This window comes from Haemaphysalis longicornis, unplaced genomic scaffold, assembly GCF_048455015.1.
Source record: "Haemaphysalis longicornis isolate Haplotype H1 unplaced genomic scaffold, Haemaphysalis longicornis Haplotype H1 scaffold_9, whole genome shotgun sequence".
Lineage (NCBI taxonomy): Eukaryota > Metazoa > Arthropoda > Arachnida > Ixodida > Ixodidae > Haemaphysalis > Haemaphysalis longicornis.
Genome location: NW_027526460.1, coordinates 38019049 through 38084673, shown reverse-complemented (window position 1 = coordinate 38084673; position 65625 = coordinate 38019049). Strand labels below are relative to the sequence as shown.

At 48.6% G+C, this 65625-nt stretch overlaps 3 protein-coding genes across 3 annotated transcripts; all 3 read right to left on the bottom strand.

Moving 5' to 3' along the window:
* Positions 1–6334: 6334 nt before the first annotated feature.
* Positions 6335–11243, bottom strand: LOC144151657 (adult-specific rigid cuticular protein 15.7-like). Its single transcript, XM_077682771.1, has 3 exons — positions 11193–11243; positions 9483–9590; positions 6335–8100 (listed from the first exon to the last, which is right to left on the bottom strand). The coding sequence occupies exons 1-3, from the start codon at positions 11196–11198 to the stop codon at positions 7654–7656; spliced, it is 561 nt and encodes a 186-aa protein (XP_077538897.1). The 5' UTR covers positions 11199–11243; the 3' UTR covers positions 6335–7653.
* A 6997-nt stretch (positions 11244–18240) lies between these two features.
* On the bottom strand, positions 18241–21230 carry LOC144153998 (uncharacterized). The gene is made up of 3 exons (XM_077685801.1): positions 20551–21230; positions 19704–19802; positions 18241–19041 (listed from the first exon to the last, which is right to left on the bottom strand). The coding sequence occupies exons 1-3, from the start codon at positions 20797–20799 to the stop codon at positions 18484–18486; spliced, it is 906 nt and encodes a 301-aa protein (XP_077541927.1). The 5' UTR covers positions 20800–21230; the 3' UTR covers positions 18241–18483.
* Positions 21231–30649: 9419 nt separating this feature from the next.
* LOC144153145 (uncharacterized) lies at positions 30650–64859 on the bottom strand. Its single transcript, XM_077684796.1, has 6 exons — positions 64726–64859; positions 54025–54150; positions 50560–51745; positions 44549–44718; positions 31950–32114; positions 30650–31141 (listed from the first exon to the last, which is right to left on the bottom strand). The coding sequence occupies exons 1-6, from the start codon at positions 64729–64731 to the stop codon at positions 30665–30667; spliced, it is 2130 nt and encodes a 709-aa protein (XP_077540922.1). The 5' UTR covers positions 64732–64859; the 3' UTR covers positions 30650–30664.
* Between the last annotated feature and the right edge of the window lie 766 nt (positions 64860–65625).

The window sequence follows — 65625 nt, the reverse complement described above, 5'->3', positions numbered from 1 at the left end:
ACAGCAACACCTGAAGCCACGTCACCTGCACTAGATGGGTTACGTCTAGATGGGTTACGTAAACAGTAAAGAAGCGAGCAAACACCCTGGAGCCCGCATAGGTGCTCCGTATTAAACCTATAGTTACCCGCCTTGCGACACTACCATATCGTTTCGTGAACAATAAGGTCAGTAGAGGGCATTTTGTTAACCCATTAGAAACGTTCAATGCACACTAACTGGGGCTGTCTCCAGGCAGCTGAAAAGCCATTCAAAATAAAATTAGCGCCGTTCTATTCTGTGAAGATGGATGATCTGCGAAACTGGATGCAGTAGACGAAGTGCACGAAACAAACCCCGTTTGTGTGTAACTTGGGATTGATCATACTTCATAGCAATTCAGCTGAATGGAACTTGGAAGAACTAGGGCTTTATTATAGCGAACAAACATGGCGCTGTCTGTTTCCCTTCCGCGTTGTACGCATCTTAAGGGCCGTTGACACTTGCGACGAAAGCGAGCGAAAGCGACGAGAATTCCGTTGCTTTGTCGCACGATGATTGGTTTTGTCGAATGGTCGGGAGTAATTTTTGTCGCCGCGTGACATAGCCACAGAATTCCCACCGCTTCCGCTCGCTTTCGTTGCAAGCGTGAACCGGCCTTTACTGTCTGTGTAACACACAACCCAATCCGCTTGACCACTGAAGACATTGGGCAGGTCGCAATCGGCTGTTCGATTTCCACGTGTAATCCAGCGCACCTGACATGTCATCAGTGAGGGCATGAATGATATAGCTTCGCGTGAACGCCCTCACCTTCCTCCCTCCACTCCCGCACCTGCACGCATAAACCGGCAACCGGTTATGTTCGCGGGCTTAAACGTGAAAGACACCGGCAAAAAGGAACGCCGGAGCGGAGCCGAGTAAAGCGGCTTCACCGGAATGAAAACTCGTAGGAGAACGGGGGGAGGGGTTAGACCTATACTGCTTCGCCGTAAAAGCGTGCACCCATGTTTAAAATCCAGGGATCGAAGAAACTGCGTGTGTGGCTGCCTAAACGCTTAATTCAATTTTATTAGAAACAAACTAACGCCGCGTTGTAGTCACTGAAGAACACTTCCAGAATAGCGCACTCAAATTTCGATCCTCGAATACGGAGCGTAGTTTTCGTGGAGCAGCCAGCTGCAACGCGTTCACGAACGCTAGTTAAGCACAACGCCCCATAGCTGCCTGGGCAAGAGGGAAGCCTGTTTTCATGTGTCACTTTTTACTGCGAAACAGCATGCCTCTAACCAGCCAAGGAGATTATCGTGCATACGCCAGCATAAAACTCTCAGGCTACTACAGGCTACTGGCTACACCCAGGCTACAGAAACAAACTACTGGGACAGCCAGGGATCGAACCTGGGCCCGAAGAGAGGAACGGAGTGAGACCCCGTCGTCTTGCAGACTAAGCTACGCCCCACACGTGGAGACGGGGAAACAGACGGTGGTTTGGATTCCGCGTCTGGGGAGGGAGAGGGCGCTTTTTGGGGGGGACACATGAAACAGGAGGGAGGGGGAGGCAGTGAGAGAAATGACGCCATAGCCGCGCGCGGCGCCCTCATCCTCATCCTTTGAAAAACGCTCCTTTCCGTTTTGTTTCTCCCGACGCTACTGCGTTCGGGACGCCGGCCCCGCGAATCCAAGGTAACTGCAGGAGGGTTGCAAGCTGGGCTAGTTGGAATTTAGACATTCTTGGATAAAAACCAGAGCGAATTCAGACGGAGACGAAGGAAGTAACCACGAGGACAGCCTCTGGTCTAACAACTAAATTTTTAATATCAGAAAGGGTGAATATAAATACTGAACACAAACAATAAAGTAATAAAAAGACAATGCGCATGGGCAAACAAGTTTGCAAAGGTCACGTTGATACCACAAGTAGATGTGCGCATGTTACAATCAAGGCACACGCAGATACGCAATCTCTTTAGGATGGAGACACATGCTTGTTTGGCTTACACACTTCTCACCTCCTTCAGCTATGTGGAATGCCTCCATGATTTCGCGGGTTGTTTGATTACGGTGCCGAAATAAAATGTTAGTGGCATGGAAAATTAGGTTCGCATTGGCTGCACTTAGCGCAATGCGAAGAAAGATGGGATGATACAGGGCCTTTCAATGACAATTCATGTTCTCTTAAACGCACGGTGATACAGCAGCCAGTTTGCCCAACATAGGTTCGGCCACAAGGCAAAGGAATGCTGTACACAACTCCCGTTGCGCATGCGACATATCGGTTCTTGTGGTTGACACCACAACCAACCCCTTGTGGTTGACACCACAACCAACCCCTTTCTTCTCACTTCCTTGCTCTATCGTTCTGTCAAGCCTGCCACATGCAGAACGCAACTTGTTGCGGGCCGTGATAGCCCCTTGCACTCCATAGCGATGGCCCACTTTTTTTAGGCGGTGTGTGATCGTATGAAGGTATGGAATGACGGCAACATTTTTGGTCTTTTGTGTGTCCTCATCTCTTGTCATGGTCATGTGAAAAACTTGTAAAAATCCTAAAAACAAAGTCCGGCGGCAGGGATGTTGCTGAGGATGTTTTTTTTAGATGCGACGCTCAGAGCATCTCGTGTCGGCGGCCCTGTCCTTCCTACGTGCGTCCGTTGTTGTCCGCAGCCACACTCCCCCTCTCCTCTCCGATAGCGAACGCTCTCTCGCGAGGGGCATTGGATTGGATTCGATTCGATTGGCTTGGCTTGGCTTGGCTTGGCTTGGATTGGATTGGATTTGGATTGGATTGGATTAAAGTGGATTGTGTTGGATTGTGTTGCGTCATAGCCGCGGCACTCTCTCTCTCCGCGGTCTCCTCTCCTTCGGGCGCGCTGCGCATATAACCGGTGTGCGGCCTTTCGGTCGATGGTTGCTCTCCGCTTGCGCTTGAACCCCCCTCAGCGTCGCATCACACCAGGGATCCCGCGAGGGGAGGTGGGCGTAATTTATTTTTGTTCTTCCAATCGTGCGTCTTCCTCTTTGCCGCAAAAATGCTTTTTGCGGAGGTATTACTGTACTGGAATTGCGAAATCCCCGTTCTGCTTTGCATCCGCCTTTTCTGTCCTACAGTAGCTTGTGAAGTGTTTTAACAAGGTGTGAGAGAGTGGCCCGCATCAAGGTGGAACGTGGTCGATGGCGCGAAACCTTGAAATCAAATTTTCAAATTTCGAGGGTTTAACGCGCAGGAGCTATGCCTGAGCTATCAGGCGCACAGTAGTGGAGGGTTAGAGAATATGTTTGGCCACCTGCGGATTCTCAGCGTACGCCGAAATCTCGACACACGGACGTTATCGTTTTTCACCTCCATCTGAAAAGCACCCCAACGACCGGGATCCGAAACCGCGAATGTCGCACTAATTGCTGCCGCAGGAAAAATATTCGCGAAAGTGCTTTGCCATGGACTGAGTTTCTTCTGAATACAGTACGGGAATACAACAAGCGAGCATCGAAAAACAGCCGCATTAAGAGGGACTCACGTGTTGACAGTCCTATGGCACTTACGACTTCATGACTCACAGTCTTAAAAACCATCGTGCACGAATACCAAAAGCTTTACGAATACATATCAACGTTCAAAACGGCCTAGTTTGGTTATTTCAGAGATATGTCACATCTGTACTGAAATAAAAAACTAAACCTCTTGCTTACTAGACAGCTAGCGCCATCTAGTGAAAACTGGATTCATGAAAATGCGCTTCTTGTTTATTTTTTGTCTCAGTAAAGACGGGGTATACTTCTAAAAGGAGCAAACTAGGCCGTTACGAACATTTATATGAATTTGTAAAACCTTTTCGTAGAAGGTCACGATGCTTTTTAAGCCCGTTGGTCATGATAATTAGTAAGTCCATTAGGAATGTTATGAGATGAGTCCCCCTTACCCATAACTTAAAAAACAGTTGCACAGGACACCTGTATTTAAGTGTTAAAATGTGACACGTGATAGCGTTTCTTCGCCGTCGAGGGAGCGTGTTAGTATGTAGTAGCTGCCTTCATCATCCATGCTGTACAAGCGCTGAAGCACTGAGAGTGAGACTAGCAGCAAAGGTTTTATATGTTGCTGCTCATGAAAACAATGGCACCAAGCGCAAGCCCGACTCATTGAGAACGAACCCCACAGCGTAGGCGTGACATGTGCTGAAATCAGGTGTCCTCTCTTTACTCATTTGCGTACTATTCTTGTCGTTAAGCCCACCGGCGCTCCTCCTCCACGTTCCCTGTTCAGTTTTGGCTGCGCCAGATTCCAGGTGCGTACGGGTGCTCGCCTCTCGCTGCCCCTCTCGTCTCTTCCGGTTGGCCGTGGGGGCATCGTTTCTGCAGACGCCTCATAAGCACGGCGGGGAAGCATAACAGATGCGTAAGCTTAGCTACCACCTAGTACGCATATACTCGGGAACAAGTTAAGAACGGCAGCAGCTCATATACGGTATCACTCCGCCCAAGCGACGGACCCGGGTGTCAGTGGACGCGCGCCTCTTAAGAGGAGATTGCTATGACTGCGTAATATCGCTTGCCTTTTAAGTGCGAATTGTAAGTGCGAAAGTTGTAAGTGCGAATGCACTTTATAAGCGACCCCAAACCATCCACCGCCGGCGGCGGCGGCGGCGTCGGCGGCGTCCGCAGTGCTCTTCAAAGAAGAAACAGCATCCGGCGCCAGGTTTCGATCCGAGAACTTTGCGGGCCGCAGCCCGACGCTCTACCGAATAAGCCACGGACGCAACGCTGATATTGTCAGTAACGCGCCTTATATCTTTAACGCATTCAAACTACGTCGTCAACGGCGTGCGTTGGCGACTCAGCGGCGTTATAGCGGCTTGATAACTGCGTGGTGTACACGTGATACTACAAACCCGATGGAAGAGATGGAAGAGAAGACGGCGAGGCGGTGGGCTGCGGGGGCCGAGCGCAAGCGCCGCAAGCGGGCCGACAACCGTGCATTCGCACTTTCACATTCTCCCCCTCGGGGAAATGCGGGGGAATTTTTTTCGTGTAGTTTGCTTATCGTCGCTGCAGTAGTTTATAAGCATATTAAGTCAAAAAAATCTCGAAAGCGCCTCGTGCCATGTTCAGAATACTCCCCGTTACGCACTACTTGCGCCGCGCGGAGTAACATCCGGCTGCGATGATGAGGCACAGCGGCAACTTCCGTTTCCGTTCTTAGGTTGTAACCGGCTATAGTACGCTATCGCCTTCGAAATATGTTCTCTGTGGCGATGAGTGGATGTCTTCAGAAATAAATACGCAGAAAGCAATCACAGTACTTCGTATGAAGGGTTGAATACGCATCAAGTATTTATTCAAACAAAAACCACCGTTTGCAAACACCGATTACTACCGTATGTACAAAACACAAAGACCTCCAAAGCACGTAAGCATACAAAACCTGTTATACCAGCTGGCGGATCACGGAACATTTATTCACGTCTATTTGTATCACAAATCTTAAGGAAGGGCTGCATAAATTGTTCCCCGTGGCTGTTTATACATACGCCGCAGGAAACTTTGCATAATACTGTCGCAGCCCACACTGTGGGTTAGGAACATTTTAGCTTTAGCATCGATCAACTCAAAGCAGCAACCAGCGACCAGTGGTAACACGTATCTGCAATGTTAGCGCGAGCATATGAACCTTGCAACCAGCAAACGCAATATTAACAATACTGTACTTCTTGCCGTTTTATGATAGGCCAAAGAGGCACGTGTATGTACAGCTACACGCGTTTGTTATTTACGCTAACGCCTAGGTTTATATAATCGTGTTTCATAGAAAAATAATACTGCATGTGGTAGCAGAAAGAGGTTATGACAGGGATTAGTGTTACTTCTCCTATCGGTGCGCTTTTCTTGAGATCCTTGTGCACCCCTTCCTACGCCCGCCACCGCCAATCAAAACCCGCGCAAGAAATTTTGTTGTTTTACCACGCAAAGCTGAGTACAGTTTTTTTCCTCCATGCCGACGTTTCTTGAAACCGGCGTAATGCCACTTCCCCTCAAATAACTCTTACGAGATCCTGACTAAGCTTCATGGTAAGCACCATGCAGAAATGATGGAATGACTCTACCTTTTCACTATACAGTGGTCACATTTAAAATCGGGGCATTATTGGGGAAGTAATATCCGCCACACACATTCTTAAGTTACTGAACAATATAAAGACCATAGCCAAACTTTGAAAGGCTTTGCAAAGCTTCCAGCTTATACCTGCAATATTCCTGACCGGTGCTTTATTGGTGGTTCAAGTTTTCATACTTTGTTTAATAAATTTCTTATCAAGGTCCCTCTCCCCCCCCCCCCCCCCCCCAAAAAAAAAAAAAAAACGTCCTTTTTACTGTGCCCAATATCATGCACTGCTGAAGATACACTTAAGGATTATTCGGAACGTGTCGGCGTTTACTCGAAAACGAATTGACTAAAGCGGTTTTCGGCAGCATGTAGGACTTTACATATAAATATTACCTCTATAATAGGTTCCATGAAAATTTATTTCGAAGTACACTCGTGAGCAGATAAGTCCCTGCCATATTTTGGTCAACACTAATTTTAATCTGCAAGAAGCTCCGTGCACCATATGCTCAGATAGTGTTTTAATGTGTTTTAGTAGGTGGTCATATACTAACACAGGCTCTACTACCAAATGCAGAGATTGTGCGAGTAAGCTCAAAGCCAGGCACGTACGTAAAAGAAATCGCGAACTCATCCGAAAGGCCCGCGTAACATTTTTCCCCTCCTGCCTACTCCACCTTGACCTTCTTATCTGCGACACATCCTCACCAGAATTTTCTATTACCAATAAGGGCAAATAATACAGTTCCTTTATCTCTTTTTGTTATTTCAAAAAAATATCATACTCTACCCTCTGTACGTACCAAAACGATTGTCGTCTGCATGCCTACATTGCTTGGCAGGCAGCGATGCTTAACGTTCTTTCCTTCTTGTGAAAAGGGGCTTATTCAAATAACATTGCGTATGTTACAGCATTTGAAGGCTTTTAAAAGTTTTAATAGTCATTTTATGGCTTCACAAAAGGTGAATGACACCACATTGAAAACTGGTAACCTTTTCTGAGCTATGCAGTCGCTTTGGATAACGTTAAAACGGCGTTTAACGCGCCGAAACTATACGATTATGATATGAAGCACGACGTAGCAGAGAGTGCGGATTAATTTAAAACACCTCAACATAATTCCCCTGAGCCGCCATCTCGACACACGGACGTTTTCATTTCTCGGCCCCATCACAAAATGGCCGCTGGGGTCGGGATTAGACCCCGTCCTCTTGCTCATCACGACAACGCCACAGCCACTGAGCCACCGTGGCGGGAAGGGTAGTCAACAAACTACGAGATCAGACACCGCTATTGTCTCTTAAGTGCTAACTGTTTTCTCACGTTTCCGTTTTAACTGTACAGCATGAATAGAGGGCTAAAGAATGCCTTCCAGACGTAACGATGCTCATTCTTGAACTTTTTCGCACCAGTTGCTAGCTCACGTATAAAGCGCGTTAGTGCTTACATGTATTAGCGGAATAAGCTCAATTTCTATTGTGAGCAACATAACACACAAATGAACAAGCATAAACACCGAATGAACTCAGCAGTCCTTGCAGCGTTAGCAAAATTAATTACGCACATTCTTTTACCAGTGCCTATGGCCTCGAGTATCGTACTCAACCTCCAGCGGAGCCGGTGCCGCGTGGGTCGCCAGAAACGGCTTCTTCGCATATGCTGGCTTGAAGACTGCTTGCTCTATGGCAGGACCGTAAACGTGAGCTGCCGTCCCCGGAGACACCCCCACGGCTGCGGTTGGCGCCAGAACCAAGGGCTCCACGGGAACGGGTAGGGCGACTGGAGCGTTGATGCCGACGGCAGCGGGACTCGACGGAGCCGTTCCGGGTTCGTTGGTTGCGATGTGCACGCGGAAGCCGTTGGCATCGGCGACGTACTTGACGAGGCGGACGCGTCCGTCGATGTCGGCAATGCCATACGCGCCGACCTTATGGCCCCACGGGTTACCCGTTTCCTGACGGAAACTGGAGCCACCTGGGTGGCGCTCTTTGTAGCCGAAGTCGTAGTTACCAGCCACCTGTGAGAATTAAAATGATGCTGTAGTCAACAATGAGCACCAACAAAGAAAGGACCCGTACGGAGATGCATAAAGAGGGAACATCCCAGAACGCTCCTACGCTTTTAAATGGAGCTTTGGAAACCTTATTGTTAATATGAGATTACTTCGATGCTACTGTATTTAAATATGACTAGTCATAATTCCCGAAAGGAAAGGGTATGAAAAAAAAAAACTCGAAAAGCAAGTAAGAATGTCAAGGACGGGACCCGCATGACAAAGAAAGCTCCGCCGTCAGTTGAGGTATAACTCGTTATTCGCTTTTTAACAATCGTTGCAATCTGAGAAATGAGGTCCCCTTTTGCCATACATTCAGCCAAGCATGTTTTAGAATTGTCATTCTTTGTTTATCTTGATACAGCAGTAGTTACCTTTACTGATATTACATCAACGAACCTCCGACTCACAACAAGGCGCTGAACAACTTTTGGCCTGCAGGCAGGCCGCATGGTGAAACCACTTCGTATTAAAGCTTCAATTCTATGAAACGCTTAAAAATTACTTTATACCGAATAAGAATGGTTGAACAAGGCGTGCACAGATTTACAAAAATTGACCATTGACCTAAACGTTCGCATGTGAAGTGCTTGCTCAGATTACGTTAGGGCAATCAGCACCCTACAGTCTCAGCTTGAAAGAGTCGAGCTGTGATACCAGATAGCAGATACATACTGGTAGCAGATACTGGTCGATATGTGATAGCAGGTAGGTTCGGCAGCTCCCCGGTATAACGGAGTCATTGCGTAAGCCTCGGACACTACTGAATGCGCGGTAGTGGCCCACTCAAATGACTTCGAAAAAAAAATCTCATTTTATAAGCACTGAATGGCAGATGCCACAAACTCGTCGTCTAATGAGAATACGCGAACAAGGCCTGCAATGACGAGTGTTTCACGATAACTTCATCCAAGGCCTTTTCATCCCATCACCTTTTCCTTCACGGCATTTGAAATGGTGCCTCCCATACAATATTGGTTCGCTGATCCCTCCATTTCTAGGGGAGGTGTGGGGAGAACCCAAAAATTGGCAGCGCAAGCTTCTGCTCGGTCTTAGTACAATATATGAAGAACTTGGTAGCCTACATGATGGTCCTTGAGGTGCTAAATTTCGCTTTAATCTCTGTGGCCGACATTAGGCTTTTGGGCACGAAATAGGAACTGCAGCATAAAATCTCGCTGAAGAGTTTACAAGAAAGAGTGCAAGAGTGCTCCCCAAACATTTCGCCATTGTTCGTGCTCCACCTCAATCTAATTTTTGGCAGTTCACTCTGAAGACGTCCCGTTATCACCATCTGTGCCATCAAATGTACATGGCGTAGACTGATGTCTTGTTGCCAGACTTACGTCTTGAGAATGATGGCTCGTTGACGACTCCGTTTCAACAAACCCGGTCACTGGCGCCACGTATCCAGATCGACCGACGGCCAAAAAAGCCGCAAAAAAGAAGCACTCCTGCGGCAAAGCACGAATGAATGAGTACACCCTTTTTATTAAAGCAAAAAAAAAAACAAGAAAACAAAACCAAGGAACAGGGCATTGCACGATTAGCTGATGATATGGGCAGTTAGTAGCTCGCAATTTTGAAGGGTTTCACTCTGTAACTACGGGTTCTGGGATGGGCTTGTTTTGTTCTACTACAACTGGAAGGAAGGATAGGTTGAAAGCGCTAAGAGAACCATGAATACGTTGGATGCTTAAAGAATTGAAGAGACGGTGTGATGAGCGCGCTAGTGGAAATAAAAGCGAGGAACGAAGGTTAGGAAAGTTATGGTACAATTTCTGGAATGCAGGAACGAGCTGTTGTCTGGGTTTTTACGGGTAGTAATAGAGCTTTCGTTCCAAAGAGGATTTGATTCAGCGAAGCATCTTTTTCTACACGGACTGCACGTGACTTCTGAATCATCTAAGTTGGTGTTTTACAGACAGCTATTTACACAATTAGAAGTTTGTGTTCCCTTTGATCGTACCTAAGCGACATCGAAGTTCCCGTGAGTGACCTTAGTAAAGGGAAGCCGCTGTTTTGCTTGTTTGGCGATGCCATTCCTAACGAGCTTAGTATTCAATTAACTCCTAGATGTAACCGATGCCAGAACATTTATATATTACGGAATCCTGCACTTTCTTGTATTGTACGAACATCCGTAAAGTCAATCTGACGTTTTGTCATCGTCGGATGCTTGATTACGAACAAATGTCGGCTATTCAGATTCTTGTGTACGCACAACAACATTGCGGCTGTACTGACCGGCCGCCATGTAGAGAGACCACATTACTAAAAAAAATTTGAACCTGGCGAGACTTCCCGTTACATTCCCCGTAAGGTATAAAGGCACGAGGTTAGAAGCTGTCTTTCCGTTTAGGCGCGACCTTGCGTCTGGTCTTAATTAACCAGAATAAAAACAACAACCAATTAATTCTCAATTATCTTTTGTTATGAACGTCAGCTCTCCATCTGCACCGGTTCCCTCTGGCGTACCCCAAGGATATGCCTTTGGTCCTCTACTCTTCTTCGCCAATATAACTAAACGCCCAATTCTGCATTGTCCCAGGTTAGGCTTTTTGCGGGCGACCACCCAACCTATATCACACAAGCTTAATAATCAATCGTCTGTCATTGAATGACAGTTGACGCTCTTCAGAGACGCTCTTCTATCTCTTCACGGCGTGATCGTCCTAGCCAAGCTACACGCCAACTATGTCGTTGATCTAGTTTGGCACAATCATTCGTCCCGCCTGCCGTAGCTGACTGGAATAATTTGCCGACACGCATTGCAACCAAAAAAGACACAAATTTTTGGGCCTCACGAGCTCTACGCTCAGCAACTATGTTTTCTTTTCTGCTTAATTTTATCAGTATCATCACTATTACAGGGGAAATGTTCGCCTCACTACAAAGAATAGCTTAAACTAACGCAATGACGTAAACTACGGCTAGAAACGACTTTTGGTTAAAAAAACATGCTGAACGCATATTCTGACACAAGGAAGTGCGATAGCTTTCAGCGCAAACACACGCAGCCTAGCTTTTCACACGTCGGCCGGAGGGTGCCTCACCTTCATGGCGTAATCCCAGAGGCGATGCGGCAAACCACGATTGATGAGACCGCGAGGCGACTTTTGTTCTCGGAGTCAGCACGCGCTCGTCTTTTATACGTTTCGAAGGCGAGAAAGTGAGGCCGTCCTGACCTGACCCGCAGTTGACGCGATCGGTCGCCCCCGTGGCGTGTGTCACTCCTGTAATTGCGTGGCACGCTCGTACAAACACACGCACGCCCCCACGCACACACGCGCGCACACACTCACACACACACGTACGAGCAAGAATGCGTCTGGAGTTGCGAGTACGCGATCGGTGTATGTCATGGCGGCAGCACAGCCGTTGAAACCGTCGTTACTAAGTGCCAATGACTTTGCAGCTCCGCTGGCCGTCCACCTCCGCAGGACGGAATGACCTTGATTTTTAAAATTAAATGTAGCGTGAGCTACACTGGCCGAGGTTGAGCAATTTCGCGTGGCTCCTGGACAGTCGTGCTCCGCATGCGCGAGGAGCAATGGCGTCTCACGGCGCACAGCTGCCGCGCCGCAGCCGCCGCCACCGCGGCTGGACTGGACTGGACTGGACCGGATTGGATTGGATTGGATTGGATTCGATTGGATTCAATTCTATTGCATTGGAATGGAATGGAATAGAATAGATTGGATTGGATTGGATTGGATTGGATTGGATTGGATTGGAAATTGTTTTAGCAGCAGTAAGCGTGATAACAGCTAATCCTAGACAACCAGGAAACCTGAGAATAACCAGCTGAACCTTAGTTCACGCTATGTATATCCTGGCATAGCCGAGCTAAGCCACTGCTAATATTTTTTATTGGGACCTATGGCATCCTTTTAAAAAAAAACTAATGCATTTCTCCATAGACCGGTTGGTCTACCGAAAATCTCTGATAAGATCTCTGGACACACGGCGCGCGCGTGCAGCCGGGCTTCCCTTGTGTTGAAGCCGTTACTTGAAAATCGCGAAAAAGTAACGGTTCTAGATCAGACAATGCACGCGTCGATCACTAAGAAACACAATCTCATAAACCACGTATCGGTATACATTTGGATCGCTCGTAGATGCGGTTACTTAGTGCGCGAAAATCGTCGTATGGGTTTGTTCTTCGTTTGCGATTTGGGTCTTTGGAGGTTTACAGGTTTTTGAGTGTTACCTTCGACCGCCATCTGACATGGACGGCTCACATCCGAAGCCTCAAAGAGAAGTTAACGTCATTCGCGCACATCTTCGGCATGCTTTCCAACAGCACTGATGGATGTAGCGCCAGCTCTTTACGGCTATACGACGCCCTCTTCGAAGGCTTACTTCGCTATAGCCTCCCAGCTCTGACTTCTCTTTCCAAAGGGAATTATAAAATACTAGAGGGGTTGCAGGCTCGAATACTGAGGATATGTCTTGGTGTCCCGAAGACCACCTCCACAATGGGAACCATGACAGAGAGCAGACGGCTTCCGCCCACTGCTTTGCAGGCAATGGAGCAACTTCGCACGCGCCTGCGTGTTGTGGCAAGGCAACATGGGCATCCTCTTGCTGCCGCCTGGGCCTTTGAAGTGCAGCACGCTATGCCCTCCCAGTGTCAGCCTTCAGCCTCTTCTCCTCACCCTCCGTGGCTATTCCCTCCTATGAAAATTGTCACCACGGTACCTGGATTTAAGCGGAAGGCGGATATACCAGCCCCGGCTCTAAAGTTCTTTGCCTTGGAGCATATTAACAACCAATACAAAGGCCACACTCATGTGTACACTGATGGCTCAGTGACGGCTACATCGTCGGCGATAGGGATCTCGATTCCTTCGTCGCTCACTACCATCTGCGCCCTATTGAGCCACAAGTCCTCGACGACAGCTACTGAGCTGGCTGGGCTGCGCGCTGCTTTTCAGTATATTCTAAAGCAGCCGGCCAATCAATGGGCTGTATTTACAGACTCCAGGGCAGCACTCGAAAGCCTGAAGTCATTTCCAAAAGAACAGCTGGCTTGGGAAATCAATCTCTTGCACTTACAAGCCATACAAAGGGGACACAGCGTAGATCTGCAGTGGCTTCCTGCCCACTGCGGAGTTGCCGGCAACGACGCAGCTGACAAAGCCGCCTCATCTGCCCACAGTCTCTGCACTGAAGCTGTGCCGATCCCATTCACGAGAAAGGATGCGGCAATACTCGCCTCATCAACCGCATGGACTGCGCAGATGTCTATCTGGACTGATGCAAGGCAGCAATACGCACCTCTTCATGAGATTGATCCCAAGTGCACCTTCAGAATGCCACCTGGACTTAGCAAGCACGAGGAAGCCATTCTGAATAGGCTGCACTTGAATGTGGCCTACACGGGACATTACCTGTACAAAATCCAGCAGGCATCCTCACCTCTTTGCTCCAAATGTGACTCACGAGAAGACATCCATCATGTTATATGCGGGTCCATGGTCGGGTCCCAGTCAGGCTGCGCGCGCAACCAAAGCTCTTTTGGAGTTCCTTCGGAGCACAGAACTGGACAGAGTTTTGTGATTGAAACTTTTGGCCGCATCAAATGACATCATTTCGTTTTCACATTTTTTTTTCTCTCTTTTTTTCGTTTTGTTTTTCTTCTCTCATCTAGCGTAGCAAGCCAGCCCGACGGCTCGGCTAACATCGCTGGTTTTCATTAAAGCTATTCTCTCTCTAAAGGAGCCATGAAGAGAAAACATAAGTTTGGTTCATTCGAAAGATTGCCTCGTTAGAACCACAACGACACCACTTATAACGCAAACTTCGCTCAAATAAGCTACATAATTAGGAAAAACGTAAATGACCATGCGACCCACCACCTCATTTTCCGCAACAGAACCTATGATGTCACTCGAGAATGCTCTGCGATTGGCGGAGGCCGGCAAAAGCAAACGCATGTTAGGCAGGGCTTACAGTTTGCATAGCGAGCTAAATGCCCGTGAAACATACTGCACATTCTTTTTATGACAAAGAACGGTGGAGTAAACGGTTGAAGTTCCGAACGCACACGCAAGCGTGTGCGCCAATGCGTACGAAACTACCGCCGGCCGAACTCGACATCTCGCCGTCGCCACCGTCGCGCAGACGAATTTTCGGGTTCGAGGCTCTTAGGGGCCAACGAACCGTTCCAGCACGTACAGCCGCGACTTGCTTGGTATCTTAATCCCTTGACAGGAGGTTGGCCGTCATATCGCCAACCAATAAAGGTAAAAATAGAAATGAGGGGAGTAAGGAACAGCAAGAAGCGATGAGATAGTGCCAGTCGTCGCAGAAGTTTCGAATGGTGTTGGCTTGCTGCTGTCGTTACGAGCTCGTTTTACAACCACTGAAAACTCCAGTTTGTTCGAGTACTTTACAATGAAATTTCGTTGCTGCGTTTTGAAATGCCCATGTAGTACGGGCAAATCGTCGAGGGAGTGCGACATCCCCGCCGGTGAGGAGATCTCCTTTCATGTGCTGCCCATCGACGAACCTCGGCGAAGGAAGTGGCTACGTTTTGTGAACTTTGGAAACTGAGGAGAAAGAGAGCTAAAGGAAGTACGAGTGTGCTCGCTTCATTTCCGAGGAAGTGATTACGGCAGGGACCCTTACGTTAGCTCACTCCTGGGACATGCTGGCGCTCGTCGCCGACTTCGTCAAATCGCTCTGACCTTGGGGGAAAAAAATGCCGAAAACACCGCGCATTGACGCTCGTATCTTTCTGGTCGAAGCAGAGAGCTCGCGCGAACGGCTTTCCATACACGACACCGGCCAACTGGCATAAGTGATACTGCTACTGAAATTGAACTATTATTAACCGTAATAAAAATACGGCACATACGTACCAGTCTGTATTCGTCCGTCGCGACGGGGCTGACGAGGCAGCGGTGCCGACGGCAGGGCGTTCGTCTGTTGTGGCTATCGCGGAATGGTCGCTTTCCCGTCCACCGCGTATACCACAACTCTTGCCGCTCGTGCACTTAAAAGCATTGAGCGTTCAAGTGGTGTGAGGTTGTTAAATGCAAACCCGAGCTCCTCGGCGAGAGTTTTGTTCTCCGGATCAGGCGATTCCATGACTAGGGCTGCGGGTGCACTAGGTTAACTTCTGGGGTTCCCCAAGGGAGTGTTCTTGGGCCGTTATTATTTTTAATTTATATTAATGACATTGTTCATTAATGACATTAATGACATTGTCCGCGCCGGTTCAGATCAGGCTGTTTGCTGATGATTGTGTGCTATTTAATAAAATCACTTCCCATGACGACCAGCTCTTGCTAAACACTAACCTCCATAATATCTTTGCATGGTGCGAGCAATGGAAGATAAGGTTAAACACAGACAAAACCGTATTTATGCGAGTAAGCAACAAAAAAACTATTTTACCATTTACATATCAATGTGGTACCCAGACACTAGCTGAGGTTGTTGAGTATAAGTACCTTGGTGTCACTCTAACCAACAACCTCAGCTGGAATAAGCACATCTCTAATGTTTGTGCGTCCTCTTTCCGTAAACTTGGTTTTTTGAGGCACAAACTTAAGTATGCTCCTTCTACTGTTAAAAAACTAACATACATGACTGTTACACGACCCTCGTTGGAATATGCATCAATCGTCTGGGACCCATACACAAAAAGAAATATCGAGGCTCTTCAACAAATCCAACGCAAAGCGGTCCGTTTTATTTACTCCAAGTACCGAAGAACTGATTCCCCCACAAACCTTATGAAAGAAAACAGTATACCCACACTAGAAAACCGGCGGAAAATTCACAGGCTCAAATTTATTTTTCTTTTGAATAACAACAAGCTGTCAGTAAACCATGATTTTGTACCTAAAACCGCTTACGACAAGACAAACCCGGCATCGGCAGACTCATTCATTAACACCGTATTTCGCCAGAACAAACATTTTCAAATACTCGTACTTTCCTCGAACCATAAACGACTGGAACTGCCTACCTCAGTCGTTAACCGGCTCTGTAGAAACACTTGATCGTATCGAACCATGACCCATGATGTATCTTTTTGTATCTTTTTATTGTTCTTGCTGATTTACAGTTGTGTGCAGTGTTATATTCTTGCCCCTCCTGTTGGGGCCCTTAAATGGGCCTGCAGTATTCTGTAAATAAATAAATAATAAATAAATTACTAGTATTTTTAGAATGGCCGCCGTCTCGGTCGACTCCCGCGTGTGGGTGCTATATGGAGTCGACATACTAATATCTGTTTCATGGACCGGCTCGTATGACGCCATTGTTCACGTCACGGAATGTGCAATTTTAGCGGGAGATTTAAAATTTTAGCTTAAATTGCCTTATTTCTCAGTGAATAAAGCATCATTTCCTTCCGGGAAAGCGCTTGGGGTCCTATGAAACACCTAATCTTTCGAATAAAACAAACTTTTGTTTTCTCTTCATGGCTCTTTTAACGATCGATTGGACGCACTTTTAGCTAAGGTTGGGCGCACTTTGAGCGAAGGTTTCGACGCAATTTCGACGCTGTTTTTTATGTTAGAAGGCTCTCGCGCTTCCCTTAACGCTCTTTAGAGAGGGATGGTAATTTTTTTTCTGGCACCAGTTGACCAGTACCTTTATCTAGCAAAAGATTCGCCTTCATAGTTTTCGACAGAGTTGTGTCATGTGTCGTGTAAGCGTGGGTCTGCAGCAGCAATGTCCTGTTTATCCTGTCTTGGCATGTCTGTTTCCGTTTCAAGTGAAATCTAAAAGCCATGATGGATTTTTCTTTTACTTCTTTGACCTGAAGGTAGGCCATAAGACGTGCACAAAAAACCCCGCACCTGAACCTCCTTATCTTCCCCGTTTCAGAAGCAGGAGGGCTGGTGTTTCACACCGTGGTTCCACACACTCCGCAGACGTCAGAAACTGCCAAGTGCCCTTCGTTGTTAAAGTTTCGGCTTCATATCTTTTGGGCATTGCGCAACACGTGCCAAAATATCTGAATGTAGTTAGTATACTTGTAAACATATTTCACGCATAAACGGTAATAGACGATACAAATAAAGTTGTCCCTGCTAAACAACAGGGCAGCGGGCAAGACACAAATCCTGCGGGTTTTCTGCTTTGTATTTTTACGGGCACTGGCTTGCTCTCTCTCTTCGTAATGTATTTTTTGTTGAGTTGAGAGCCCTTTGCTTTTGCGCGCAACTGCCACTAACTGGAAGCGCTCATCCAAGCCCCGCCCCTTATTTTAAACTCGTTCCCTTGCCTTTGAACCGTGAAAGTAAGCCTTGGCATCATAAGCATGGGACATTTTGTTGCTGCTATTTAAAACACGGCGTTTTTTTTTTTCATATCTTTGGTCTTACTGAAGCCTTCGAAGTCGTATTGTTCTCTTCAGAAGCACCATCCTGCTTCTGCTATCAAGAACCGATGCCGAGGGGACGCTTTGCTCCTTTGTTCGTAAAATCACCATGAAGCAATGGAACACACCGGACTTTTCGAATCACTATCTCTATATTCAAGATCCTCTTCTCCAGCGCCGTCTTGCGTATGGGTTGTCTCGACGCCAGTCGACTTTACTTTATAGACTATGGTTCGGAGTGGTCTTCACGAAAGCCTACTCCTTCCTCATCCGGATGTCAAGCAGCGCCCAATGTGACGCCTCTGGGGCGGAAGAGACTATAGAGCATGTATTGTGTCGCTGTCCCGCATACTCTTCGGGGAGGAGCGCGCTTTTCACCGCGCTTAGCCTATTGGACAATCGACCACTTACAATAGAGACTATCCTAGGTCATCGGTCTCCACCATCCACTTCTCAAAAGGCGACGAAAGCCCTTCTACGTTTCCCGCGAGAAACGAATTTGAATGAAAGACTGTCGTGCCCAAAACGGCACTACACAGTGCGCCTTCCCACTACTATATCTTCCTCTTCTCCCGCCCTCTCTGTTATCCTCTGAACCCCGTTCCCCAGTGCAGGGTAGCAAACCGGGCTCTACACCTGGTTAACCTCGCGGCCTTTCCGTCCTTTCTTTCTCTTCCTCTCCGGACGTGTTGATGGCAGGTCCCTATGAGGTCGTAGTAAAGGAGTCGGGCAACAGAATTTTCGAAACCAGCGGGGCATCTTTATTAAAACGCAGACAACACACGAACTTTGCGAACACTACAAAGCTGAGACAAAGGTAAAGCTGAGCAACCCGAGGACATTTCGGTACGTGCACGGAAGCGTGAGACTTTGCACAAAAGTGGAGAAGGGGCGGAGACCAACAAAGTGAGCAACAAAACGAACAGTGACCATTCACCAGGATGACAGCAACGATAACAACTAGGCAGATGAAGCTACATTTCTACTTCCTTAGTAACAACCTAAAAGTGCTTAACAATGCCGTGACCGCCGTGTCCGTATCCTCCATAGCCGCCTCCGTATCCACCGCCATAGGCTCCACCGTAGCCAGCTCCGAATCCAGCGCCATAGCCACCGTAGAAGCCGGTTCCAGGGATGGCGGCGCCGAAGACGTGGGCGGCCTTGGTAGCTCCAGCGCCAATGCCAGCTCCAGCTCCGTAGGCGCCTGCTCCGTAGGCTCCAGCTCCGTAGGCTCCGGCACCGTAGTAGCCACCGCCATAGCCGCCTCCGTAGCCGCCGCCGTAGCCGCCGCCGTAGTGGGGTCCAGCGGGCACGTGGAGTACGGGAGCGTTAATGCCGGCAGAGGCGGGCGATGAAGGGGCGGTGCCTGGTTCGTTGGTCTTCACCGATGCGCGGAATCCGGCTCCGTCGGCCACGTACTGCACGGTACGCCAGCGGCCATCGGCTCCGCGCAGGCTGTAAGAACCCTTCTTGTTGCCGACGCCGTCACCGCTCTCCCAGCGGGAGGTGCCGCCCGTGCCGTGGTTCTCGTTGTACCCGAAGGCGTAGGCGCCGGAAATCTGTTGGGTATTAGGGATGGGTTTGTCGACGACGTAATGAGAAAGCAGTGTTTGACAATAGTCAGCTTAAACAGCCTTGGGTCGGGCTGGACTTCTAGCCATAATGCACTACTAAATCATTCCACAGGGGAGTTAGAAAGAAATTTTGGTGAATCCAAAAGTTGGCCACTCAAATTCTACAAATTCGCCAGTTGCACCCGCCATTTGTCTGCACTCAGCCTACTTAGCACTCACCACGTGCTCTGCATTTGTCGGTTGGGTCAGGACGTGACTCTATGACATAATTTTGCAGGGATAGTCCTAAAAAGTGACCTTGTGATCCAACAGTTTCTTTTTCGCGATATAAATGTTTGCTGGTAGATGCGGGTGGTTCTGGGAGGGGCCCCGAACCATTGCGAAACCTTAAGCACCCCAACCTTTGCTTTGAAAGATGAGGGCCATGTTTTGTAATATATCCCGCTATGTCAAGGATATAAGCTGTTTTTTTTTTTACATTGTTCACTTGAAAACGTACGTGCCGGAGAATTTCCTCCTTTCATAACCGAAGTGGACTAACATCGGTTAGCAAGGGCCTGCCTGAGAAAAGATTCATAAAGGTTTCCATCAGAATGAGGTCGCTGTTCTGGAGTATTCTTGTGGCTTATGTGAATTGATATGCTCACGTCCTGAGAACGGTGGCTGGTAGAGGTTCCTCCGTGACCGTGACCGCCGAGGAATCCGGCTTGAGCAGCAGCGCAGGCCGCAGCGAGAACGATGAAAACCTGTGAGATGTTAAAAAAGTAAATCTGTACTATCACTCGCTTTCATTAAATATACATGACCACGCTCTTCTAAAGTAAGTGTCTAACAACTTCTTGCCGGCAGTAAGTATGCGCCTTAATGTCTTCTATTCGGTTTCCAAATGATGCTTGGATAATCTTCCAAGTATAAAATTAAGTGTGGTGAGTTCAAGCTCCCGTTTTATAACTGCGCTTTTGTACGCCTTTCATCATATCACTTTTGTGAAAGATTAGAGATATTATTGCTATATTTATGTTGGTTCGCCTCCGCTCGCACAGAGACGGCAGGTGCTACAAAAAACAAAAAAGTTAAAAACAAAGGTGGAGCAGACGGGTTGGAATTCTGGTTAGTGCTGGAGGACTAAAATATCATCATACGCTTTTTTCTCTGTCCCGTATGTTTCTCCTGGCTAAGCGCAATTTAATTACATGTTCCCAAGATAAGCGATTATTGGAAATCATTTTTGTGCACTTTTTACCATGCTCACAACTACTTTACACATCTTTGTTCCGCGTCTTGCCACGGATACTGTGCACGCAGCAAATTATCCTTCAATCTTCCTATCTGCCTCCCGAGGTGTCCAAAGTACTGTGCAGCACCTCGTTAAACGTCGACAGAAGCTTCGAGAACTAAGTGAAAAGTCGAGGTTGTCCGACGTGGCTGGCAGTGAGGGCAAAGGAACGGCTCCGAAACGTTGCAGGCGGATCACGGGAGGTGCTGCGTTCTCACCTTCATGGCTTGTTGGTCGGTCGGCTGTAGGCACGTACTCCTCGGGAAGTAGTCAAGTGAACTCCGAGATGGTCGGGTGAGGTCTGGTGTCTTGGTCTGGGCGGAGGCTGCCCTTATATACAGACAGAGACACGTCGTCTGTTCAAAGAGGTCCGGCCAGTTGTCAGGATCTGCGACAGGGGCCCCGCCAGGACGCCAAACCACGTGACCACGGCCACGTAGACATGCCGGTTCACTTTCTTTGTGCATGCAGACGGCGGAAAGGAGCACTTTCCCGCCACAGGTCAGCAGAGAGCCCGTCCTGCTGTCGGCGATCCAGTTCCGTCGGGGCCAAGAGCAGACGAAGAAGAATAAGACCCTTCGTCTGTCTGTCTGGACTGTTGGCTGTGATGACAGAGGGTGCAATGGAATGCCTCGCCCGGGCCCCCTTTGTGTCACGAAGAGATATCCGCCCTCAAGGGCAGTCCCCGAGGCGGGCTCCAGGAGGCATCGGAAGCCGTCGACGGCTCTTGTTGTTCGCCAGACGCCTTCCGCTCCTCAGCGAGTTGATCGGTGTCCAGGTTAAACTAATAACGAGTTTTCTACAGCCGCACCAGCCGGTGCTCGGACCGCCGAAGAAGGCGTTCGGCGGCGGCCTGGAGGCCGCCCAGCCCACTTTTCTCTGCGTCGGTCGCCCGCGTTCCTTTTGCGTATTACGTGTTCTCCGCTTGTTTACATTCTGGGTCTCTTAGGAGGTTTTTTCTTTTTTCGGTTTTCTTTAGTGTACGAGCCGGCGTGCCTACCGTGCGGGAATGATTTCACCCTAGAGCTGCTGAATTCGCCGCGATGTCTTTGTCGTCGAGTTTCGTGTCAGTATCCCTTTCTTTTTAGTTTGCCGCAGCAGTTTTTACGGAGGGTGTATTGGAAGTGGCTCGGGAAGCGGGACGTGAATTAACGAAGAGACGGAACATTTCGCCGTCGCTGGTCAGTATGTCGCCTTTGTGTCGGTATGTGAGGGCAGGGAGGCCTGCGTGATCGGTACGCTCTCATGACACGGTACGATTCCAGGACAAGTCCTCTAACATATTCTGTTCTCTTCCCTGCCTCTTTTTTTTTTTTTTTTTCCGCGAATTAACTTTGCGGTGCGTGTCTCGCACTTTCCCAACACCGTATCAAATCTTTGTGTCTCCCTTCTTCTGGAAAATTTGATAAGTTGTCGGGACCTGGAACTCGTGCTTTCGCTGCAACTGATTGTGCACTTAGCGCAACTGAACTTATAGCTTTCGCCGGAGAATAATTCATCCCATAAAAGCAGCCCCCCTTTTTATTGCAAGAGAGACGTCACATATATTGCTAGAGCAAACTCTTTTTATTGCGGAATAGCTTTATACAAATTCTCATTTTGTTGGAAGTTTTTCACGGCCCCAAGTGCAATCGACACCTCTTTTAACGAAGTATCGCTTATAACGAAGCCAGCCTTCTGCTCCGGGGACTTCACTATAACGAGGGTTTACTGTATATTGACGTTGTACATATACGTAGCTACATAGGTGACATAACTCATACCGGGCCTCCTCGATTATCAGTGCCGGATCATCCGCGGACTGGCCGAGACACGATCCGGTGCTCGATTTTAAAATGCATTCCTAAGGGGCTTCCGGTCCGAACGCAGTCCTCGGACTGCCCGCGGATCGTCCAAGGCTGGTAAATCGAGGAGGCTCACCGTCTTTCTCATCTGAGCGATGCTTGTAATTAAATCGTATTCTGTAGCTCGCCTTTAAGTTCGGTGTGAAGCTTGCCAGCTCACCCCGCATAATGAAAATTCTTATCGCGCAGCCTAACACATAACGATTTCACTGCTGCTAGTTAACCCCGAATTGGGGAGAACTAGCGCAATGGTGAATGGCGCAACGCTAATGATGACTCTTTCCCTGGAGATATGTTTGCAGCACTTATTCCCTCGCTGGTGATAGCGATTGCTCTGTCTGATGGTACACATGGACAGGTGCACTGGGATATACATTTTGTGAAATATTTGCTGACGTTATAATGCTTCTGGCACAGTGTGTAGGGGTCTTAGGACCTTTTTCAGGCTGTCTGTGCCTTTAGTCCCAGTCTCATCTCGCTTAGACGAGAAATAAAGGTTTTTCAAATTGAAGTTCAAAAGCAAAAATTCCCGTGTTTAATTTGGTCACTCACATGTACGTAAGGCCCTACGGCCGTCCATATCTCCTTTCGTATATAAATGACTGCGCAATGCCGCCACCCAAATGCTCCTGGCAACTGCAGCGTGCATCTGCAGAGGTCAATATTTTGCGGTTAACAAGTTCATATAGGGTCCTTGTTAGAAATCAAAGACCATTACAAAGGAATGTTAAATGGCAAAAAATCACTGAAATAACAAAGAACACTTCCTTCTCTAGAGCAGCTGTACAAAATACGACCCGTCAGGCCTCCACGTAAAAAGAAATTAAGCCCACTTTCGCATTTATTAGTGGTTATTACGAAATGATAATCGTCCAATTGTTTATTTATATAGAGCAATACATGGGCCCGGGCTCACCAGAAATCCCGGGACCGACCGGCCCCGTGGGCCGGGTCGGGCCATCCGGAACGTTTATTGGCGAGCCCGGGGCGGGCCTTGGTTCGAAGTCGCGGTCCCGGGCCTGGCTCGAGCTTGAATTCGTGGACCTGGCCGTTAATATTTCCGGCGTGAAGTGTAGAAAAGAGCGTTAAACGGAATGCCCCGAGTTTATTTCCACGCTCTTCTTGATCTTAATTCTGCGCACGATTTTAAAAACGTGTTTTGCTCGGTCTGATAGTCAGTGTACTGTAATTTTAATGACATTTCATGTAATGCATCAAACTTTTGGATTTTGGGGTGTAACATACCAAAGGTACTATTACGAGGAACGCCGCAGCTGAGAAGGGATTAATTCGGACAACCTGGAGCTCTGCACCTAGGTCTGTGAACACGTGTGTTTTAAATGTCGCACTCATCGTAATGCGGCTGCCGTGGCTGGGAATCTAACTCGCGTGCTAGAGAAACAGTGCCGTAGAGCAACCACCGCAGGCAAAACATTTCAGTGCACATACTTACATACTCGTAAATTGAAACGCCGCAACAAAAAATTCATCATACCAACTTGTGGCCGAGACAACCAGGTGACGTTGCCGAGAATCTAGTCATCAAAGGTGATGGTATCTCCGATGTAAGAATACTAGCTATTATTACGCTGTGACTTTAACTGAAGACGGTCGAAGCTAAAGTACGGGCACTACTTAACCCTAAATTTTTGCATTTCAATCCATGATGCCGTATCGACTAGACGCTCCGTCTCATTGACCGCTACGAAAAGGCTAAACCAAATAGGATAAACACGTTTTCGTCAGCGTCCAAGCCCGGGCCTGGTCACGCACGCGCGCAGTGGCGTAACTACATAGGGTGGCGCCAATGGCAAATATATTTTCGCGCTCCTCATGATTATAATGATGGTGATTATTGTTACTATTATTATTATTATTATTAGTAGTAGTAGTAGTAGTAGTAGTAGTAGTAGTAGTACTAGTAGTAGTAGTAGTAGTAGTAGCAGTAGTAGTAGTAGTAGCAGTAGTAGTAGTAGTATCGTCGCCATCTATGTTGAAAAAAGGCCGTCTGGCTGTTTTAGGAAAGCGAATGAGTGATTTCTTGATTGATTGTTTGCTACAGTGGACTATAGCCGTCTTAGCATATGTATTCATCGTACCATACGCCAGAAGTGCACAAAATTCGAAAGAAAAGTGAAAGAAGAAATGGACCTTGTCGGTCACCAGTTCTCGTCTCGTTTTACATAAAATAGGACCATGAAATGTATTGCACAAATGATTTATTGCAAACTTCATATCTGCATAATAGGCCCACATTTTTTATTAATGGTTATGATGCGTAAAAAAACTCATCCCAGCACTCCCTGTTGTCTCCTCGTCGCATATCACTGCTGTTTGTGACGCCAGTGCTGATGCTCATCGTCAGCAAGTTGCCAAGAAAAAAAAATTGGCTCCAATCCACGCTGTGAAGGTGGTTGGAAAGCAAAGCTTTAAATGACACCCACAAAAATTGCCCATGCGACGTCTCTTGGATTCACACACATGGCTCTAGAAAGAGTGAAACAAAAGATTCTGCCAGCCGTTACCTAAAATTCGCGGGAGCGGAGTCACGACCGCAGCAGCGTCGGCCATGGCAGGGCTAGAGCGGCGGATGCCGCTGCTGTAGCCCGGCCGTGAGTCGGCGGAAAGAAAACGGCGAGGAGCGTCTTCGAAGGGTGAGACGGCGGAAAGAAAACGGCGAGGAGCGTCTTCGAAGGGTGAGACAGCGGAACCTAGCCATCCTAATGTGCTAGCTCGGGGCTGCGGCAGGGAATAGAACGCAACCACGCGGCTCATGAGCGCAACGCCTTCCACTGAGCATTCGCGGCGGGTATAGTTTTCGATGGAACACGACCATAATGGTTTGGTGTGAATATAAAAGAGGATCCCTAAAATCTACTGCGCGTGGTTCACCTCGCGTTTTAAGAATACCTGCAAAGGATTAATCTCATTGTAACGGTGCAAATTTTGAGAGCGCCGCCCACCCCACCGCCCGCTTCTGGAATACAAACGAAAACAGAAAGCACATCCATACATGCAGCACGCACACACACTGGATATCATTTGGGATTTCCTCCTGGACTCCGTACCTAAGTATTCACACATCGGTGGCGCCGCTTCGTGACAAGGAAAGCAGTGAGGAAAGAAACTGCCTGAACAGCCACATTGTAGCAAAAGAATAGTGCTGAGGAAGGCAAGGACGGACAGAGGGGGTCATATGAGGGCCTTATGCCGGGAGGTGCGTGGGACGCTAGCGTCCTGTGTGTGTTCCCCGACATTGCGCCCCATGTGTGACCCACTCTTGTCGTCCTTGTCTTCCTCAGCCCTCTTCTTTTGCTACAATGTCGTGCCAACAAGCCCATACTGGCGCTCTCTTCAACAGCGACTTTTGCGGTAGTGCCGCCCCGATGCGGTGACATACGGTAACCCGCTGCAGCTTTTTTTCCCTCGGGCACATGTTGGGAGGACTCGGCTCGGCGCCCCCTCACAACTGGCGGCCGGGGCACTTGTACCCCCTTGCCCCCCCTTTGTTACGCCACTGCACACGCGGGCCCTTCATAGGCTTAAAAATGAATGACCGGGTGCGGTCCTGGCCGGGCTATGTGCTACGGGCCCGGTCGGGTCAGGCTTGGGCTTCCTAAAGTGGTCTCGGGCCGGGCCCGAGCCTTAAGATCAGCCCCGTGCAGTGCTCTTCGATTGAACTTCACCTAGTGCTCATTCGATTTTTGCGATGTCCCTCCTAAGCCGTTCTTCAAATGCTCTAAGAGAACACTTCGCTCACACCACTGCCAAAACTCACTTACGCAGGCACAAAAAAAAAATGATAGATGGTTTAGCACCAACACCGAAGTATCGCACAAATGTAGCATACATTCCGGCTTACCAAGCCATTCCCAATACCCCATGCAAATATGTAGTCCAGTTGATGAAGCTTGAGGCTTCTTTCTTTCCGTGGGCGTCTGTCTGTATGTCTGTATGTCTGTCTGTCTGTCTGTCTGTCTGTCTGTCTGTCTGTCTGTCTGTCTGTCTGCCTGTCTGTCTGTGCGCGTGCGTGTGCGTGTGCGTCAAAAAGTAGCTTCTTGGAAACTGCCGCACGTGATGCAGCCCGAAAAAACCTCTGTCGGATCGCTTATTAAGGTACCGAGTTCGGGCCAACTAATTTCCCTATTTCAGTACTAGGCTAATGTTGGTGTATCCATTTATTTTAGACAATTCAAAACTGCCTTGGATGGCATGGCAAAAGGCAAACAAAACTGCCTGACGGGGCCCTGCCACCCGTAACAATCAGAGGAGCAGCGGGATCACAAGGAACAACAATTAGAGGAAGAAGATAACAAAAATAAACAAAAAAAAACAAAAAAAAAATCAAAAAGCGAGTTACATACGTTCGCCAAAATAAAAGGTGCACACTGGCGTAATCATACCAGAACAAAAATATGAACACACATAAGATATCGGAACCAACAAAACAAGAAACAAAAAAATCTCAATGCACGCATCCTTCAGGCACTGGAAAGTGACAAAATTACAGCGCTAACTGCTGTCACCGGTAATTTTTATTTGCCTCAACAATTTTTTTTCTTAACTTCAGATACTTTGTTTGGGCTACGACATCGAATGAGATCCAGAATATCAGGGTACTGATTGAGGAGGTGAGTTATCTGCCATTTTAACATTTGATCCCCATAGCCTGTCAGAGAACGGCATTGTTCTACCAAGCACGTTCTCAGTCCATACGGGCTTCTATGTACATGATAGTTCAACTCAAACAATGTTTCATTAGAATTGTACTGGCGGATTACTTCTAGAGATAATTTTTGGTTGTAAAGTTGCCGTACTGGTATTATTTCATGTTTGTTAAAGTATGCTCCGCAGCTTGCACAATATTTTAGGTTTGCACTTGCTCATATGGCTCGTTTTTTAAGTATCGTAAGATTATTTAGGTTTGTTTGCGTTGTGGTGGACCACACTAAAGAGCAATAATTTAATCGCGAATGAAAAAGCGCGTAATAAACTTGACGTTTTACTCTCGTAGGCAGGTAGTATCTCAGCCGGTTTAATGCACCCACAGCTACGCAAACTACGCAAACTACCTCACAGTAAACAATGTATTTCAACTTAACATGCCAGCAGACGTTGCCATACAGCGGCAAACACGGTATACGTATGCACTTACGACGTGTTTCCCGCCTTTCGCTTGCTGGAAGACGTAACACGCGAATACCGATAAGTGGCACACGGACCGGCGGCCCCTCGTCGTGCAAGTCGTCAAGCCGGAAAAGGAGCGAGAGAAAGCTACAGAGCGAGGTCTATCGGCGTGACCGTGAAGCTTGATTGATGAACGTGGCGCGTAATGGTTACACTGGGCCAATTGCTAGTGGCCTCACGCGAGCACTACCCAGCTTCCTGACTCGTTCGTTGTTGTCTACTTTGTCGTTGGTGCTCATCGACAACGTGTCGTTGATTTTAATGCGTAGCATTCCTTGCCGAGTACACCCTTCCCACCGCATTTACACCTTAACCGTCGAAACGTCCTGCATTGGCACAAACATTCAAAATTAGCGAATTAAACACCTTTCTTCGTTATAATGGCGAAAATGAACATAATTGGTTGAATGGAAATAAAAGAAAGAAGAAACACAAATAGCAAAGGTTAAAAATACGAAAACGAAATAAAAAAAATGCGACGCATACCCCGCCCTCACAAAATGAAGACTAAAATGAAAAAGACCCCGAAAATACTAACGCAAACAGGAATAAAACCTTTGACTACTCCCGTGTTTTTAAGTTTACAACCCCCTTGAGCAAAGGCTGATGCCCAGTATATAGCAAGAGGCGACGCATGTATGCGACTACACGACGTTATAGGCCCGACGTCACGCATCAAAGTGTAACGTTGTCAACCGGTACCCGCTTTCCGTACATCGAGGCTCCGTACATCGTACATCGTAAGGCTTTCCGTACATCGTAAGGCTCAAGTTGAAGGTTATCTAGCACTACGTCTGACATTACGCTTTGCGGTTCAATATCGTCAACTGGTACTATCCGAAAAAGTGGTCAGCGTACTCAACAGACTACAAACCGTGTGTACAAACTACTGGTACAAACTGTGCGTTGAAGTCGTAAGATCTCAAAGCGAAACGTTAAAAATAACTTTATCTTGTCTCCTACTCAGTTCGTAATGTCATGGAAGGTACACTCGTTCTGCCACGAGAAGAAACTAGTCTAATCATGCTCACGTCAAGAACTTCCGGTTTAAAGCGTTGAAGAACAGTATTGTGACTACTGTGTTGTACGCACAACGAATCTGTCCTGCTATAATTTCTCCGTGCCGGTGATAGCGCTCTGCTCGCCGCATTTCATGAGAGGGCTTTAGTCATGCGTGCTGCAGGATTTCCCACGTGAATGGAAACCACCACAGGACATAAAGAATTCGGACTAAATTCCTACGTTCATGCGCTTCGCTCCGAGACAGTCCGACGTGGCTGTCCCAACACCGCGTTGACAAGATGAATTCAGCGCTGCAATTTCGCAAACCTGTTATTGTAAGCAGAATGGAAAGCGAAGGCGTTTGACACTAGCAGTCCATGTTTTTCGGAACGTGTTCGAGCAATTGAGTCTTTTTTCCCTCTTGGAGAAGTACCGATAAGCAAGCGGTGTGAATTCGGTTTCACCAAACTCTTCGGTACCAGAACTGCTCCTTGACATGGTCCGGCAGGCACACCTGCGACATGGAAAGGAGCTGCGCACTCCAGCAATACCTTTTCACGAGGTCGTCATCATCATCATCATCATCATACTCTGGTACACCGCAGGAAGAAGTCCTCTCCCATTGACCTCCAACCACTCCAGTCCTGCGCTGTTCGAGTCCACAGTTTACCCCCGAATTTTTTTTTTATTTAATCCCTCCATCGGCTTTCCCCTACCTTCTTCTAGACCTATTTCTTGGTATCCACTCTGTTGCCCTAATTGTCCACCGGTTGTCTGTTCGTCTCACCACATGGCCAGCCCAAGCCAATTTATTTTTCTTTATCTGAACTATGATATCTTCTACTCTAGTTTGTTCTCTGGCCAAAGTAGCTCGTTTCCTGTCCCTGGGTGTTATTCCTAACATTTTTCGTTCCATGGCCCGCTGAGCTGACCTAAGTTTGCTTTCTGGTTGTTCGGATAAGTGGCCAAGTCTCAGCTCCGTATGTCATCACCCACACTATGCACTGGTTGTAGATCTTTCTTTTTTCTTTTTTTGAGCGACAGAGGTAGCTTACTTTTCACTATTTGGGAGTGCTTGCCCAGTGCTTCCCAGCCCATACCTATTCTGCGCCGGATTTCTCTCTCGTGGTTGGGGTCAGCGTTAACCATCTGTTCCTGTTGGTTAAGCCTGAGAAGGCTTAAACCACCCACAAGTTTTAAGAGCAAAATAAAACATCTAAAAAATGGGAGCTTCTGAAAGTGTGAACTGCATTCATGATTCATGGCATAGCGTTCGCCGGCGGAATTGCTTAATTAGAGTCACCACTCCAAAGTTGACCCTTACGAGACGCTGATGGTGCCTCTCGTTCGAAAAACAAACACCTGGCTTGTTATATGTAGGAATGATGGTGTTGGCGTTGCGTAGTGCAGTCTCCGACTAAGCCTTGGGGAAAGCAGCGTTAACGTTATCTGAAGTTTTCTATGGTTAGAGCATAAAAAAGGTAAAAGGAGTCTTCCAGAAAAAGAAAACGAGATCGTCGTTATTTCACCTGTGTTTGTAATCAACGAACAGCTATAACGTATTGCTAAAACAGTTCGGTACGTTTATGTCAGCAAATGTGCCAATGGCCGTATGGCCATTTCGAATGGGCGCACACAAGTGTTTTGCTTATTAATATCAAGCAGCAATTCAAGATGTTTATTAGAATATTGAAAAAGAAAATTAAAAATGTACGATTTCTTGCTGCAAACCATTTAAAAATGCAGTTGGTGTACGCGGATTGCAAGAAAACACTACCTGAAATACACAGTATTCGACTACGACTTCTTTATATTCACACGTGCACGCCCACCATACCTACTTGCATTTGCAGCGGGTCGCCAGTGCGATTTTGTCCATAGAAGGTCTCTTATCTCGGTTGTTTTAACCACACCAGAGCTTTGGTCAACGAAAGACAACACATTTATTGCACAACAAGCGTATGAGAAACTTTGTACTAGGACACAGGCAGAAAGGATAGCGGACGACACGCTTAGAAAGGGAATAAATTAAGAGCAGAGATCCTCACGTTGAGGCAGGGAGGGCAGAAACAGATCGGAAAGAAAAGTTCACATGTACGTAACGACAAGACAGACGCTACTCACTGGGCGAAGCAGAAGACAACACGAGAGAAGGGACAGAAGTCTATCAGGCAGCTAGACGAAGCACGGAGAGGCGAGGAACATCGGCGTAGAGACAACGTGAGAGGAACAGCTCAGAGGCCTCAGTTCAGCGAAGTTTTTGGGAAGAAACAACACCTATGGTCCAGTGCGGAGAGGCTTAGCCGTAGTATCCAGCGTGGCCATGGCCTCCGTAGGCTCCGTGGAAGAGACCGTGTCCGTACCCGCCGTATCCGTGTCCGTAGCCTCCGTGTCCGTACCCTCCGTATCCGTGGCCGTATCCGCCGTGTCCGTATCCGCCGTAGGGGGCGTGAGCGTAGGCAGCGACGGGAACGGCGGCAGCGACGGCCACCTTGGCGACGGGAGCGGCGACTCCGTAGCCAACGGCGGGCACGGCGTGGCGAGCGTTGTAGGAGGCGGCAGCGGGGTGGGAGGCGGCGGTGCCGGGCTCGTTGGTGGCGATGTGGGCGCGGAAGCCGTGGCCGTCGGCGACGTACTTGACAACACGGACACGGCCATCGGCGTCGGTCAGACCGTAGGAGCCGACCTTGTTACCCCAGGCATCACCGGACTCCTGGCGGAAAGAGCTGCCGCTGGTGTGGCCCTCCTTGTAGCCGAAGTTGTAGTTGCCGGCGAGCTGGAATCATATAAAGGTATATGCACAAACCATACTGCTACGGTACGAGTTACAGAAGAGTATCGCGCCGTGTTGTATAATATTTTTACTGTGGCCAGTGCCCAATCATAATTTCTGTGGTCTGGGCTGGATACGGAATTATTCAAAATAGCGGTCAGTAAGAGACCTCCATCACTGAAAAGTTCGGTACACAAGCAATGTATGCTTGCAGTAGGAACCCGTGGGGAACACCACCCGTATACCGTATGTGCAAAAGGAAACAACGAATAATTTTGATTGTGATGCTGACCGATACGAAGAAAAGGAAGCCGAAAAACGTGCGTTCTACGGGCGTACTGCGGTCCCCACTCCCGCGCTTCTACGGGACTGTCACAAACTTTGAAAATGAAGCCGTCCCCATTTGTTACACCTGAAGCAATGTATGAAGGTGTCAGCTTTTTTTTTTTTTTTTTGCGCTTTCTCATCTCTGCGTATGGGCACTTCTGTTTTGATTTGATTACGGCGTTTTGAACACAACAGTTGATTTCTGTGTTTTCAAACGCCCACAGCGTGTGAACACAGCCTGCAGATGACACCCTTAGCAAGGATAAGCTACTCAAAACGTTTACTGCGATCTCCCCATTTTGTTTAAAACTGGAGAGTCCTACTTCAGTTCGTGTGACCTTATCTTGCTTGAACTCGGCCATAGACTGTGCTCCGTTCATTGGTGAGCCATTGTGTTTCCAGATTTCCTTTTCTTCTCCGACACAAGTGAAGCACAGTTTCGACTAAGCGCGTCTTAAACAAAAAGAAACTACTCAGAACTTACATCCTGAGACCTGTGCTGGGAAGAGGCACCCGCTTCAGCGACCTTGGCAACGACAGCGTGGCCGTAGCCATGGCCATAGCCACCATGGCCGTAGCCGTGACCATACCCGGCGTGGCCAACAAATCCAGCGTTGGCGGCCGCAAGGGCAGCGAGGAGGATGATGACCTGTAATAAGGATGCCGTCCGCAGCAGGAAAAGAGCACATTGGCATGGTAGTGCGCCTGAATGGCGTGTCATGTTTGCCCTTAACCCGCAGCTAACGGAACAACGCTGGCACAGTTCTACCGCTGGAGTCCGCAGCATCTGCGACGAGTGTGGCACAGGCTTTTTTTTTTTTTCCGGAACGCAGGCATGTACATTTGGTGCTAGGTTGTTTCTTACCGACTACACTTCATCAAATTTCTTCGGACGTTCTGTGCTGCCTACAGGGCAATGAGATAATTGCGGTAACATGCACTTTGGTTTTGTTGCGCCTTTGACGCTTTAGACTTGTTGCAGCCTAATGTCTGCATGTCTGCAGAAGGAGCTTTTGCCGTCCCCAAAAAAGTTCAGGCTACTCTCGTGGTATTTTTGCCTTCCTCGCAATTTTTGTCTCCATGCCATCTCTCGGGGCCGCTATACAGCAGTTGCACGATGTCGCCGCGTTCTGCTTTACATTGCTTTCACCAAAGAATTTTCGGTTCCCGTTCTGCGCATTTGCGGAGATTACATTTACGCTTTTTAAGTACCTCAAGCTAAAGTGCCACATTAATATGCGTCATGCCGAAAGTTCTCAGATTCTTTCACTACCCGTTGTGTCTTTTCCCGTGCATGACAGGACCGTACACGTGCGTGTTCTCTTGCTTGTCCGGCGCGGTGGCGAGTTCGAATGCCGGCAGCCGTGGCAGCTTTTCAGAAGGAGACGGAAAGCGAAATCCTTCGTATGCCCAGGTTTCGGGGCACATTAAAAAGTCTCGTGGCGGTAAAAATTAATCCGGAGTCCTTCACTATACGGCGATGCCCGGCAGGTGTAGCTTCGGCGCGTAAAACGCACATTTTAATTGATGTCTGTTCTTGTGCCTTGGTTTCACTATAAATGCGGCCGACGGGCTACAAAAACTAATCATGAAGCTCACTTTTCGTATGTACACTTCACCCTCTAAGTTGCGTCAAGTTGTCACGGCTCGAAGATCATCCACACTATCTACGTCCGCTTAAAGTCACCAGTCAAGCGGCATTCCACTGCCTTTTTTAACACAAGATGACGTTCAAGTACGTACGCGTATGGCGCGTTGCTCCCGTCGTCCCCCCACCCTGCTTTGCCCCACCACCCGTGGTCTCTCCGCGGGGCTTCTTACCTTCATTGTGAGTCCGGTATCCGCAATGGCGTACAGCTGAACCGTGATGACCGCACAGAGCCCCCAGCCGCATTTATATACACCGCGCCCCGTGCTCCAATTGTTTCTCTAGCAATGAAGGGAGGGGAAGCTTCGGTCACGTGACCCGCGCATATAATCGTCGTTGTGGCGACGTATTGTTGCCCCGCTTGCTGATCGGAACAACCTTCTCGCGGACGTTTCAATGAGTTGTTGCGGCCCGGCGAAAATTGGCATAGCAGTCGCCTGAAAGACAAAACAGAAAGGACGCCGACCACCGATGGAGAGAGACGAGTGGTGGGAACAGGGCTGTGGTTGAGGCAAAGGCAGCGGGAAAGAGCGGTCACTTTGAAGGGGAGTAGCACCGCGCCCGATGGACGTATGTCGTATGGTTTGGGCAGGGAGGTGGGGGAGTGCCGCTGTACGATGTGTCTGAGTTATGCGGCGGCGGCGATTTGTGTGGCGGCTTTGATGGAATGGGGCGAGAAGAACAAACAGGGCGAACGCTTGTTCTTTCAATAAACGGAAAACGCCCGTAAAAAGCACGCAGGGTCACGGTGGCCGGCGGGGCCGCGGTCACGGCGGCTAACGCGCATGTAATTCTGACACTAGCCGGTCGATGGACAGACAGCGCTGTGAGGGCCGTCGCCGGGAGGCGTGGAGCGGGCATTAATTGGTCATGCGTCCGGCTGCCCTGATCGGCTGTCCGGTAGTTTTCTTCTCTTTTTCGTTGTTTTATCCGTTGCTTTTCGCACTACGTACGCAACGACGGCTGCTTCTCTCCTTGCGCCAAAGCAATTGCCTTATGAGCGATCTTTGACTTAAGAGCGCAGGCTTTCTCCTTGTCGACATAACCTTTCCGGTGTCTGCCAGATTCCCCATCGATACGAAAGATTGCAGCATAGAGAAACAAAATAGAACATAAAAAAATGAAGTGGTACCCCGACCTTCCGGTGTTACCGCAGGGTTAATGAGGTTTGGACGTTTGGGCCAGCCCACTTGACAATCTGCTTTCCCGCCGTCGTTATGCACACTTAGCGGCGGTCAAGCTTTCCGTAACGAGAAGTCGGGTGAACAGCGAGAGGAGGGGCGGAGAGAGATTTGGGTGAAGGGCTCGAATAAGGCGGCAATCCGTCCAAATCTTACGGCTTTTTTTTTTTTTTTACTTTGCGTTTATTCTTTTGCTTCCTCCAGTTCAATACGGACTGGGCGCTCGGCTTGCGATGGAATGCGGGGCTGTCCTTTTGTTGCTCCCCTTTCCGGCTAGAACAATCCCCCACTTGGGACGTGTTCGCGGTACCGCAAAACAAAAGGTGTGGTCTCTGCTTGTGCGCGGCCACGAAGGATAAGGAATCAGGCAGCCCTGGCCGCGAAGTTATGAGGCTCGCCTCACGGCCTCGAGCAAACGTTTGCTTCGAGCCCCGCGACTTATCGAGTGGAACGCCAGTAAAGGGTGCCACAGTCTTGGAATCTGCTTGCAAGATTGATGTACTCGTAATTGTCGTCAATGCGTAGTCACGCATCGATGGGCTACGGTTTAAGGCTTGCGGAGGAGTGGGCCTGTGCTGGGGGGGTTGAGGGGAGGCAGTGGATTGCCACCATTAATACGGCTGTTGCTACGTGTATTCAGTACTGGTGAGTAGATGACAGATTCATTTGGTTGGGTTAGTCCCTGAAACGAGGATTTTTCGCAGAAGATAATCAAGCGAATAAGTGCACTTTATTATAGGGCGGAAGCCAGTCATTAGCGTTTTCCAGTGTTTTTGTGTGTGTGTTTGTGTGTGCTTGCGCGCCACATCAGGTGTACGTTTAGGCCTGCAATGTCATGAAGGAATGTGAACATTTCACGGGAGCAATCGACGAACGCAACAACCATGCTCAGCTTTTCTCGATGCACGTACCCATTCGTCTTGACCATGACAAAATTAATGCGATTTATGTCACTTCGGTTACTAAGTTCACATCACTGATAAAATGCACACCGCACACTGTTTTTCTGGCTGTTTTTTGGACATTTCTCCGATCGTTCAACTAACAAATTAATCTACGACATACACGCGTTCTGACGGAGAAGACAGAACAGTTTGCACCTTGATACAAAATAAGTGAAAAGAGAAATTATTAGTATTTCTATACTATACAATTACCTGCAGGCAACTGATTTAATATGACAAGAACAAACTTCTTAATCCATGTGATTTCTGACGTATTTCGGTATAGCCAACGGGGTATAAGTGCAGGGAGAAAAACAGAGTGAAATCTTTCCGTCCCATCTATATTCCGGAATGAGCCACGTGAATTGTGGAAAGCGTCGAACAGGTGAAGTAAAATTAAAACAGTGCTGTTGCTCTACTCGAGGTTCCTAACAGAGCCCCTGGTCCTAGCATCCGTTTCCCGACATACATACATATATATATATATATATATATATATATATATATATATATATATATATATATATCAAGGTTGCAGTCGTCATTGCCAGTGCTATTCGGCTTTTTTCGAAATATTTAATAGGGCCGAATGACGTGTGCTTGTCACGTTTCTTTGATTCATTGATAAATAAGCGAAAATATAAGTCGAGAAAAAATCCGCCGTTTTTCCGGGAGCGGGACTCGAACCCACATCTCCGCATAACCGGTGCGGTGCGTTCGCCATTACGCTATCCCACAGCGGCTTCTCTCTCGACTTTAAAGCGGGGGTTTATATTTACAAGAGCTCTGAGGCCGGTCAACTAGCGCCGCCCCTCGACTACCGCGGGAGACGTAGAACGTCTTCTTTCCCAGCGGCCGCCACGTAGAACGTGGTCGGAGGTCGGGGTTAGCAATTGGCATATCCGGTTATGCGGTTATGGCATTGGCATATCATATATATATATATTATAAGAGGGTTTTCAGGCTTTATTCTTCACCGCACCAGCAGCAGCGGTAGCACCGAAGCACCAAGTCGCGCTGACCAGCAAGTCGAGACGGAGAGCCAACGAGACGAGACTTCTTCTTCGTCCCAGCGATGGCGATGGGACATCCACGAGTTGGTGCCTCTTCCATGTGTGGCTTCTGTGTCACATACCCACGTATTGCGAATGACCAGTGCTGTCCACGCTCCTACATTATTTAAACGAGTATGGTGTTGGCGATGGTCTTCCTTACAATTGCCCCCGGGAACGAAAGAGCCATCCTGGCGACTCAGGGAGATGAAACTACGACGGGGTCAATATAAGGCTTGAGGCGCTGAACATGGACTATATCTTTGCCGCGGCAACGCTGATCGGGCGACGGAGTGAGAGGCTCAACCACATAATTTACTGGAGACGTCCGCTTGACGATGCGGTAGGGACCCTGGTAGCGCGAAAGCAGTTTACTGCTCAAGCCTGGCGTAGACACTGGAACCCACAGCCAGACAAGCGACCCTGGTGAGTAGGTAGGAGCGGGAGTCGTTTCGTCGTGGTGCGACTTCTGACGCTGCTGATCTTCCGTAGTTAACGATCGGGCCAACTGACGACACTCTTCGGCCTGCTTGGCAACGTCGGAGATGGGTGTGCACTCTGACTCATCGGGCCGATAATGAAGTATGGTGTCCAGTGTGCATGAAGGCTCACGGCCATACAAAAGAAAAAACGGAGAGAAGCCGGTCGTGGCCTGCGTGGCGGTGTTGTATGCGTAGGTCACGAATGGTAGTACTGCGTCCCAGTCGGAATGGTCCGCCGCGACGTACATAGCAAGCATGTCACTCAGAGTGCGGTTGAAACGTTCGGTCAGTCCATTGGTCTGAGGGTGATACGCCGTGGTGGTGCGATGGATCGTGCGGCAGGACTTAAGAAGGGCCTCTATAACTTCAGACAGAAAAACCCTTCCTCGATCACTGAGGAGTTCACGCGGCGCCCCATGCCGTAAAATGAAGTGCCGAAGTAGGAACGAGGCTACTTCGCGTGCGGTAGCAGCAGGCAGGGCGGCAGTCTCGGCGTACCGGGTCAAGTAGTCGACAGCAACAACGACCCATCGGTTGCCATCTGCAGTGCAAGGAAGAGGTCCATAAAGGTCGATTCCTACACGGTCGAATGGTCTTGCTGGACACGGTAAGGGCTGCAAAGGCCCAGTTCCTTGGTGGGGAGGATATTTTCGGCGTTGGCATCGAACACACGAACGGACGTATTGACGAACGAAGCGGTACATGCCTCGCCAGTAGTACCGCAAGCGCAAACGCTGGTATGTTTTGGGGACACCAGCATGGGCGCAATGTGGCTCTTCGTGAAAATAGGCACACATTTCAGAGCGTAGGTGGCGCGGAATTACTAAGAGCCACTTGCGACCTTCGGGTTGGTAGTTGCGACGGAAAAGCAGTCCGTTGCGAAGGGCAAAGTGCGACGCTTGCCGGCGTAGTGTCCGAGATGCAGCGTTCGTTGATGAGCCAGACAGAAAGTCCAACATGGAGGAAATCCAAGGGTCTTTCTTTTGCTCGGACGACATAGAGTGGATCTCCAATGGCGACACGTAGCAGTCGGAGCTCGAGACCCGGTCGCTGTCATGAGGCAGCGGGGAGCGCGAAAGGGCATCAGCATCATTGTGCCGCCGGCCTGAGCGATACGTGACGCGAATGTCATACTCCTGTAACCGCAAAGCCCAGCGCGCTAGCCGCCCAGAAGGATCTTTGAACGAGGACAACCAACAAAGCGCGTGGTGATCTGTGACAACATGGACAGGACGCCCGTAGAGGTACGGGCGGAACTTCGCAAGTGCCCAAATAACGGCCAGGCATTCTCTCTCGGTCACAGAATAATTTGTCTCGGCCTTTGTTAGCGTGCGACTTGCATAAGCAACGACATACTCGTCATATCCTGCCTTGCGCTGAGCGAGAACTGCCCCCAAACCAACTCCGCTCGCGTCCGTGTGAATTTCGGTAGGGGCCTCAGGATCGAAATGGCGCAGGATTGGCGGAGATGTGAGGAGATGGCGCAGTTTAGTAAATGCGTCGTCGCAGGCCGTGGACCACTCACAGATGCCGCCTTCTTTGCTGAGGAGCTTTGTCAAAGGTGCGATGAGAGATGCAAAGTTGCGAACGAATCGGCGAAAGTATGAACACAGCCCAATGAAGCTGCGGAGGGCCTTCACAGTTGTCGGCTTGGGAAATTCCGCCACAGCACGTAACTTGGCAGGATCAGGCAGGACACCAGCTTTAGAGACAACGTGGCCAAGGATAGTAAGCTCTCGGGCAGCAAAACGGCACTTCTTCAGGTTGAGCTGAAGGCCTGCGGTCGTCAAGCACGTCAAAATCTGCTCAAGTCGAATCAGATGCGTCGAAAAATCGGGAGAGAAGATCACAATATCATCGAGGTAACAAAGGCACGTCTGCCATTTGAGTCCACGGAGAATATTATCCATCATCCGCTCGAAGGTTGCAGGCGCATTGCAGAGGCCAAACGGCATAACGTTAAACTCGTACAGGCCGTCAGGAGTAATAAAGGCCGTTTTTGCACGATCAGCCTCTGCCATGGGAACCTGCCAATAACCCGAGCGTAAATCAATGGAGGAAAAGAACTCTGCGCCTTGTAGACAATCAAGGGCGTCATCAATTCGCGGCAACGGATATACGTCTTTGCAAGTTATCTTGTTGAGCCGGCGGTAATCGACGCAAAACCGAATAGAGCCGTCCTTCTTCTTGACAAGTACTACCGGCGATGCCCATGGACTGGTGGAGGGTCGAATCACACCGCGTTGGAGCATGTCCTCCACTTGTTCATCGATTACGCGGCGTTCAGTGGGGGAGACACGGTAGGGACGTTGCCGTAAGGGTGCGTGACCACCGGTATCGATGGTGTGTTCGACTGTGGTGGTACGTCCCAGACCAGTCTGGACAGAATCAAAAGACGTCCGAAATCGGTTCAGCAGTGCGAGAAGCTGGTCTCGTTGGGACGGTGAAAGGTCGGCATCAATGGCGCGAAGGAAGACGTCTGCAGACGGGGAGGATTTTGCTCCTGAAGGAGCACACAGCCCACTGATTTCAAGCGGGGTTGAATCGTCGGGCACAGCCACAGCGACAACAGAATGAACGGTCTCGACATAGCCGACGCACTCTCCGCGTTGCAAGGTGCACGGACACGACCCGTAGTTGGAAAGGAGAAGTGTAGTTTGGCAGTTACGAATGGGAAGCAGGGAGAAAGGAAGCCGAAGACAACGTCGCTGGTGAAACAGGGCAGAAGGCGTAAAGAGTACTGTCGCATTGGACAGAAGTGGGCAGGATAAAGAAGCTAGCACGGCAGAATGAGGAGGAATGCTAACTTCTTCCGTGAGGACCAGTTTGATGGCAGAAGGAGCGGGCGGTTCACCGGTGGTATGATCCATGAACGGGAAGAGCTCTACTTCGGCACGGCCACAATCGATGACAGCTCTATGTTCAGAAAGGAAGTCCCACCCCAGTATGACATCGTGGGAACAGGAAGGCAGGACAACGAACTGAACAGCATACATGACGTCCCGAATAACGACACGGGCAGTGCACATGCCAGTTGGATCAATGGGATGAGCCGTAGCAGTCCGTAATGAGAATCCAAGATGCGGCGTCCTAACCTTCTTCAAGCGGCGGCAAAGTTTGGCGTCCATGACAGAAACGGCGGCTCCAGTATCGACAAGGGCTAAGACTTCAGCGCCATCTATGGTAATATGAATGACGTTTGCGGGAGAGGGAGGAGGCCTTGGGCAGATCGACGACGGCGCAGTTCTTGCCTCCGGAACTGCGGCGCCTAGTTTTCCGCTTCCGTTGGAACAGGACGACGACGCATGGGAGATAGTGAGCGGCGTCGCGGAGATGAAGACCGACGGCTTCCGAAGTCACGACTATCGGGCGGCATAGACGTCATCGGCGAATACTCCTGCATGAGTGGGGAATGGGCGTAGGAAGAAGCTGCGGCAGGGTTGCGTCCTGTCGCCGTGGCGCGGCGGCAATAGCGTGCCACGTGTCCAGGAGCCCTACAGGCAAAGCAAATTGGGCGATTGTCCAGCGTCCTCCAAGGGTTGGTGAGCGAGGGACCAGACAACACCGGCGGACGTAAAGGCCGGGTGGTGGGGAAAACGACGGGGCTCCGAGGCATGTACCTGGCAGCGACTTCAGCGTAAGGTCGTTGAGGGATAGAGTCGGCAAAGTGTATTGGAGCGGCCATCGTCACGGGGTGCATAGAGTCTGCATAAGGCAGGGTTGAAGTCGCTGGAGCTTGGGGTATGGTGGCGGCATAGGGCACAGGGGCAACAACGGGGCTTGACGGCAGTGCAGCTGGGAGGGAGTCAGCGACTTGCTGCTGGATAACGGTCCTGAGTTCAGGGCTGAGAGAAGATTTTTGCTCGGGCACATAGTTGATGATGGACAACTGCCGAGCCACTTCCTCTCGCACAAACTGCTGGATCCGTTGAAACAAGGTACCGTCGCCGTCATCAGCGGACAAGCTGGAGACAAACTGATTTTCTGCGAGGGGTCGCCGAGTGAGAGCCCTTTGCTTCCGCAACTCGTCGTAACTCTGACAAATAGTAACGACCTCGGCCACAGTTTGGGGGTTTTTCGCCAACAGCATATGGAAGGCATCGTCGTCTATGCCTTTCAGAATGTGTTTTATCCTTTCTGCTTCGGGCATGGCACTGTCAATCTTACGGCACAGGGCGACAACATCCTCAATGTAAGAAGTGAAGTTTTCACCCCTTTTCTATGCCCGCTCACGCAAACGCTGCTCTGAGAGGAGTTTTCGAGCAGCGGGGCGACCGAATGATTTTATGAAGTCGTCTTTAAACTCAGTCCACGTTTTAAGACGTGCTGCGTTGTTCCAGAACCATTGCTCTGCGAGCCCAGTCAAGGAAAATTCGACATTATTCAGCTTGAGGCGGTCGTCCCAGTGGTTATGGGTACTCACTCTTTCAAAAGTAGCAAGCCAGTCCTCTGCGTCTTTCTCGTCGGTGCCGTTGAATGAGGGAGGGTCCCGCTCACGAATTGCACCCGCGCAGACGATGGGTGTTTGGGCAGGCCGGGGGTCATCGTTGCGAGACATGCTGGGAGGGTCGAGTGTCCGGTTGCGGAGCTCCAGCGTAAGAGAACGAAGATCGTTGCACCTCCACCAAAACTATAAGAGGGTTTTCAGGCTTTATTCTTCACCGCACCAGCAGCAGCGGTAGCACCGAAGCACCAAGTCGCGCTGACCAGCAAGTCGAGACGGAGAGCCAACGAGACGAGACTTCTTCTTCGTCCCAGCGATGGCGATGGGACATCCACGAGTTGGTGCCTCTTCCATGTGTGGCTTCTGTGTCACATACCCACGTATTGCGAATGACCAGTGCTGTCCACGCTCCTACATTATTTAAACGAGTATGGTGTTGGCGATGGTCTTCCTTACAATATATATATATATATATATATAGTATTGTCATATTACGGCTGTACGAAAACCTGTGTACTATATATAGAAAGTAGTTTAGAGCACACATGCAATCTTCCAGCCGTTGCCCTTTCAATGTACTTCTAGCCTCATAGTTTGTTAAAACAACCATTGTGCGTTTTAATTACTCCAAAGTTTGGAGCAGCTCAGCTGTTTTTTTAAGTAGGACCTAAACCCTCATCACATAGTTCCATTCGGGGAGATGGTGTAATTTTTTATGCGACTGCATCTCATTCACTCCCCTTGTCCCTCCATACGGCGTTGTTGTCCGTCCACACCCCTCCCCCTACACTATAAAAAAAATAATAGTTAGCGGCGCCCGGTTTCGATACCACGACCCTGTGGGCGGAACGCGAGATACATGGTGCTCTTCCCACTGCGCCACAAAACCGAGACAGAATCAAATGCTACGAACGCGCCTTATATCCTTGACTCATTCAAACCACGTCAAGATGCTACTGATAGAACGCATGATGGGGCAATGATTGACACTTGCAATAAAAGAAAAGAATCTCCCACTTACAGCAACAATGATGGAGTAAAGGTCGTTGCGATAGCGAAGCCCCAAGCATACCACTTAGAGAGATTGACCAAGATTGGCCAATAAAGCATAATAATAATCATAAAACATAATAATCATACGCGTTCCGGACACGTTTCACACGATTTCAGAATCAATCCAACGAAAACACCAAGTGAACCCCACGATGCGTAGCATCTACACAGGGTTCCCCTCGCGGGGACGTGGGCGCAATTTTTTGTTTTTTTTTAATGCAGAGCATTTCAGTAACTCACGATGTCACCCGCGTTGACGTCCGTAGTCCGCACCGTCGTTCTCCCTACTATATAAAAAAAAAACTATCCGGCGCCCGGTTTCGAACCCTCGACCCTGCGGGCGGAACGCAATGTACATGGTCCTCTACCCACTGCGCCACCAAGCCGACATAGAATGGGACGCTACGAACGCGCCTTATATCGTTGACTCATTCAAATTACTGCTGACGAGCGCTCTCTCGTCAGCAGTTGCCACAAGTGCAACAACATTACGTAAAAAATACTATCCGGCGCCCGGTTTCGATCCCTCGACCCTGCGGGCGGAACGCAATGTACATGGTCCTCTACCCACTGCGCCACAAAGCCGGCACAGAATGGGACGCTACGAACGCGCCTTATATCATTGACTCATTCAAATTACTGCTGACGAGCGCTCTCTCGTCAGCAGTTGCCACAAGTGCAACAACATTACGTAACGCAAACTACTTAATATCGTGCGCCCCCGGAAATGCTCTGCATTTGATCGTTCCCCTCGCGAGGGGGATGTTTCACTGCGTCTTCTCTTGGTCGAGGGACCCGTGGCGCCATCTGGCGGAGGCGCGGCACAACTCGTAGCACTTTGAAAAGATGCGGCGCCAGCCAGCTGTGTGTATGCGTGCCGCACTTGTACAAATGGCGAGTGCATTGGCTGTCCACAGAGCAAAGCATTCGTGCAAGTAAGCCGTTGCAGTCTTTCCGTTCTTGTAAGGAAGAACAATTTTGTTTATGTATGCGCGCATTGGCAGCTGCGATGCACACCCATCCATCAAGTACTGCATTGTGGCACACACCGGCTAAGGATTGGTCTTATAGCACACAACGTTCGCAAGTGCAGTTGTGATCTGATTTTGGATTTCCTTGGGAGGCCCCAGCCAAACGGCCAGGGCCATTCAAAAATTGCTGTGAAAGCTCAACCCACGGTGATCTTTAGTAAAAGGCGAAAGATCCCGCGGGGATTCGAACTTGTGACTGGCAAAACACTCCGAGCGACATACCTGGCGCTCCAGACAACTAGGTTACGAGCGGGCGCACCGGTCTGAGGAGAGGCCTGAGCGTGTTATTCGTTAACTGTTCCGCCGATGGGGGCCTTTCGCGACGAACAAACAACAGTCCCCGGTGGCCAAACGTATTTGTAACAGAATAAACGAACACTGGCTAAGCTAATTACACTTCTGAATACCTGTTGCCGTTGCCAAACTAAAGAGGCATGTCATTGTTAATAAAACATCATAGATTTAAAACTGGTGAGCAACATAGTAGCTATATACAACAGGGTTATAGTTAACGCCGAAGTTGCAAACCAAGATGGCGGCATTCCTTTGTCGTATAGCGAAGTGAGAAGATGAATGTGGACGTCTTGGGCGGTCTTCCGGGTCTTCCCCACGCTCCCGGGGATTCGTAGCAAGTGGTAAACACCAACCCAGTCTATCCATCAGGAGGTTGCCGCCCTGCTGCAGGACAAGACGGCCGGCCTCTTGCAGCTCTACACGGACGGCTCTAGCGTCACTTTATTTAGTGGCGCTAGACGGCTCCACGTGCAACCGTCCATGGGCAGAGCTAAAGCCACCTGCACGGCAATGGAACTTGGCACCAGTCGAGTGTGCTGCCTGCCCTTCCCCGCTTCCTCCACCCATGCAGAACTTGCCGGGCTGCACCTTGCTGCAGACCTGCTCCTGGAGATGGGCAACCATATTCAGTGGGCCGTCATCCTCACCGACTGCCGGCCCGCTATCTCGCGACTGCGAGCGGCGCACCGGCCATCGAGCTCCAGCGGCTACATGGAGCGGTCGCTGGCGCCGAAGCTTCACGTGCACGTGGTGGAGTCCCGCGGTTGTGACCTGCGGCTCCACTGGAGTCTGGTTGCCATCTCGTGTCGGAATCACCGGCAATGAGGTGGGACGCCCAGGCCGGAGGTGCTGCTCGCCAGGAGGGGGTCATTGCTTCCCGCGACCTGAGGCCCTTCGATGCCGCACAACCCATCCTGGCGCGGGACCCGGACCCCGGAGTCATCAGCGGCCAACCTCCACAGGTCCTGCTGGGTGCATTAGCAGGGACATCCGTTCGATGCTCCTCCGCATACGGCTCGATTGCTGCAACGTGACAGCCCGCTTGAACCGACAAGGCCGCCGGTCGTCGCCCACGTATGTGCTGACTGTCCAGTCCCCGAGTCCCGGGACCACCTGCTCTGCTCCTGTCACCAACACGATGCCCCGTCAACAGAGCGAATTCGGGCTGCACTCCAGCTCTAGGGCTGCCCAGCCACACCCTGATGGACCTGCTTCTCCCGACGGGCCCCAACTCCATCCGGCGGGAAGCATTCCGACGAGTCCTGGCCTTCCTCGAGGAGACCGACCTCATCCAATGGCTGCAGCCGAATGCCTGCTGGCCAGTCTTACGCACTCCTTATCTCTTTCTTTCTCTCCCTCTTTCTCCGTCCCCATATGTTCTCACCTATCTCGTTTCATCCCCTCTTCCCATTCCCTCGGACTGGGTTCTATACAGGTGAACTCCAAAATGCGTTCAAATGTCCATTCGCGTTCGCACAGACGCCCAGGACCCAGCTCAGTCCCCGCCGCGTGAAGAAAATACGCTGCGTGTCTAGAGAACAACGTTACGGTATGTGCCCCCGGGCAACTTTTTATTTTTCTCTTTCTTAGTAGGCCACTGGCCCCTCCGCGAAGGAATTCTCATCCCGAAACTTCTAGAGCGCGTTAATCCCCTGACGTGTATTTAAAAGCCAACTCAGAAATCACGAGCGCATTCGCGTTCGCACAGATTCCCGGGACCCAGCTCAGTCTCCGCCGCGGGAAGAAAATAAGCTGCGTGTTTTGTTATCATATGTGCCCACGGGCAACTTTTGATTTACCGCTGCACCGCTGTGCGGTGCAGCGGTAGCGTAGAGGTAAAGAGTAGAGGTATAGTATCCGCGCGCGTGTAGAAAGACCGTGGTTCGAATCCCGGGGCTGGACAATTCCCACAAAAAAACGCGCAATTATGGAATTGCAGTTGGGGCTTTGGGTGCGGCCTGGCCCCGGCGACCATTGCCGGCAACGCACTCCCTCACCAGAGCAGGATTGGCCACCTTGGTGCAGTAACGGCCACAACCTCCCATGAATACGCCAATTAACCCACGGCCCTCAGTCTCCAGTGTCTGCGAAGCAACTGACCACGGCGGCGGTCAGACATGTGACTCAGCAGGGCGTGCTAAAAATACTTGGACCCGGACAGGCCGCCATTGGAATCTGAACCTGGCAACGTTTAACACGAGAACCTTATCTAGTGAAGCGAGTCTAGAGGTGGTGTTTAGGGAATTAAAGGGCATCAAATGGGATGTCATAGGGCTTAGTGACGTTAGGAGAATATGTGAAACCTTTACGGTGCTGAAAAATGGACACGTTCTATGTTACCGTGGTCTAGAGGACAGGAGAGAACAGGGCGTGGAATTTCTAGTCAATAAAAGCATAGCTGGCAACATAGAACAATAATATAGCATTAAAGAAAGGGCAGCAGGTCTTGTAATTATGCTCAATAAGAGGTACAAGCTCAAGGTGGTACAGGGCTATGCCCCCACGTCCAGCCATGACGACCAGGTATTGGAACGCTTCTATGAAGATGTGGAATCGGCAATGGCTAAAGTAAAAACACAGTATACCGTAGTTATGGGAGCTTTAAATGCATCAGGCTGGAGACAAGGCAGTTGGGAACTATAGTCTGTGGTGTAGAAATAGCAGGGGAGACCTACTAGTTGAGTTTGCAGAATGGAATACCCTACGCATAATAAATACCTTCTTCTGTAAACGGGAGAGCCGGAAGTGGACGTGGAGGTGCCCTAATTGGGACCATAAAAATTAATTAGACTTCATATGATGCGATAACCCTGGCGTCGTGAAGGATGTGGAAGTGCTAGGAAGGGTAAGGTGCAGTGTCCACCGTATGGTAAGATCTCGAATTAGACTACAAGCTATTACGAAAGAAGCCGAATAATGAGCTAACAGTAAGGCGTAAAGTAGAATAATTCAGGATCGCGCTGCGGAACCGATACTCAGCTCTTACCGAGGAAGTTGAGCTTACGACACAGGAAGCCAGCGACAACCTTACACGCATTATCACGGAGTGTGCAGTAGAAGTCGGGGGCACGATGGCTAGACAGGATACTGGTAAACTTTTCCAGGAGACGAAAGATATAATAAGGAAACGGCAAACCATGACAATCTCCACCCCAGCTGACAGAATAGAACTAGCGGAGCTTTCGAAGTTAATCAAAGTGTGTAAGACAGCTGACATACGGAAGTATAATATGGAGAGCATCGAAGACGCTGTAAAGAACGGAGGTAGCCTGAAAGCAGTAAAGAGGCGTCTTGGCGTGGGGAAAAATCAGATGTATGCACTTAAAGATAAGCAAGGCAATGTCGTCACAAATAGGGATAACATAGTCACAGTGGCCGAGGAGTTCTATAGGTTTAGTTTTCTGCATATTAATTTTCAGGCCCACGGTTCTACTCCGTTCGTCTAGTGCGGAAAGCATGCTTTGCAATTCGTCCCCCGAGTTACTTAGCAAGGCAACGTCATCAGCAAATCAGCAAATGGCGACATATATTCTTAAGTACAATCATTTTCATGTTGCTATTTTAGCTATGCGAAGGAGGGAATGCTTTAACACACTTGGCAAATTAATAAAATGGATCCGGCATGGTTGTATTTTTATCATAGAGTAAAAATATGTTACCGCTAGCGGTTGTGCCCGGCGGTGGCCTTGTTGGCCACTATACTAATTACACGAATTGATATAGCACTTGCTGAGTTATCTCTTACTCGTCAGAATCAGGTAGCTTCACCGTCGATTCGTACGCAATTAGGTACCCGTGCGGCTACGAGAAACGGCTAGAAGTCAAGCTTTATTCGAACCATCCCGCAACAAATTGTGCCAAGGTGGGGTGCTCAGAGGGCTACTTACTGATGGTCATGGGAAGCAGGTCAACGTAATCTCTATTGACTTTTCAAAGCCATTCGACACTGTTCTTCACTCTAAGTTGCTTAAAAGACTCAGCGCCATACCAGCATCATACCAGCCTAGTAGATTTAATTGCCGATTTCCTGTCCAATCGATCCCAGTGCGTCACCTTCCACTCGGCTGACTCACCTTTTGTTGATGTCACATCAGGGGTTCCCCAAGGGTCAGTTCTTGATCCTTTGTTGCTTCTAGTTTTTATTGATGACTTGCCACAGTCCACCTGTTGTAAACTACGCCTCTACAACGACGAATGTGTCTTGTACAACACCATTACCTCCCTTCAAAGTCACCACCTTCTTAATGACTCGTTTAGTGCTTTTTTTTCCCTTGGTGTGAAACATGGCACATGAATACCAATTTCCGCAAAACAGTCACGATGTCCTTTAATGCCGGACCACAGTGGTCAGTTTTCAACTGCTCCTTTAATGACCTAGAATTTCAAACAGTTTCGGACTCTAACTATATCGGCGTGATTTTTACTAGTAACCCCTCCTGGTCTACACATATAAACTCAGCCTGCACCAAATCGGTTACAAAACATCGCTACCAACGACGCAGTCTCTGAACAGCACCACAGGAAACAATAACTAATGCACAAAACACTAATTCGTCCGGTTCTTGATTATGCCTCCATCTTTTATGCATCTTTATGCCTGCATCTGTCCGTATAGGAAAGAAGAAATAAAAAAAATTGAACTCATGCAAAAAAAAAAATTATTACGTTTCATTTGTCGCCACTATGACCATGATTTTTCGCCTACATCCACCCTTTAATCTTTAAACCTCACCTCACTCCCTACGCGACGCGGTATCGATTCACTAAAATTCTTCCACAGGATTGTTCATTCATCCAATCACTATTCCGATAGCAGCTATCTCATGTATACCATGCCAGGCAGATCCTGGAGTAGGCCCGCCCTAAACATCAGTCCATTTCATGCGCACACCAATGCATTCAAATGTAGTTTCTTCTTTTTTTTTTCCTGCCATTATAGAACACTGGAACTTGCAGCCGGGTGACATTCGGTCCCGATCGATAAATTTATTTCTGATGTTTATTGAAACTCGTGTTAAAACAGGAATTCTTTGTCTTGTTTGTATCCTTTATTTTTTTTGTTTGTATGTGCTCCCCGTTCTACAACCCCCCTCATTGGCGGTATAATGGCGGTTATCTTATAATTATTCCATGTGTATTGGCATCTGCAGGATTGGGCACTTGTGCACTGAAGGGAGCTGCATTGTGTTATTTTTCTAGTGCACATTATACGGTATTGCAATGGGTGTATGTGTGCGTATGAGTGTTTTTTTTTTCTCGTTCCCTCAAGTGGTTATCTTCCCCTCGCCACTTTGTATTAGAAACACTACAGCAATAGCCCTTTAAGGGCTACAGTATGTACAAATAAAAAGAAAAAAAGGAAGAAAGAAAAATAAACAAATAAATAATACGGATATGTCAAGTGCACCCATAAATACAACTCCCTCCATCCCTCTCCCTCCCTCCCTCTCCCTCTCTCCCTCTTCCCCTCTCTCTCTCTCTCTCTCTCTCTCTCTCTCTCTCTCTCTCTCTCTCTCTCTCTCTCTCTCCACCTGTCTCTCATAAGTCGAAGTTTTAGTGTTATAATTAATAACATGGGTTCCTACGGTAGGTATGTGGTTGCAGAAATTCCGAAATGATGGCGAGCGCTGTCCTACGCGGGAAAATTGAACTTAATTCTACTTCTAGAGGGGTATAAGATGAAAAATACCGCTGGCCTCTGTATGCTCTTGCTCCGACAAAATCCTAATACTGGTTTTTGGGCAATTTTGTTGGCAGAATTTCTGTCTCTTAACACGTTTAATCGTTTCCCTCCCTCACTGGGACCGCACGACCGCCACGAAACTACTGTGCATGCCCCGGAAGAATGGTTCACGTTAACGTGTTAAAAGTTACACGCTCTTTGAGCCCGTAAACACTTACCTACCAGAAACCATTTCTACAATGCGTGCGAGCTAAGTTCCTTGTAAATCAAGATCACTGTTCGTAAGGCTGTCTATATACCACAGCCCGCTTTCGTCCCGCTTTAAGTGAGGAAACGCTCGCCCTTTCGAAACCGTTTCGCCTGTGTGCGTGCGCCGCGATTCCTCGCGAACCTCGATCAAGGTTCTGTTCTTTTTTTCTTTTCTTGCTGGGTTCCATCCCCCTCTTACAAGAGCTGAAGCAACCATTCGACGCCAGCTTCAGGCAAATTCATACCCTCAAGGCGCTTTACACACCGTTTGCCCTAACTGCAAGTGATAGTCCGCATACCCTGTTCAATATAGAAGGGAGGGCTCCCGCACGCCGCACTTCACCCCTACCCAACCCCAGTTATGAGCAGTGGATGACTCGACTGACCAGTTGGGACTCCTCTCACCAGCGATACCTGGTCACCAGGGCCTGAACTGACCCAAGATATCGGCGTTATCGAGAACAAGTCCCTCACATTGCGCGTGTCCTTACCATCAAGCTCAAATGACTTTTATGATTGGCAAATTGACTCTTCTCATTGGCCTTAAGCACCGACACACTCGCTTTTCTCAGCAAATGTTTACTCAACCAATCAATCAGTTGCTGGGCGGCAGTAAGCTGTTCAAGCGGGCGGGATTTTGTGTTGGTTTGGGATACAAGGGATAAAACTCTCGCAAAATATTAGAGCAACGCCGATGATAATTTCATAAATAAAATATATTTATTTCTTCATACCAAAAAGCACGACAAAAGATCGAAAGTATGCGTCAACCAGAGTAGCGGTGGTGTAGAAACAGATGGAAGGTACAAACCTGAAAAGATCATCACAAGGGGAGGCAGACGACAAAACCTCTTTTGACGAGAAACACAAAGCCGAGCGACATCTAGCTTTGGTAATACCTGACCAGGGAAGGTGAAAGGGGGCGGTAGCAACGACAATAATACTGGTGCAAAGAATAGGGTACGCAGTAAACAAAAAAAATACAGACAACTATAGGCGTGAAGCACCCAAAAACGGCAGCTTCTTCCTCAACGCCGGCGCTTCAGGTAGGTGGCTCCGAGCTTGTTGGCCAGGTGCTCATAATAATCCAGTGGCTTAGAAGCGTACGCATTAAACGCGGTGGATGGTACCACGGACCCCGCTCCGTACGAATACGACGGTGCACCGGCGCTGAGCTTGGCTCCATACCCGCCAGGAGCCGCTAAGACAGCGGGGGACGCGAAAGACGTCGCAGCGCCCTTCAGGAAGTTGACACCACCGCCGTATCCACCCTTAAAGGCTCCTCCGTAGCCGCCTCCGAAGGCACCGTAACCTCCAGGAGCCCCAATCTTGCGAACGACGACCCTCCGTGCGAAAGCAGGGCCGGAAGAGGCATACGGCAGAGATGGCACGAAGCCCGTCGAGTACGACGCTGCCGCAGGGCCGGCCAGTACTGGACCAGCGGCAAAGCCGCGGCGGAATCCGTAGACTGGAGGAGGTGGGAGGCCTACTGTCTGAACCAGCGGCGCGGCAACAGGTCCGGCTCCAAAAACGGAGGCCGGAATGAATCTCTTGAAGGTCGTCACTGCTGGCGGAGCGGCGGAGAATGTGGCGACTGGAGCTGGCGCCGAGAAAATTGGGGCGCGCTGTACAAAGGGGCCAGAAGAGACGACGGTCTTGACAATAGGACCCGGAGCAGGGAATACAGGAGCTGGTTGCACCACAGGGGCAGCAGGCAGAAGGGTTTTTAGGACAGGAGCGGCCTGTACAAGGGGACCAGAGGAGACGACGGTCTTGACGACAGGGGCGGGAGCCGAGAATACAGGAGCCGGTTGCAGTACAGGGGCAGCAGGCACTACGGTTTTTATGACGGGAGCGGCCTGAACGGCCACCGGGGGCGGTGCTACGGCGACCGTTGGCACTGGAGCCGTCGCTACGGGCACAACGGAACCGCCGCTGACGACGGTTGCCACTGGGGCCGGCGCCGGCACAACGGGTGGCTGGGGAACGTTGATGGAGGCTGCCGCCGGAGCCGAAGGCGCGGTTCCCGGTTCGTTCGTGTTGACGATGACGCGGAATCCGTTGGCGTCGGCCACGTACTTGACGATGCGCACGCGGCCATCGGCGTCGTGCAGCCCGTACGAGCCGACCTTGTTGCCGTACGCGTCACCGGTCTCCTGGCGGAAGGAACCACCCGACGTGTGCTTCTCCTCGTAGCCAAAGTCATAGTTGCCGTTCACCTGCGGTAGGATATGAATGATGGCAGACAGCATTTCGGGTCACACTTGTTTGCAGTCCATAGTCGCACGTACCAAGCGCGATGTGCACCCCGAAGAACAAAAACATTTTTTAGGGGTGCAGCCCCTTATGGGTTCGGACTGTAGGCATCTTATGTCGTCGTCGTAACCGCGGCCTCGTGTAGTCACGGTACTAAAACACCGGGGCACTAGTTTACGCCTCGCGCTAGAACGTAAAGCATACTAAAACAGCACCGGGACACCCGTTTACGCCACGCGCTGAAACGCTTCGTAATGCGTACTAAAAGAACACCGGGAGTCTCGTTTACCCTTCGCGCTAGAACGCTTCGTGCTTCAAAGACGCGAGACTTTTACACCAAAGCTGTATACCTCTACCCCCCAACGGTTTCATTTGCGGTGGCAAAACGCCAAGGCGCCAAGAATACACTTACACACTGCATGTTTCACCCCTCCCCAGGATTCACGTTAGTGGAGACGGCCCGAGACTTTCAGCCCGGTGGGGAGTTTCTTGCGGCGCACCCCACGACGAAACCGTTGGCTGGTAGAGGTAGAAAGATTTGCTTTAAAAATATAGAGAAAGCGGCCTACCGTGCAACACCCTGCATTTGGAAAAAGGTGCGTAATTGCCCGAAGTAACAGTATTTCCGCGCAAGCACGGTAGCACTTTGCATGTCATACGCTATGGTTAGGAAATACCTCTCTCTCTCTCCTTCGCAAACTACGTTAATTGGCGTGCGGGATCACATTTCAAATTACTCTGTCGCAATACGTCACCCGAATAGTCAAGCAACGCTACCAACAGGAAAAACGGTGCGGCTCGACTTGCATAATGAGCGTGTGTCGATCACGGCAGGTCTTCTAATCCGCTTGAACGCTGGGCTCCATCATTTACTGCATTCGTTTTGTGTGTTGCAGTTACTAGCGTATTGTTGGTAAGGGGGATTAAGTCGTTTTATCAAGAGAACCTTCAAGTTACGCTATCAAGCAAAGGGATGGCAATGCCAACGCTGCTGAAATGGTAACGAAAAAAGCGACGCTTGCCGCTACATAATCGGAGTTTCGACATTGTACATGTCCGAAATGTACTACGCCAGAAACGGCATCACTAAGCCTAACTTGGGGTGCTTTCGTAGAAAAGAGGAAGGGTTATCCTCTTGGCAAGATCGCCAGTCTCGCAGTTTTCGTATACACTTTTTCCATGTTTTGCCGCCCTTGGAATTCTTCAAACACTCAAAACCAATTTGTAGAATAGCTCCGTGTTAAATTTAAATCACGGTGAGAAAACCGCCCCGGTGAAATTAAGCAGTTTTATCTTTTTGAATATCTCTGCCGGTGCCCTGCGGTCTAGTAAGCGCCACAATGAACACCGTCCAGTACTTGAATTGCATGGCGGGTAAAAATGGCTCTCACCGGTCTTTATCTTTCCACGAAACCGTTATTTCGGGAAATTTAAAACATAGAAGCCCGCCGTAACGGTACGTGACCGGGTTTATTAACACAAAGGCGCCATTCTAACTCTGCATCCCCTCCCACGGCGTACCAGTGCCCAAGTACAGCTATGTAGTAAGCGGCAATTACCGGCCCTGTGAAGGAGTCGCCTCATTGTTCTGGTCCAAAGAACCCGGAGCGCATGGGAACTCGCGCACATCCGGATTTGGGAGCACCTAAGCGTTGCTCGCGTGTCTCAAGGCTGTCTGGCGCTAAGCCGTCATGTTTTCCATGACGGCACAGCAACCTGTGTGTGAGACTAAGAGCCCCTCATCCCTATCACGATCCTGTGGGCACCAATTAAATCTGAGAGACGTCTCTTTGTTCGTAAGCGGCGCAGCAAAGTAGAGCCACAAACCTGCTGGCTCATATTCATGACCAGCGGGCGTTGGTCGATGCTTGCTAGTGAGCTTTTAACGCGTAGCGTTAAGGGCCCCGTGTCGCAGAAAAGTCGTCGTCGGCGGCGGCGTTGACCATGAAGGAAAATTCCGTAGCGCCACCTTGCGGCGCCCACTGAAACACCCGGGATCGTAAAGCTAAAAAAACGTATTTTACCGTTTTCAGTTGTATCGCAAAGTTAGGCTGCTACCTAGAATTGTCAACGTTCCCACGACCAATCTCTAAGCTTTTTTTCTTTTTTTTTACGCCGGAGCTCTGGCGTCTACTGAAAAGTGCAAACACCTACATACGCTCTAAAATAAGCGTTCGGTGGCTTGTACAGTTGCTCGAATACATGTTTCGATAATATGTCTCGATAATATTGGCTAGCATACGTCTTGAGATCGGTGCACCGTCGAGGTTCCTGTTTCAGCGACCACGGCGGCTGCCCCGTAGGCTGGACCTTCGACTATGCCGCAGCTTGCTTCCCTCAGGAAGAGGAACAAGCACAGAAGGAGCACCTGCAAAAATAAAACAAAAAAGATGGGAAAAGTAATATCAGCAGTGTTGTAAAGACTGTATAAGTAGTAGTAGTGATAGAAACAGCTGCTAAAATAGTTTGGTCAATACACCCCTCCAACTGCGCTTTAAATTACCGCACCCCCACCCCAACATCACCATCATTATCATCGTCATAATCATCATAACAAAGTCCACTGCAGGACGAAGTCCTCTTCTATGGATCTCCAACCGCTTCTGGCCTGCGCTCCCTGGGTGTATATTTTTTTGCTTGGAGATTTTCTTATTTCGTCCCTCCATACAGTTAATGGTCATTGCTTCTTCGAGTCCCGTCTCTACCGCGGTAGCCACTGTGTCACCTTAATTATCCACTATTTGTGATTTCCTGGCCTTCCATGCCCATACCATGTGCACTTCTTTTCATTAATTTGATATATGAGCCTAAGCCTAACGTTTCCTTTGAAGTCTTCCGGTGCCAACCACTACCGGCAGCTTGAAGCACTATTAGAACTACCAATGGGTACCGGTTAAAGAAGCTAGACCACATAGTGTGGCGCTAGGCCTAACGTCCTATGTCTAGGCCTAACTTTAGGTAACTTTCAAACTGATTATTTCGGCATGCCAAGCAACGTTTACTCATTTAAGGCTGAGCTGCGAGTGCCAGTCGACGACGTTAGACCTCAAGGCGTGGCTTTAGGCCTAACGATGAGCCATTGTATACCCCTTCGTCCTGCTGCTGCTGATGATGATGATGTTCCTATTGGTTTCCCCTTTGAAGCGGGGTGATGACATGTCATCTTACCAAAAAGGACTAATATAACCATGTTTTACACTCTTGGTTTAATACTAGCGCTGCTTAGGGCAGGCACTAAAGCTTATTAGGCCCGAAATCCTTTCTTTTCCCTGTTACAGGTGGTAACTGTCCTAGGCAATATTCCCCTCTCTGCTTTTCGTCCACCAGCATTCTAATCTTCTTTTCGTCCCCTCGACAGCCTTGAAGTTAACTTCCTCTCTGATACCCTTAAATCCTAGGGCTTCTGAAAGCCCAATATTCCCTTCATGTACATTTGGATGGATACCCTCACATTCTAACACTATGTGCCGCATAGTTTCTGTTTCTTTTCCGCAGACCACACATACCCCATCATTTTGTGAATACTTCCTCACAAAACTCTTAGTTCGCAGGCAACCTGCTCTAGCCTCAAAAAGCAAAGCACTGCCCTGGGAATTATCGTAGAAATTTTCCTTTCTGATGTTCATCTTCTCAGCCCTGTACATCTCTAACGACGTTTTAGCTTCCATTTTTTCCCTCCATTTATTCGTTTCAATCTGCCTTGCCTCTTTTTTGGTTACCTTGGCTGCGCCAACCCCCCCCCCCCCCCCCCCCCCTCTTTCTCCGCATCAACCTTAACTCAAACTAACTATATATACACTGAAAGAAGCGGGAGGTTCCACCAACAGTTTCTGTGTCTACATCCGTGGAATCGATCGATGAGGCCGAACGGTGCTATCACTCTACAAAAAAGTGCGAAAAGAGAAACACGAGAGAGTGTAAAAATCAAGAAGGCGATGGGTGGTTGTGGGACAGCAGAACCACCTTCTGGCCATCATCGTTTTAAAACGTCGTTGAGATGCTATTGCGACACGGCGCTGCACAGTACGAGTAGATTTCTACGCTACCGTTGCGCACTCTCTACGCATTCTGATGGTTTTTCCTGGCGGACTTTGAATTTTTCCCTCTTATACCTACCTAGAGCATCCGCCTGCAACACCACCCGGCGAAAAACAATGGCCCGGCTCATTGTTGTACGCTCAACATGAATAAATGCTGCCGCAACGAGAAGGAATGCAGGCTACTCTTAGTGGTCTCTTTGTGCTAAGCACCAAGCGGCGCAGCGGTATCCTGCCGGCACTGCACGTCTCGTGAATAATTTATTGCGGAGAAGTGCGCTGGCTCTAACGTTGCTCTGATTTGCGGTGAGCACAATACTGAAGTCGAGGCGCAAATTATGAGTGTCTAACATTATGGCGGGGCGCTTTTCTCCGGGTTTTTTTCCTTGCAGTTACACCACCACGCGCTAAAAAGCCTCTTGTGTGCAACGCTTGAGCAAAACAGGCATATTTGCTTTGAAGGGGGAGGGGGGACAATAATAAACCTAGTAAAAATTTCATTTCTCAATTTTAGTACTAGATATACATAATCCGAGGAGCGAAACCTTGCAGCAGTAAGCGCAATCGGGTACGCCAAGACATTTAAATATAGCGACAAAGTCACGCCCATTAGTATTTAAAAGCAGCCTGCATGCGTGTAGAGGAGTTTTTTGTCGTTGATTTTACCGAAAAAAAAGATCGCTTTTTAAATTAAAGGGAAAAAATCCAAGTGCGCCTAACAACTTTATTAGGAGGTGTCAGTGCGAAAACATTGTGTTCAGCCGAACGCCGCTTAGTGTCCAGTTGAATACTGCAGCGTGCCTGGCCCGAAGTAACTGGTGCGCCGCTAGCTGAGGGGCGATCTGAAGTTGCCAGAGTGCGAAAGTCGGCGCGCTGCGGGTTGAAATCAAACTGTTAAGCGGAGGGTCTCCCTGCTTTTCTGAGTGGTTTTGCAGATACCCGCCCGTGCCTCCCTTTGCGTTTCACTCCTGAAAAACACGCTATAAAACGTGTCCCAACCAAACGGCACGCTACTTTTCTGTGTTTTATTTCCGAAGCACGCGCTGTGGAACGGCCCACAGGCCTGAACATCCAGGTACAGCTACAGACGTCGACGCCGACGCCGGACTTTTCTTTTTTCTTTTTTTTTTTTGTTCTCAATAATTTCGCATTACATGCTCGCATAGCGTATATGAGTTAATATTTAAGACGGCGCACCGGCAGAAAGGATGGACAATGACTGTATTACAACCATATGGACTCAATACTCCTGATTAGACCGTTCTACAATAACTTGCTTCAGGACACAAAATACATTGATGAAAAGACTGTACCATTCCAAATCCCATTTTAAAACACGATGAAAAGGTTGACATAACAATTGTTTCGTGAACTAGCCTACGTCCCAATTCCCTGAGGATTCACCACCTCCGACTTTCAACAATCATGTTTGGGCCGTGCTAACCCTCGGACTGATATCATTAAACATCCGGGCACCTTTGAAAACTGGTATAAGATTTGTAGGTACCTAAGCACGAAAGGCGTTTTGAATTCGCGTGACACTGTTTGCGACACTGCTGCAAGCCGACATACACACATTTTGTAACCATGTAAACAGCATTGTGTGTTTACAACGCTGTTAACATACAATTGTACGTTGTACAACATTTTCAAGCATTCCGCAGATTTACTAAAAACTCTATTACACTGTGCTTGCAAACGGTAGCAGAGAAATCGCATGAACTGTAGCAAGACACACAGCATTCTTAAAAAAGTAGGCGTGATTTTTTTTTTACATCTGGTCTTACACTTTCTCGGTTGTCGCGTGTTAGCAGCTGATTTGTTCTCTTTGTTTGAAAGATTGCTTGAAAAACAAGACCACGTGTGGCATGATCGTACAATTAATTAGCGCTGACTCTCCACCCACTGCTTGTGATCTTGCGAAGGAGGCGATCCTTCTTCCAGAGGGCTAACAAGAAAACAGCCATATTTCAATGCACCCTTCGAGCATATTTACGCGATTTGAAGCCTTACATTACGATGAGAAGTTACGAACACGTAGAATTCGCTGCAGGAAAACATCACATGTCAGTCGAACGAAAAGAACCAGCAATGAAATCGAGCCCGAGCGAAGCAGGCGGCAACTGCAAGTCCCTTAGCTGACGTCACGCAGACGCTTTTGACAGCGCCTCCCGTGATCGCGCTCTCCACCAATGGCGTGACCACAAGAGTTTCTGAACATTACCCAGATAGAAAAATTGGCGCTGTCATAGAGTGCCTTCGTGGGATTTAAAGGTGGTGTCTGAATAAAATTGGCAGACACTGGCGAGTGCATAGTGCAAGGGATTGGAGTTGCCCTCTCTGAAGTGTTTGCTTGTTCCGTGTTCGGCCTGCACCGCGTTATTTTCGCTGCTCTATTGTCCTGTTCTTAATAATTAAATAAAAGAAAACTCCGCTCGGTGTGTCAATAACTCCTTATGTATTAATGATGAAACCCCTCATAGGTCATTTGTCTATCACGGAGCAGTTGCTTTTGCGCCTTCCAAAAACTCGCTACGTATTAAAGCAAGTTTCAAGTTTCAAGCTTATTCCTCAATGAAGTAAAATACCTTTTAACATTTCTACTGGAGCCATAGCCGAAAGCTAGTATTGGGTCTATCATGACGATTGCGTACTTTGTGCGGCTTAGAAAAATGGCTCGAGCTTTTTTTTTTTTTGTGACTAACGCGAATTCTCCAGCGACGCAACATTCCCTTCCAGTTGTATGAGATGACAAAGCTTAATTTGCCTAGCCGCTACGCCATTTACGGCCGTGCCAATGCTGAACTACGCACTTCCCGTGATTCACACCGAGACACATAGGTCTTTTTTCGAAATCGCGTTGTGTGACAGATTTCTCCAGAGTTATGAGCGTGAACCCATTGCTGGCTGACTGCGCCACGGCCGTTGCGACTGCAAGTGCAAACTCGATATAGACTTCGTATAGCCCTGCATGAAGCAGCTTGATTTCTTGCATAATAACTCGCAGAACGCATAATGCGTTATCTGGTTTCTCTTGTTTAACAATGCGCACCGATTACGTCAGGCAGCTTGTCAATTTGTTCTACACAGGCAACCCCGTCCATTGTAGATTTTTGTTTCTAAACTTGTCTCGAAGTAATGATTCCAAATTATCTGGTCGTTTCTTATCAATCTTTTTAAACCAAAAAACAGCTATTGGCGCAAGCTATGCGCCCAATGGAGCCAGTAATCCATTGAGATTCTTTTTCTATTATTATTCGGTTGAAACCCCAATACAGTCGCACATAATGCCTTGCGTGAATCCGCTGAATTTAAGCCTATGAACAGGTTAACCTCCCCTCGTGTATTAGTCGGTGACATAAATAAATACTTGTATAAAAAATTGTAATGGCTAGTAGCATATAAAAAGGCCGGAGGTAAGTTCTCAAATATTACATTTTAATTCGGCTGTTTGATCTGTTAGAATAATATCCCTGCATTCGCCGGCTGCATGGTGTAAGCGAATATGTTGTTAAAGATAAGCTTTCATAACGCAAAGCCGCAGGCTTTCCAACTCTCAGTCATTAACGCTGTAATCAATGGTACCTGTCTTGAGATAGCCATCGCCGGTGTGTATACGTGCGGCTTAATAGGTATCCGAACCGCCTTACATCTGGCATCCCGTCTGTCTCTATAATAATGAATCATATGAAATATGTCGTCATTGCAATCTGAGAGAGGTAAATTAGTGTTAGAAGCACGAGAGGTATCCCTTTGAAATGGGGGTCTTTAATTTGTCGACAACAGCACGCCTGCTTAATAATGAGAGTAGTGTGGCAAAGTTGAAAGTTGGGCCCAGTCGGCGAATCTAAGAAAACAAAGACGCTCTGAAGGTGGCAAAACAGAGAAGGTGGAGATAGAGCGAGCGCTGTACAAACGGAACAGCACCCGCCTCGTCTGCCTTTTTGCATGTTTCTGGCTCCGCTTTCGGACTCCTGTTTTCAAAAACTGAATAGTAGTACCTGTGAAGTCACAGCGTAGCGTTCGAGGTTCCTTTAAAATGAGAGAAAGTGTGCTCAATGCGACAGCAAATTCCATGGCTACATGCAGTATCATTAATTGGTTTTATTAAAATTAAAAATTTCAGTTTAGGCGTCCTGAAAAAACTTAAAATTATTCCAGACACCAATGGGCAAGCAAAGTTCCCAATGATGCCATGTCTGGTTTGGCGTAACGTCCTACACGGTAAGAAATGCCTACAGCAACATGGGTGTTTTGGTCTCAGCCCTATTCTATGTTTGAAGGAAGTGAACGAAATCAGGAATTATTGAGGTTAGGTTTCAGGAATTATTAAAGAATTATAGAGGTTTTTTTATCCCCCCCCCCCTCTTCTGTAGGAAACATACATTCGAAATTCTCTCCTCATATCAGTTTTCAGCCCAGTTCTTGAGGCTCGAGGTTAGGATCTCCACTGACTATTGGGACAAAGTCCTGCCCGTACTCTTCTACCACTTCCACTTTACACACTGGCTAACAAAAGAGGTTTGTCATTGTTTGGGTGTTTGACAACGCTGGTATTTGTTTTTTTCATTTACTTCTAAGCTTGTTACTAAGCTTCAATTAAGCATCACAGACTGAGATGCGGTAAATGAAGAGCGTGAAATCTTACAGGTTATAATAGCATAGTATCAAAGTAGCCAGCGGTGAACAACTCTCATTAAAATATAACAAGGTCGTCATTAACAAAGAAATCTACGCGTACTGCTCCGTCACCAACCGTGTGCTGACGATTGATCCAGTTGACAATAAAAACGAAAGCGAATCTATCACAGACCATTCTGGCTCGACTGCGCAAGCGTGTTCATAGCAAAAAACAAAACCACGACATACTGTGAGGCATGACGGTTCCTTCCTGCTTTGTAAGGTAAGAAGTGTGATGGGCGAGCGAGATTCTCTGTCATCTCTTATTGAAACGTATGCTGCAGATTTTGTCGTATTAACAGAGGCGTAGTTTTCTGCGAAAGTTCGCAGCTCTGAAATTCTGACTTGCGAGAAAAAATTTAACTTATATCGCGGCGGCCATGGACTGCGTTCCGGAAGCGGTGTCCTTACAGCCGTTGCAGCCGAACTAGCCTCCGCGCCCAAAGGCCTCGCTTGCCCTTTAGAGTTAGTTTGGGTTAGAATTCGTTTACGCAATAAGGGTGTCTGTCATCCGTATTGCGCGCTACCGGCCCCTTATATTCCTGATGGTTTTTTATCAGATTTGTATGATGTTCTTAACACGTTGCATGTCAGGGTCCCGGTCTCGCATACCATTCTTTCAGGTGACTTAATTTCGCCGGCATCAATTGGAACTTGCCTTCTATGCTTTTCGCCTCCATCAGAAAAGCGGCCGCCGCGGCCGGGAATCAAACCCGCGACCTCGTGCTCAGCAGCGCAACGCCTTAGCCACTGAGCCACCGCGGCGGGTGGCTAACGTTTATTGCATAACATGCAATGCTAACTGCACTCTCGGCTATCTACCGTAATTACCCGATTCTAACGCGCACTTTTTTTACGGAAAAATAGGTCGAAAAATCGCATGCGCGTTAGAATCGGATACGAAACCGGAACTGCCAAAACAATGAAAAGTTCGTCCCGCCCATCGCCATCGCCATCTCTAGATGGCGCCAAAGCTTTTAGCAACGATTTTTCGGACCCATGGGCCCTATTCTCGACTGCACAAATTGCCGGCAATTCAGGCAATTTTCCGGAAGTCTTTTCTGATTGGCTTTCAAATTAGGTCACGTGCTTCCGGTTGACAAAGCGGTTGTGTGTGCTGTCGTCATTTTGACGTTTCATGTCGTCTACGGACACCAGTTCTAAAGTTTGCCTTATTTCTCGTTACTAAAGGCGCATAATTCTTGGCCGGCAATGAAAAACCAGACAAAATGCGGCGGACATGACAACGTAAGCCTGTCTTTGCTATTCAACAACAATACTGCTTGTAATACACACCCCCTCTGTGATTGGCTGAGAAGGCGTGACGTAATTTAAACAGTTGGCGGGAACGATTACGTGATGTATTGGCAACTTCAGCCTGCGTAAAAGTGACGTAATGCTACGTAACAGCTTGAAAATGGCGGCTGTTTTTGCCGCAAAATACAAGCAAAATAGGGCACAATATTGCCCGGCTTACGGTGCCGCGAAATGTGCGGCAATTTGCAGCAGGCGCAGTTTCGCATGCGCGCTGTTTAAAGCGTGTTTCCTACCGAAACAAATTATAGTTTCAACTGCTTCCAAGTCAGCGATCATGGAACATACAAATAACATGCAGTATTTTGCTTTTATGTTTGGCAATGAAATAAAAATAATTTGTTTGGCGTAACCGCAACATAAGAGGGCAGTACAAGCCTCTCCATGCCAAAGAGAACCCAATGCGTGGCATTTGTCCATACTTGTCCTAGTAAGCTGTTGGGTCACATGATCGAACTCAAGAGAAAAATAACAATGAAAAGTGACTATTTAGTTCATTACAGCGCTGATTGCAGTCGAGCTTGACGAATGAGTGAATCGGCGACATCGGTGCGCTCCGCGGTTATCAGGCGTAGCGCTTCGCTGCTCTTATGTGTCATAGAAGCGATGGTCGCGGCCGTCTTTTTCTGTGATCACGCCATAAACTTGTAACATAGCAGCAGACGATGGCGTGGCGGCGGTGGCGGCAGGGAAGGTGATAACGCAACAAAGATTGCATTGAAGCAGAGAGCCCAGCTATGTTACTAAAAGCGATTGAAAGTGATAAACAGATACGGTAAAAAAACTTGTGTGATGTTCTTTAGCTCGACATCCGCCTTTCGCTCGCTTTTGGATCAACGTTACTCGATCGCCTTGTGGTGTTGACGCCAAATTTGACCTACAGAAATGTGTTTTTCTTGTCAGCCTCAGCTACCGCGTTAATTTTTATAGTACATGCCAAGTGTTTTTATATCTTTCTTGCACAATGTTTGATACCTTGGTAGCGATCTTTATGAGTGACTCGTCAAATTACACTGCATGTCGTCATAGCTATAGGTGCAGTACGTCACTGATTGCTTACGTCGTGCTTACGCAAAACAACATGGGCGAAATGCCGGCAATTTGTGCAGTCGAGAATAGGGCCCCAGGAAGCATAGGCGCCTAAGCTTTTCTATCGGCGTTCACACAAACCGTGAAATCATTCTACTTGCGCGATCGATAACAGCAGTGGCAGCAGCGGCTCTCACGCGTTCAAAACGAGCGGTCATCTGAAGCGTGCGCCTCTGGAAAGCTCGCAGGATGGGCGTGCCAGGCGTGGACCACGATCCCATCGACCATGGTTGAACGTCCGTTATGAAGTGTGGCATCGCGAACGCGCTTGACGCTACCAAGGACGAGATGTTGTGGTCAGCGGAGAGCGACGAGGAGTGAGATGAGTGACATTACTTCGAGAAATAAATCGCCCGTTTCTCTCGCATTCGTTTTTGTTGCTCACAAAGTTCCGTGCGCGTTACAATCGGAGGTGCAAGTTTTTCGTTTTTTTTGCCGGGAAAATTGGGTGCGCGTTAGAATCGGAGGCGCGTTAGAATCGGGTAATTACGGTATTTCGAAATTTTTCCCTTGCTCTGGTAAACCTTAAACTTCTTCTTTACAAGATATTAGTGCGGTCAAAGCTTGAAGCTTGAATATGCGTCATCTATTTGGGATCCTCACCCTAACATACCCATAGATAGCATTGAATGTATTCAGAATCACTCTGCACGTTGTATTATATCTAGTAATTTTCGGACTGCAAGTGCCACGTCAATGAAAGCAAATCTCAACCTCGCTCACCTTTCACTACGACGCAAAATTTCACGTCTGTGTCTCTTTCATAAGATCTAGCATGCTATCAGAGCCCTCTCCGATACATTGTATTTGCCCCAAACTTACATATCATCCCGCAGTGATCACCAACACAAATTCGGCATTCCTTTCATCCACATGAACCAATATTTCAACTCTTTCATCCCCAAACCTTCCGGCGACTGGAACCAACTCCCCGCATTCATGGCTTCGATCACAGACACCCACGCCTTCAAAACGGCCATTTCTAGCTCTGAGTTGTAATTTACTCTAACACTGCCTTTTTGTTGTATGTTTTTATTGGTTAGCCTACTTCACTCTGTAATGCCCAGTTCCTTGAAAGTAAATAAATGAAAAGAAATAAAAAAAGAACTGAAACTTGTCCTGTCTCACCCTTCCCCTCTGCAGCCTTTGTCTGATCGCAGCTGCATCGCCAATGGTCGCTCTGGTCTTAGCGCTTCTCGGCTCAGAGTGTTTTGCAAAGGGACGAAAGTGAATTGTCTATTGTTATGAAGAAAATATTCACCATTGAAAAGACCAGTAACTATCGTTCACTTTAACCAGATACAGTAAATCCTTGTTTATAACGAAGTCCTCTGTACAAGAAATGACTTCGTTGTAAGCGGTATTTCGTTTAATTTACCGGGTATCATTTGCTTGCTATTCACTGCACTAGCGACAATGCAACACTTCAAATTAAGTGCAATTTCGAATAAAGAGATTTCGTTCACTGTATTTACTAAACCTGTTAGGCCGATCGCACTAACAGCGTCTTTCGATAACTTGTCAGGAGCTGTACACAGTCAAAAAATAAATTTTCCTCCAACACCATGGAACTATTATTAATGCCAAGCTCCGTTCACTTCAGTTCACTTAATTAACTTTTGTTGAGTAATACGCCAGCGTTTTCTCTCAGCAACGACTCTAATTACAGAAGCAAAGCCCACAGCGACCGGCCTCGACCCCCTGAGTACCCTAGTTACGCTGAATTCAACCAATATTTCGTTAGCACTTATTTGACCCAGACTCCTAACCCCTTGGGCATTGATTCGCATCCTATCAGCTGGTTACACTGCACTACAACTTACCTTCATGACTTGGACGGACCGTTGAAGAGACGAAGTAAACCGAAAATCCACGTCCGCCGCGCGTACTCCAAGTGGCGCGGGGCTCAGTTTTAAAACGTTTTATTCTACCTCTCTCGGACTGAGTGTCGCCTTATATACACATACATTAGCTAAGGCCCCTCCCGATCTCGTTAAAATTCCGAGCAGGAACCGTCTCGCACAATGCGCGCCGTCATTCTTCTGTCCTCGGCAGGCACCTTCGCTTTGCTTCAACATTTGTTCCGCTGTGGTGTGTCTGTACGTGCGTGTTCGCTGTCGTTGGTGCGTGCATTTCTTTTTTTTTTTTTTCACATGCAGAATGCGTGCGGCACCCTCCTCAAAGTCCGCCTGTTTCCACTCTCCAAGAACTGTGTGAGTGTCTCGCACTCTCTCTCTCCCGCGCAGACTTTGAGTGTCTATGCGTTGGGGGAGAGTTTGGCTGAGGCTGTGAAACTTAGTAGCCGCTCTGCTTTTGCGAACCTTTCTCACGCAGTTCCACCTCCAACCCCGAGGCTACCCTGTCTTTGTTCGACTAGCATCCGGAAAGTATGACTGTGCACTCGTTTCTCTCTCCATCGGGCACACCTTTCCTACTTAGCGCTCTTCCTAGTCAAACGTAACGGCGCGCATGGGCGTGTGCTCACTCATCAACACCCCCACACCCCTATCCCCGCCCCCCTACCGTTTCCTAGTTCAGGGCCACACACCGTCTTACTCAGTACGTAAAACACGAAACCGATTAGCGTTTTACCTCCCTCGCCCGCCCCTCCCAGGCATCGGTAGCTCTACGATGTCCGGACGTACGCAGCTTCCGAAGTGCCTCGTCATCGGCACTGGACGTTATGCACCCTGACTATTTTTCGATTCTTTTTTTAACTTCAA

Bases quoted from the DNA above. Each gene is read 5' to 3' on its own strand.
- LOC144151657 (XM_077682771.1), bottom strand. The intron at 8,101-9,482 runs GTAAGTCTGGCA...TAATTCTCACAG, and splicing joins CGAGCCATCATTCTCAAGAC to GTGGCTGGTAACTACGACTT.
- LOC144153998 (XM_077685801.1), bottom strand. From the start codon at position 20,799: ATGCACAAAGAAAGTGAACCGGCATGTCTACGTGGCCGTGGTCACGTG. The intron at 19,803-20,550 runs GTGAGAACGCAG...AACATCTCACAG, and splicing joins CCGACCAACAAGCCATGAAG to GTTTTCATCGTTCTCGCTGC. The intron at 19,042-19,703 runs GTGAGCATATCA...AATACCCAACAG, and splicing joins CCAGCCACCGTTCTCAGGAC to ATTTCCGGCGCCTACGCCTT.
- LOC144153145 (XM_077684796.1), bottom strand. The intron at 51,746-54,024 runs GTATGCTAGCCA...ATCCTACCGCAG, and splicing joins CGGTGCACCGATCTCAAGAC to GTGAACGGCAACTATGACTT. The intron at 44,719-50,559 runs GTTGAGGAAGAA...TGTTGGTGACAG, and splicing joins CACCTACCTGAAGCGCCGGC to GAGCAGAGCAGGTGGTCCCG.